At 55.4% G+C, this 61535-nt stretch overlaps 1 protein-coding gene across 4 annotated transcripts; it reads right to left on the bottom strand.

Annotated features, from left to right (window-relative positions):
- Nucleotides 1-4343: 4343 nt before the first annotated feature.
- Nucleotides 4344-35764, bottom strand: ELN (elastin). 4 transcript variants are annotated; one of them, XM_074345933.1, is made up of 34 exons: nt 35586-35763; nt 29486-29536; nt 28364-28393; nt 27814-27846; nt 24386-24421; nt 23783-23872; nt 23485-23544; nt 23353-23415; nt 22628-22675; nt 21604-21675; nt 21249-21278; nt 20682-20753; nt 20000-20041; nt 19536-19595; nt 19213-19263; nt 17763-17849; nt 17609-17677; nt 16865-17041; nt 15908-15961; nt 15227-15337; nt 14916-14957; nt 14433-14513; nt 13461-13520; nt 12293-12442; nt 12150-12209; nt 11506-11610; nt 10802-10840; nt 9345-9416; nt 9203-9259; nt 8847-8939; nt 8116-8154; nt 7468-7512; nt 7054-7083; nt 4344-5375 (listed from the first exon to the last, which is right to left on the bottom strand). In XM_074345933.1, exons 1-34 carry the CDS (start codon nt 35665-35667, stop codon nt 5332-5334), a joined length of 2235 nt encoding a protein of 744 aa, XP_074202034.1. In that variant the 5' UTR covers nt 35668-35763; the 3' UTR covers nt 4344-5331. The 4 variants fall into 4 exon arrangements, with proteins under 4 accessions (XP_074202034.1, XP_074202035.1, XP_074202036.1 ...); XM_074345934.1 differs by lacking the exon at nt 20000-20041 and having other exon boundaries at nt 35586-35764; XM_074345935.1 differs by lacking the exon at nt 7468-7512.
- Between the last annotated feature and the right edge of the window lie 25771 nt (nt 35765-61535).

The following is a 61535-nucleotide window of genomic DNA, read 5'->3' as shown; positions in this document are numbered from 1 at the left end:
ATTTTAGAATGATTTTTGTGGGAGAATGTTGGCTGAAGACCTCCTATTCTACCATTTGCTGATGCCATTTCTTTGTAGTTTTCTTTTCTTGTAGTGTGTTTGTCTGGCTTTGGTATCAGTGAACTTGGAAGCGTTTCTCCTCTTCAATATTTTGAAAGAGTTTCAGGAGAATTGGTATAAATTCTTCTTTAAATATTTGGTAGACTTCACCAGTGAAACCATCTGGTCCTGGCTTTTCTTTGTTGGGCGGATTGATTACTGATTCATTCTTCTTACTTGTTATTGGTCTCTTTAGATTTTCTGTTGATTCATTCTTGGTAGGTTGTGGGTTTTTCGGACTTTATTAAAGTTCTTGTAGGTTTTTCAAGTTGTTGGCATACAATTCTTCCAGCTTGTTTTAAGGATATGTGTGATGGCATTTAGGGCCCACTGGGATAATCTCCTCATCTCAAGATCCCTAACTTGATCACATCTGCAAAAACTCTTTTTCCATATAAGGTAACTGTTATGGGTTGAATTGCATTTTCCCCTCAAATTCATATGTTAAGTCCCAACCCCCAGTACCTCAGAGAGTCACTGGGTTTGGAGAGGAAATTAGGTTAAAATGAGGTCATTAGAAAGAGCCCTAGTCCACTATGACAGGTGTCCTGATAAGAAGAGGAGATTAGAATACTTCTATGTGCAGACGGCAGACCATGTGAAGACACAGGGAAAAGATGGTCATCTGTAAGCCAAGGAGAGAGACCTCAGAAGAAACCAACCCTGTGGTCACCTTGGACTTCCAGCCTCCAGAACTGTGAGAAAATTTCTGTTGATAAAACCACCCAGTCTGTGGCACTTGGCTGTGGCAGCCCCAGAAGACTATGAGTAATTACAAGGTTCCAGGGATTAGGCCCCGGATATCTTTTGAGCTGTTATCAGCCTAGCTCATTTGCTTACCACTACCATCTCTCTAGCAGAGTGCATAACTGGTGAAAGCAAGGAGTTTAATCTGTTTTGTTCTTAAAACAGTGTCTGTCCTCAGAGAGTTACATTCTGGTGTGGAGAGTCAGACAATAAACAAAGAAGCAAAAGGTACAGTGCTACGTGGTGACAGGAAGGGTGCTGGTGATGGGTGCTCAGGAGAAGCAGAAGGCAGGGCTGAGTGAGGGAGGAAGGTACAGTTTGCAGTTTTCAAAAGTGGGTCAGAGAAGGACTTTCTGAGAAGGTGATGTTTGAGTCAAGACCTAAAGGCCGTGAGGGTGCCAAGGTTGATAGCGGAGGGAAGAACATTCTGGGCAGGAGAGACAGCAGATGTGGGGACCACAGAGGAGTGGCTTGCTGCCTGCAAGGAAAGGGAAGAGGGCAGTGTAACTGCACGGCCTGGCCGGGGGCCGAGCAGCAGGAAGTGAGGTCAGAACAGCTGGCCCCGCTCAGGTAGGGGCTCCTCGGCCATTGCAAGGCCTCTGGCTTTGGCCCCCAACGAGACGGGAGCCACTGCAGGATTTTAAGCAGATGCATGACCTGAGCTGACTTGTGTTTTAAAAGGATTGTTTTGGCTGCTGTGTGGAGAAAAGGCTGAAGGGGAGCCAGGGCAGAAGCAAGGAGCCCAGTCAGGAAGTTCTGTCAGTCACCCAAGGCAAGAGCTGCTGGGGGACCAGGGCAAAGCCCTGGCGGTTGGCAGGGGTGACTGGACTTGGGTTATCTGCTGGTGGTGGGGCCGTGGAATTTGCTGATGAACCTGGTGTGGGGTGTGGGAGGAGAGGAGGGCGCCAAAGCTGCCACTTACCTAGATGGGGAAGGTGGGGAGGGGAGCACATTTCGGTGAGGGTGTGTGTCGCGGGAACCCATGCTACCCATGCAGGCTTATGAGACTTCCAGGTGGAGATGTTGAGAATTGGCCGTGAATGTGCAAGTCCAGAGTTTGGGGAGAGGTCAATGCTTGGAGGTGTCAGCGTGATAACTGCCAGTGCATACCTGGTATTTAAAGCCATGAATTTTGAGAAACCGAAGAAGGGAGGGCCCAGGGCTGATGCTGGGGCAGGCCACATTTCAGAGACTGGAGAGCTGCCGAGGGACCAGCAAGGGATTTTTTTTGTTGTTGAACAACTAAATGAATGAATGAATCTCATTTGTCGCTACTCTTGGGCAGGCTGTCACTCCTCGCTGATATCACAGCACCCCCTGTGGTCTCCATCATCAACCCACCCGTACCGGCTTCTGATCCATCCTCTATCTTTCCTTGGTCTGTCTCCTCCCACCAGGCACTCCAGTGGTCTGTCTTGCCCTCTGGGCAATCAGAGGGTTGCTCTTCCTGCCTGAAAGGACTGACCCTCCTCTCTGCTCTGTTCTTTGCCTGGTAAATTGCTTCTGTGCTCTGCTGTCCTCTGAGAAGCTGTCCCCGAGCATCGCCCCACCCTCTTTTCTCTTTCCAGCCCAACGCCTGGCTCCACGAGGGTCCTTGTGCGCATGTGCAGTCTGCGAGGCAAACTCCACCCACACTTCCAGCAAACAGCTCCTTTGCCACCCGTCTGCCCTCCACGTGTGCCCACTGGCCACCGGGTTCGCTGTCAGGAGGACAGATGCAGACATGAGACCATGTGGGCCCTGGAAGTGAACTTGGTTTGGGGAGGAAATTCCAGAATCTGATACCCAGAGTGTGCTCTAGAAGGGAGCTGTGGACTCCAGGTGGGGACATCCCCAGACCCCTTGGATTTTTGGCCCAGAGGGGCTGATGGATGGCCCAGGGGGTGGGTGCGTCTAAGGGTCATACTGAGTCTCCTGCTGCCGCCTGCAGGGTGTCAGTTTTTAGGTTTTATAAAGAAGTGGTGTCTTAACCGGCCATGTGTGAAAGTGAGTCTCTTTAGTGGAGATGTTTAGCGGGGAACATTCTTACGTTTTCTTGGGTCAGGCCGTTTCTTTTCTCTCTGCATGGCTGTTCACCAAGGTCAAGGGTTTGGTCTAGACAGAAAAGTCATTTTTGTTTCCTCTACCCCGTCCAGCTGCACCCTCAGCGTCCGAAGACCAAAGATTTGGGCCCATGGGATGAAGGCTGTGGAGGAGTGGCTGCGGGGGTGAACTCACCTCCTTGGAGGGAGGAGACCTTCCATGGGTGGGCGTGTGTGGGGCTGGCCACACTGCTTCCCCTGCAAAAGGACTATCCTTATTAAAGGACATGCTAAACTTGGAAAGGATCTATTCACCAGAAGCCGATGGCATCATTAGAAGGTCCACAGACGAGGGTGCTGGAGAGGGTGTGTGGAGAAAGGGGAACCCTCTTGCACTGTTGGTGGGAGTGTAATTTGGAGTGGCCGCTGTGGAGAGCAGTCTGGAGATCCCTTGAAAAACTAAAAATGGACTTACCATATGATCCAGCAATCCCATTCCTGGGTTCATATTCAGAGGAAGCTCTGATTCGGGGGGATATGTGCACCCCAATGTTCATAGCAGCGCAATTTACAATGGTCAAGACATGGAAGCCACCTAAATGTCCCCGGACAGGTGACTGGATAGGCAGGTTGTGGTATATTTATACAGAGGAGTGCTACTCAGCCATAGAAAGGGATGAAGTGATGCTGTTTGCAGCAACATGGAGGGACCTAGAGGTGATCATATTAAGTGAAGTAAGTCAGAAAAAGACAAATTCATATGATAGCACTTGTGTGTAGAATCTGAAAAAAATGACACAAATGGACTTGTTTACAGGACAGAAGCAGACTCACAGACATGGAGAACAAGCTTGTGGTTGCTGATGGTGGGGAGAGAGGAGGGATGGATTGGGAGTTTGAGATTTGCAGATGCAAACTACTATATGTGGAACAGATGAACAACCAGGTTCTGCTGTGGCACAGGGAACTCTATTTAGTATCTTGTGGTGACCTGTGATGAGGAAGAGTATGAGAAGGAGTGTGTGTAAGAATGTAGGGCTGAATCACTGTGCTGTGCCCGGAGGCTGGCACAGCGTGGGGAGTCAGCTATGCTTCAGTTAGGGGAAAAAAAAGAAGCAGCAGCCCATAGCAGGTGAGTTTGGCAAGCAGCCCCCCAAATATACCTTGAATGGGTTCCCCAAGGCCGAGCCCTGCTCCCCACCCAGCCCAGGAGATAGAGACAGATGAGAGATTACAAAGGAGGTCAAGACACAGTTTCCTTTAAAAGGTTTTCATTTATTAGTCTTTTTTGAAGCAGTTAATTCTCTTTTCTTATTTAAAAAAAAATGTGTTTCATCCAGTTATACCAAAGTGATTAAAATGAATTTTCTACTGAGGATATAGCTCCCCAGATCAGAAAAGAGTTTTTTTTTTTTTAATAAACCACAAAAATAAAACCAAAAGAGAACATCAACAATCAAAAATAATCTCCAAATATCCAGGACAAAAAATAAAATATTTATTGATCTATCACAGCGAGACACAAAGAGATGGGCGGGGCGGGGGGATGCTCTGAAGTACAGTGGCTCGAGGGAGGGACGGGGGATACAGTACTGCGTGGGGGGAAACCCAGGTTGGGGGGAGATTCCTGCTGCCCCAGCCGGCACAGCCCCTCACACCCTGGGCTCAGGGCTCCTTCGTAGGGGTGTGTGTGGTGGGGCGGAGGCCGGGCACAGGCTGCCATGACAGGTTAACCAAGTTGATGATGGGGGCGCCCAGCCAGCTAGTGGTGCCAGGCAACCAAATGGGGACGAGGACGGATGGATGGATGGACAGATGGGTGGATGAATTCCACAAGAGCAAGAGGGCTATTTCCAATGGAGGGGGGTGTCTTCCGACCTGAATGCCCCCAGACATGGGGAATAGCGATTGGTGGGGGAGAGGGGGTCATGGGGGCCAAGAGATGGTGTGACCGAATCCAGCTTGAGGGTTTCAATGCTTGGGTACCAACTGGACCACAGCCAGAGGTGGGTCCTGGTGGGCAGGGGGAGGTGAGACTGCCCAGGAAGTGTCTGCACCATCTTCAGAGGAGCCCCAGGGAGGGGATTCCCTAAGGGGCTGCCCTTCCCTCCTCCCTCCCCGCAGGAAGATGAGAGCACCAGCACGTAGCACCAAGTTCCCCTGGAGATGGAGAGTGTGTGGAGGGGGAGCTCCTGGGTGGGAAGGGGGTGGGGGCAGGGGGCCAAGCCCACCCACCCCTTGCCTCTGAAGGTGGGGGCCTCCCCAGGCCCACTTGGCCACCATTCTCTTGTTTCCTTGCCCTGTGGATTTCTGAGGCCGCCCGGCCTTCCCCGACCCCTCCCGGGGCGGGAACTTAGGAGGGGGCATGGGACGGAAGGAAGGAGGGGGTCACAAAGGGTTTACATTCTCCACCAAGCAGTAGCACCAACGTTGATGAGGTCGTGAGTCAGGGGTCCTGGGAAGCTCACTTTCTCTTCCGGCCACAGGATTTCCCCAGGCAGGCCCCACCTGGGTCGGGGGAGGCACACACAATTGTCAGTCCCGCCCTTGCCCCCTCCGACCAACTGCAGGTTATTCTCGCATCCACTTCATCACGGGGAACAGAGGCTGCAAGAAGCCACAACCCCAGGCCAAACTCTAAGGCATTCCATTGTACATGCTCCTTCTTCTGGGGAGGGTCTGGTTGGTTAACCTCATTTCAGATCATCAAGGCACCTCCGTCTGGTAATAGGGCCTGGTATTCTTCCCACCCCTCCCAGAGCTAGATGTGGCTCATTACCGCCACCTGGTGGCAGCGAGCAGCCAAGTGGGGCAGGACACCATCTCCGTTAAGCTCATCCCACAAGCATCAGCTGGTGCCTGACTGAGAGCTGGACACCCTGCTCTTGCCTCTGCCTCTCCCTGCGCTGGCCTGGCCCGCCTCATCTGTGTAGTGGGAAGCATCTGGGGGTGGAAGGGAATCTACAGCCTGAGCAACTGCAGGGGTGGTACTGGGGCTTCTCTGGGTCTCTTGGGCATCGTTGGGAGGTGCCTAGGGGTGGTGATCAGAACCCACCCCACACACTTCCAGAGGCATGTCTGCATCTTGGAGCCAGGGTGTGGCTCTGGGCCAGGTCTGCCGACCCTGCCTGGTCCGCCTCACTAGTCCCCTGACTCCAGGGCTTTCTATTCTCTCTCTCCTTCTCTGCCTTCCCAGTTCTTCCCTCCTCCTCCTCCCTTCTCTTTCTCTTGGCTCCTCCTGCAGGGGTGGGTGTGAGTATCAGGAGGGAGGGCTGCCAGGCCTGGCCTGGATAAGCCTGGAGGGTCCTGAGCCCACTCCCAGCTCTGTGTGTCTGTGTTGGGTGTAGAAGGGATGGTTAAGGTGTCTAGCTCCCCAGCCTCCCTACTCTCTGCGAGGCCTTGTCTAAACACACTGCCCCGTCTCCCAGGCTGATGGGCCCCACCCCTCCAACTGTCTTTCCCTCCCCTCCACTTCCAGGGGCTGAGTCTCTACCCAACTTGGTATCCCAGGGCTCCCAGGGCCCCTCCATAGGGCTTGGGAGGTTTCCCTGTGGAGGGAAGGTGGGGGCTGGGGAGGAGGCCTGGCCTCCCGCCTCTCCCAGAACCCCCACCATGGGCCTCCATCCTGTACGGCAGGTTCCGAAGGCCTCTCTGCTGCCAGCCCAACTCTCCTGTCCAGCCAGGCGCCTTGCAGATGGCCTCCTGCCTCTGGAGGTCTGCACAGCTCTACAGCGCCTCCTCCCACCGTAGTCAGACCCTGGCCTCACTTCCCAGTGGCAGCCTGGCCCCAGCAGACAGGCGCGAGGCTCAGCCTCCCTGATCACCTGCTTGAATGGACCTTGTTCTTTCCCTACAGTCTCTTCCCTTTTCTATGGGACCTTGTCAGTCTCTCCAGTTGGATCCTAAGACCTGGGTGACCCAGGCCCCTGTCTTGCTCCTGGTGCCCAGTCAAGTGCCAGGCTGGGAGCCCCTGGAATTGGGATCCTTGCCCCATCCCCAAATCCCAGGGCTGACTTTTCAGCTTCTGTGATTCCCCTGGAGGCTCCCTCAAGCGCCTACACCAGAGAGCCAGCCCAGGGCCATGTCCATACTAGCTGCCCCCTCAACAGGATCTGCTCCCCCCACCTTCAGGAAGGAGCTCAGTGCCCTGCTTGAAATGGGACCCTCATTCTTATGGTAGACTCACCACCAACTCCCAGGCCCCCGGCTCCACCACCTGCAAGGCAAGGAGAGGGGCTGTGAGCGTGCCCACTTCTGGGGAGCCCGCCAAGCCCTCTCCAGGAAGCATGGGCCTGGCCTGAGATGAGCCAAGTTCTGGGCTTGGGTGTTGGGAGCCCTCAGCTCTGCTTGCTCACTGTGTGACCTGGGCGAGTCCCTGGCACTCTCTGAACCTCAGTTTGCTTCATCTGAAACGTGTGTTTTGAAAAAGCTGATGCTCCCTGGCCTTGCATGGGAGGGAGAGAAGGGGAGGCCCAGCTCTTTGCTATCTGAGGGCCTGGGGTCCACCCCCGGGTCCTGGCTCAGCCCTTTTGAGCAGGAGAAGAAGCCGGGGAGGAGGAAGGACAGGGCCAGAGCTCCAGGACAGAGATCCTGGCCGTACCTGGGAAAATAGGAGACAGTCCAAAGCCAGGCCTTGCTGCAACTCCTGTGGGAGGGATTTGCAGTTGGTGTGCGTGGCCCGACTCCAGCCTCACCACCTATGCCTCTCTGCCTGGGACCCCATCCTCCCACTGCCACCTCTCCCAGTGCCAAAGCAGCTTTCTTAGCAAACCCTGTCCTGTCTGGTGTCCTGGTAGGAGGCCCTATGGCCTCAGCTTGTCAGCCTGGTGTCTGAGGCCTGCCCAGGTGCCTCCTTTCCCGGACTGTCCCCTCCACCCTCTCTCATGTCCTTGTGCTAGATACAGCCCCGGAGTCCCCGCTGCTAGCCAGCCAGGCCTCCTCCAGGGCCAGGGAGAACTGAGAATTTCACAGCGGAGGAGGCCCCTACCTCCAATTGGGAAGGGCCTAGCAGCTCCTAGGACACCTCCAAGGCCAGCGGCACATGAGAACAGGGCAGGTGGAGGTCAGGGCCAGGCATGTTTAAGGGGCCCTGAGCATCCCCTCTGAGGCCTGGGGTCAAGGATATTCTGGACCAACCTTCAGGGGTATTGTGAGCTGGACTGAGGCCTGAGCTGGGGCCAGGGCCATGGGGTGGGGGGTGCAAGCAGTCTGTAGGCTGGGGCAGAGCAAGGCACGAGGAGCAACTCACCGTATTTGGCTGCTTTAGCTGCTGCAGCTGGGGACACACCTGGGGAGATGGGAAGCATGAGGGCTCAGGAGAATCCCCTCCTCCCAGAGTCCTGTCCCCCTCCTGACCTGCTTGCCGATTTACCATCTACCCACTGAACCATCCTTCCACCACCCCCTACCCTCCTTCATCCATCCATCTTTCCAGAAGTCCTTATTAAGCCCCTACTGTGTGATCAGCCTTATGGAGCACACAGGGAGAGACGTCAGGCCAGGTCAGGTAGGGAGACGCAATGATGACCCAAGAAAGAAATGTCACTACAAGGTCCGGCCAAGACAGCAGAGACTTTGGGAAAGTAATTGCCCTCCAAGCTTTGCTTTTCCTTTCTGGAGGGTGTAGCCATCACTACCCTAATGGACTCCCACTTGAAGTGGGTGGGTGGGTTGAAAGAGAGAGGAGAGGGAGAGGATTGGGATGCCCACGTGCAAAGGGCAGCCCTAGCCAAGCCACTCAGCTCACACCCTTCCAAATGCTGCCGGAGCCGAGCTTGGAGAAGGGGGCGGGGCCCACTATGACCTTGAGTTGCTGATCAAGTGGGGATGGGGTTCAGGCAAAGAGGACAGCTTGAGCAAGGTGGAAAAGAAAGTCAGTCTCTCTCACTCTCTCCTCAGTTACACACACACACACACACACACACACACACACACACACACACACACACACACACACACAGATTCCAGAGCACCCCTTACCTCCAAAGGGCCCAACCCCTGGGACAATTCCACCGGCCCCAAGACCTCCAACTCCCAGTCCTCCGACTCCGAGCCCACCGGGTACCCCCAGGCCTGCGGAGAGAGCTGTGTTAAGGAGCGGGAGACGCTGGTGTGTCTGTGGAGGGTGGAGCTATCATCTCCGGACCCAGGTGGAGTCTGAGCCCCCAGGGCTTGGGGGGCCTAGTGGAGCCAGGAGGTGGGCTGGGCCCTGGGGAGATGATGCTGCCGAGGGCCCCAGGGGCAGGTCAGGGAATATATGCTCCGTGCTGCATTGTCAGAGGCCCCCCCAGACCCCAGGGGCCTGGCAGCAGCCCCCACCTCCAGCCAGTGCTCACCAAATTGAGCGGCTTTGGCAGCGGCTTTGGCAGCAGCAGCAGCAGCGGGTCCAACTCCTGGGGACACAGAGGGAGCTCAGGGAGGGACTCTCCACGGGTCTGTCTCCCTCAAGGCCCAGCTTGTTCTGGGGTTTCAACTCACCTGCCACACCACCTGGGATACCGGCTCCACCAAGGTCTCCAAGCCCTCCGAGAGCCCCAATCCCTCCTGCTCCTGTGGAGAGAGGACGGAAAGTCAGTCTCCCCATTTCCAAAGGACAGGGTCTCCTCACCCCAGGGACACTGGGCAAGTAGACCGGTGGCCGAGGCCATGTGACACAGTGGGAGGGGCACTGGACAGACGTCCATTCCCAGACACCCGGGTCTGAGCAATCAGGCCAGGGCAGACCCCCTTGAGCCTGGTCTGCCCATCTCCTCCCCTGCCCCGCGGGCTGACGCTGGGAGCCTCAGGGGCCCACAGTGGTGGCCACAAGCTGCCGAGAGGGGAGAACTAGTCTCAGGTTCTGACAGTTCTGGTTTTGAGCCCCAGAGCCCCATTTCCCTAAATGAGATGATGGTCGTTATCCTGATCACCCTATAGGTATTTTGAGGAGTAAAAGGACACACTATCTGTGAAAGTCCTCTGAGTTCAAACCCCTGTCCGGTACAGAGCTGCTAGGAGCAGCAGCAGCAGGAGTTACAGCCGGCGCTTTAGGGAACCCTCAGTCCTTAGTGCTTCACCCTTATTAGTCTGCTTGTTGTCTCGTGCAACAGGAAGGTAAGTACTGTTATCATCCCCATTTTGCAGATGAGCAAACTGAGGCATAGCAGAGGTTAAGCAATGTGCTCAAGGTTCCATGGGCAGGAAATGGCTCCCAAGCTCTTAACTGCTCTGTTTCCCTGGCAATGTCTGGCAGACGCAGGCCAGCAGAGCTGCCAGTAAGAAACAGGAGCAGGGCCCATGGGTCACCAGGCCCGCCGGGGGTGGGGGCTGAGGAAGCTGGGATTTTCCAAGGTGGAAATTGGCCCCAAGTGGACCAGCCAGGGCTGGTTGGCAGTTCCCTGGCAGAGGCCCCGGCCCAGATCCCAGGAGGCCAGGAATGCGGGGGGACACAGACAGCGTGGGTCTGGCCAGGCAGGGCTGCTTGAGTGCCAAGTAGGGGGGCAGGCAGGTCTGCCACGTCCTCGTGGCTCGCAGCGGGTGCAGTCATGCTGACAGGGAGGCGGGGGCCAGGGCGCAGGAGTCCTGGCTTTCCTGGGACTGCAGCCCTGGCCCCTCTCTGGCTTCAGGCCAAATGAAACTGTCAGGGCCTGAGGGGTCTGAAAGACCCTGGTCCTCACCAGGATGTAACTGCTCCCTCACCCTGGGTGGGGCTGGAAATGTGAGGGGCGGTTTTGGTTGTCCTGGTGCTGGAGGCACGCTAGGCATTTAGTGGGCTGGAGCCAGGTCTGCGAAACCATCAATAATGTGTCCTAGAAACAGCCTTTTTCCATCTTGACTGTCCCAGCTCTGCGCCGTAGACTCTGGGCATTGGGTCCTGCCCAGGAGCAGAGGAGATGGGTGACCAGGTACTTTCAGGGATGGTGGGGTGTGGGGGGCGGTGTGTGGGGTGCACTTACCATATTTGGCTGCTTTAGCTGCAGCCAGGGGTCCAGGCACTGGGGAAAAGGGCAAAAGGAAAAGTGGGGAGGTCAGCAGCTGAGTTCTGTGCCTGGAGGTTCTGCTTCCCCCAGGGAGCCCTCTTTGATTTCCTCAGCCTTCTTTGCTTCTCGCAAAGCCCTGAAGCTATAACTCCCCAGCCAGGAGTTCATCCAGCATATAACTGTGCCTCTGCCAGTCTGGTCTGGGGGTGCTTGAGGGCTGAACTGTGCCTCCTCCTTCCACCTATCCTCTCCTGTCTCCTCCAGGCCCAGTGCAGTCTGCCAGAGGCTGGACACATAGCAGGCTCAGTAACCAGTAGGTGAAGAACTGGAGTTCCTAGTGGTCCCCTTGCCAGCACTACGGAAGGGGAGCCAGGCTGGCTCACCCTGGGAGACCCACCCAGGGGCCTCCATCCTCCTTTCTTGGGTAGTGGGCTTCTTCTCAATTTGGAGTCTTGCCACCCATCCACTGAGAAGACAGAAACTCTGAAATCTGGCAGCCTGGGGTCCCCTTCACCTGGCCCTGCCCCCATCTGTCACCCTAGTTTTCTCTAACTGCTCAGGAGAACTTAACAGGGAATTAACTACCCACCTCTGAGTGAGGGAGCTTGGGCATGTTCTGGGAGACCTCCCTCCTCTGAGCTCAGGGGGCATTTCTGCTCAGCCCCTAGAAGACCCCTCACCTGCCCCTGCCCCAAAGCCAGGAACACCAACACCAGCGTCAAATCCAGGAATTCCGACACCAACTCCAAATCCAGGAACGCCAGCAGGAAGCCCAGCGGCAGCCCCTGGGGGAGATGGGGAGTTGGGTGGCAGCAGCAGGCAGGGAGCAGGCCCTTTTGGGGGTGTCCTGCCCAGGAAGCTGAGTCAGGCCCCAAGAGAAGGGGCCTCCTCCCCCTGAATCTGCCCTCTACGCTGCTGCCAGAATGGTCTTCCTAAACCTCCCACTGACCAGCGAGTCCAGCCCCTCCCCAGGCTGGTATTTCGGGCTGCACACTCTGGACACCAGCACCCTTTCCAGCCTAACTTCCTATTCCTCCCTCGTAGATGAACTCATTTATTTTTCCTAACAAGCTTCTGTGGCAGGTGCCGTCAGTATCCACACTTCACACAGGAAGACAGGAAACTTGGAGGCCACTCAGCTAGTATGGCACCCAGGACTCGAACCCGGGTCTCCCTTATGCCACATCTGCACTTTGGATCTCTCTGCCTGCTGCCTTGGGGGCCTAAGAAGACTACAGGGTGGGCCTGAGAGGCTGCATATCCTGGGGCCCAGCTCAGCCACACTGGGCCAGCCCTGGGCTCCTGGGGTGTGGATGGCACTCACGGAACTGGGCTTTGGCGGCTGCCTTAGCAGCAGATTTGGCTGCAGCCGGGACCCCTGCTCCTGGGGGAAGAGAGAGAGGGTTCAAGGATGGCACCCATGGAGGATTCAGAGGCTCCCCAGGCCCTCTTACTCACACAGCTTACCTATAACACCGCCAGGGCCAATGCCAACGCCAGGAGCCACACCAACACCGGGAGCCACACCAACACCGGGAGCCACACCAACGCCGGGAGCCACACCAACGCCGGGAGCCACACCAACACCAGGAACCACACCAACACCAGGGCCTAACCCTGTAAGAAATAGAAGAGCTAATCCTTAACCAGGTCCTGACCAAATTGGGCAGAAGCCAATGCAAACAGCAGTGGACTGGGAGTCAGGAGCCCTGGGTTCTTGTTCCACCCAGGCACAGACTTGATGTGTGAACTTGGACGTTACTTTCCCTTGATGGGCCTTAGCCTCCTCTTCCTTAACATGAGATCTGTGCAGGATCAGGAGTTCTTGACCTTTGGAGTTAAAAGGGCCCATCTGAGAATTCTGAGGGTGAAGGAGGCAGACTAATGTAGTAAATGGAGCTCTGAAAAACAGGCAGACCTGGCTTCAAATCTCAGCTCAGCCACCATTTAGCTGTGTGCCTGTGAGCAAGTCACTTAAGCTCTCAGAGCCTCAGTTTCCACATCTGTGAAATGGGTATAAACAGTACCAGTTTCATAGGTTGGTGTAAGGATTACCTCAGCAAATGGCAGTTTTATTAAAAAGGGTTGTTTGTCATATGTGAGTTTAGGGGTCAGCAGACCTGAAGTTAAGACTTCTCGGGCATGCAAGCCCCCTCTCCCCCCAGCCCAGGGCCTGCCATACAGTTGGGTTCTAAAGTGAGCTGTTTTGTTGTGCCATTTTTCAGGAAGGTGTGGGAGCCTGGGACTACCCAAGGGCCCTCAGATGAAGCAAGAGATGGAGAACCTTGTCAGGGAGCAAGAATACTGCCATTGCTTGAAATGGGTGGGAGCCCTGAGGAGCCCAGCAGCATTTGTTCCAGAAGCGGGACAAGGCCCCAGCCAGACTGGGAGGCAGCAGGGGCTTTGGGAAGGGTGGTGGCTGGGTCCTGGAGGGCTCGCCGGTGGTGCCTGTTGTCACTTTGTTTTCCTAATCAGAAACTTCACCCCCATCCCCGAAGTGGTCAGATGGGCCAAAGTCTGCGAGGACGCCCAGAATGTGACAGCTGAGGAGGCTGCCAGACCGCAGAGCAGGGACACGAGGGAGCAGGGCTCTAGGAAGAGGGCTGGAGGCAAAACTGACGGCAGGGACACTCACCAAACTGGGCTGCTTTGGCGGCTGCTTTGGCAGCGGCGGCAGCTGCTGGAGTCACCACTCCTGGAGAGGTGAGGAGTGAGGATCAGGGAATGGTCCCCAGCACCCCTCCCATGCTCCCCCATCCCCTACAGTGGAGAGACCTTTCAGAGACCACCTCTAGGGAACTAACCCCTCTCCCAGACAGCCCTCTCCACACTAGAGGCAGAGAGGAAGGAGGCAGAGCCCAACCTGAGACCGGCCTACCCTGAGGATGGCCCACTCTGGGCCCGTCCCTTCCCTGAGAAGCTGTTCGGAGACTGCGACCTCCCAGCCCTGCCTGTGATGGAGGGGAGCCCAAAGCTGTGACTGGTAGAGGCGTACCTCTGCTCCTAAACCCCAGTCTTAACGATCTGGGGAGCTTTCTGCTGAAGGTGATATTAATTATAAAAAGATTCTAGTCATGCCTGTATCCAAAACTATTGGAGGAAACAGCTCATTTCTTGGGGGGAAACTCAAAAGGGGAATTTCCTCCCAGAAAGAAGAAGGAATGCAGAAGAGAAAACTTCTGGTGGGAAAAAATAACCAAGGAAGGTAATTTAATCTCATTGTGATTCTTAATCTCCCTTTCGCCTCTGACGGAGGAGGAGAAAGCGTACAGGGGAACCAAAGGCTGAAACAGGCCCTCCCACCTGATCAGAACCGGAAGGGCCCCTGGGGGTTGAATGAGGCCCCTCAAGCCTGGTTGAGCAGAGTTCTACTGCCTCCCAGGCTGACATCCTGAGGGTCCAGAGAGGGGACTTGCCAGGTTCAAGCAGCAATTTGGAATCCCATGGAAAGCTCATCCCTCCAAACTAAGGGAAACTGCTTTCTCTCTTCCCCTGTCTCTGGGCTTAGTCTTGCCATCTGTAAAATGGTGCACTTATCCTAGGTCAGCTCCAGGGCGCCTTCCATGAGATAAGCCAAACCTGTCTCTGGGCTGGGGACACAGCTTACCTGGCACCCCTCCAACGACTGGCACACCGGGTATTGCTCCTGCGGCACCTGGCACCAGTCCTCCCAGGGCCCCTGCAGCACCTGGAAGGGTGAAGAGCATCCAGGCCTGCCCTCCAAGCCTCCAAGCGCCCCTTCTTGGGGGAGCCGAGGGTGGAGGTGGGCGGGGGGAACTAACGACTGTGTATGGGCACCTTTCACTCACTGATTTAGGGTGAGGGTGAGAAGCCAGGCACCAATGATCCCAATGGTGGGCAATTGAAAAGGGCAGAAAAATTCACTGTGGCTTTGGAATATGGGGCCAGGGGCTTCTGACCTCGGCCCAGGCCACTTCAGCCCGGGAGGCCTGAGTGTGAGTCCGCTCTGCCCTCATGCTGTAGAACTGCTCTGAGCTTTGAGCCTGCGCCATGCAGGAGAGCAGGCCTGGGTGGGGAGGAGGGAGGGCATGGCCCTGGGCGTGGGGACCGGCAGGGCAGGGGCACTTACCAATCTTGGCTGCCTTGGCTGCGGCGGCTGCCTGGGCTGCAGCTATGAGGAAATGAGAAAGAAAGAGACTCAGAAACCTTGCTGGATCTCAGCTGGGCTGGGCTGACAGCACTGCTGCCCCAAAGGCACTGCAGGCCCTCCCTGAGCTCTCCCCCAACTCCTCCCTGAGCTCCTTGAAGCCCAGTCCACCCTCCCCCACTCTGCTGTCCTCCAACCCCATTTAAACCTACAGAAGACAAGCCCTGACCCCCCTACCCCCGTCTCCCAGCAATCCCCCCCAACCCGTTTCCCCACATAGAACTAAGGCTCACGGGAAATGCCAGCTCCAGGAACACCTCCAACACCGACACCGTAGCCAGGAATGCCCCCAGCGCCAACCCCGAAAGTGGGAATGCCTCCAACTCCCACCCCGGCTTTGGCCCCTGCAGAGGGAAGAGAATCAAATGGAAAAGGATCTCAATGAGAGAGGCTGGTTGACTGGGAAAAAGGATGCGAGCCTCTGCCAAGTCCCGGTCCACGAAGGATCGGAAACGATGGTATACCTGAGCCCTCCATCAGCTTGCTCCTTACTGATCCCTCCCAGTGCACCACCAGCCCCTCTTCTCTGATCACTTGGGGAAAGGCCTCTGTGTTGATGATGGAGACACTGGGCAGGTCCCCTATTCCTAGCCAGGCTTGGGCTCCTCTGAGAGAGTCCTGGCCAGAGCAGGGAGGGTCAGGGACGCTGTCCCCAGTGGGAATGCCATACTGGGGCTCACCTATCACTCAGCCCAATGGCCTCATGGTGGGAGACAACTGGGGGTACATCATCCTGGGGCCCAACAAATCCAGGTCCCAGCACTGCCAGTGACCTGCTGTGTGACCTTGTCCAAGTCACTCCCTTTCTCTGGGCTGTACAGCATGGTGGGGTTGGCATAGCAGATGAGGATCCTTTAGTTCTGGCAAGTAAGGGCCAGAATAGGGTGGCACAGAGCCCCTCGTGCAGCACTCACCGTATTTGGCTGCTTTGGCCTCTGCTTTAGCAGCTGCAGCTGGTGACACAGCCCCTGGAGAGACCAAGGGGAACACAAATGCTCAGAGAATGGAGTGGAGGTGCTTAATATACATCTCTCTGTCCACCCATGTGTCTTTTTAGTCCATCTTCTTTCTATCTATGGAGCCAATATAGAGTTATCCATCCATTCACCCACTCATATCTCTGTCTACCCATCTGTCCATCCCTCTGCCCAGCCACCCATTCACCCTTCTGCTGACCTTCCCATATGTCTGTCCATTTGTCTATCTTTGGACCTTGATCTACCTATTCAACCACTTATCTCTCTGTCCACTCACACGTGCATTTGTCTATCCATTCATCCACCCCATCCATCCATCCACCCATCCATCATTCTAACCACTGATCTTATCCCCCACCTGCCTATCCATCTGTCTTTTCATCTACTCATTTATCTTTCCATTCACCATTTTACCCAACTATGTATCCATCCATGTAACCACCCATTCTTGTATCTGTCCATTCATCCACCCACAACCCACTCTCTCATCCATCAATTTGTCTACTCATCCACATGGCCTACATCCCCAGTTGTCCATCTGCCCATCCATCCATTCATCTACCCACCCACCCAACTAGCTACCATTTACTGAGCACATAGTCAGCTAAGGGCTGGAAACACAGAGATGAAAAAGACACGGTTCCTGCTCCCAGGAGCACTCTGAGTGCCAGAAAGTGAATTGGAGAAGATGATTCTGGCAGTAGCTAATTAGGAGGTGGTTATAGCCCAAGAGAGAGAAGATGGTCAAGGGTATGGAGAGAAGAGGATGGATGGGTAAGGTGTTAGAAGGTGTTAGGGAGAATCCAAGTCTTGGCATTTGGTATTTCTCTCTTACACACACACACACAGAGCTGAGCTCACCTGGTACACCCACGATGCCTAGACCCCCAATACCTGGGACTCCAACACCTGGGACTCCAACTCCTGGGACTCCAACTCCTGGGACTCCAACTCCTGGGACCCCAACACCAGGGACTCCAACTCCTGGGACTCCAACACCAGGGACCCCAACACCAGGAACTCCAACTCCTGGGACAAAGCCTGGCACCCCAGGCACCAATCCAGGAGCCCCTGTGGAAGGAAAGGATTATTCTCCTGGCCTAGACCCTGTGGGAACCTCAGAGGGCCTCCAGGGGCATGGCTCTGGGGAGTTACAGGAGTGGCAGGTTCTGAGTGTAGGACCCCAGGTGGGCTGGCATTGCCTCTGGGTGGATCCTACTCATCTGAGAGAAGAGGAGGGAACTGAGGGAACCCCTGGAAAGCTCTAAGGGTTTGGATCTGTGGTTGGGTAGAGCATGATCTCTGTCCAAAGCAGAGTCAGAATGCTTCACTGTTGGTGTGTTGGTGCATCAGCTGTGGGTCAGCCCTGGGGGTAAAGTGGGAGGAGCCAGACACTCCACAGTGTCCCCACGCTCTGCTGGGTCAGTCAGTGGAGAGCACTGGAGACAGCCTCCCAGGCAGAGTGGCCAGAATGGGCAGAGGCAAGGAGGCATGACAGTGCACATTTCGGGGGGGGAACTCTGCCCCAGATAGACAAAGGCCAAGTCCATTCAGCCTTATAGGGCTGGGGTCTCCAAGGCCCATGCAGAGGCCAGGGCTGGCTGGAGCCCGGGCACTACCACCCCTGGGGGCACTCACCATATTTGGCTGCCTTAGCAGCCGCCTTTGCAGCAGCAGCAGCAGCAGCAGCATCTGGAGCCCCAGCCCCTGGAGAGACAGCCACAGAGGGTGAGGCCCTTTCCCTCGGCCTTCTCAAGGATCCCCTGCCACCCCCTGCTGGAACAGATACTACCTGCGATGCCTCCAATGCCAGGAATTGCGCCAGCCACGCCAGGAACGCCGACACCAACCCCAGGGAGAACTCCGGCTCCTGCAGCACCTGGAGGAGGAAGACCACGCAGCTGTGGCTCCCAGGGTCCCCTCCTGAAGCCAGGCAGGAAGGCTCCTTGGATGCTGGTGCTCTCACCAGCACAATCTCCTTTGGGAATGAGGCCCAGGAATCTCTGGCTGGGCCTGCCTGGGAAGGCCCCCACCCCACTGTTCCTTGACTCACCCCCAAAGTGTCCATTTCAACACCCTCATTAAGGGACTCGTATGTTTTCAGACAAATCCCATTCTAATCACTGCCACATACTGAGAAACCACAAGCGGCCTCTCCCGGGCCAGAGGGGCCCCTGCAGGAATGTTCAAGGCTTCCTCTCCTTGTGTTCCGAAGACTCGGCCAAGTTTGTAATCCAAGCGCCTGGCCGCCTGGCTCTGGCAGCCCCTCGCCGCCCTGCTCTCCTGCTCCCACATTCCAACCATCCCCTCCAGTCTTGGGGGCCTGAAAGGAGGGCCTGTGCGGCCTCTGTGGGGCAGGCCACTGGCTCAGTGCTTCCTTCCACATTTGTACCCCCTTGGGCTAGTGGGCGTATGTCTTCTGTCCCATCATGGCTATAGGAAGGGCTCCCCTGGGACTGGGGATAAAGGTGAAGACTTCCACCCCCAGGATCTGACTCTGAACTGGGGGATTACCTGGGGCAGGGGGACAGATGCCCACTCTACCCACCGCACGGGCATAGACAAGGCCTTGCCTCATCTGTTAGCCAAGGGATTATGAACTTGAGGAGCTAGTTAAAATTTTTATTGTACATATTAAATTAATACTAAACTATTAAGTTATTTAAATGCTCATATATGTACTACCTAAAATTATCATTCTAACCACCATTGTACCCATTCCCTTTGCCTGTTCCTTCCTATTTTAACCACATGGCAAACTCCACCTTTATTTTAAGTCCTGAATCAAATGTCATCTTCTCTGAGAAGACTTCTTGATTATCCCTACGTTGAAATGTCTCCCTCTTCTTGACTTCTACAACGTGCCTACCTTCTCCAGCAGAGCTGTTATCTGTCCCTGGTCTCTGAAACGGATGGATAGATGGAGGGAGAGAGGGAGGGACAGAAGGAGGAGGGATGGATAAATGGATGGATGGAGGGGTGGATGGATGGGGAAATGAATGGATGGGGGATAGACGGAGGGAGGAAGGGATTGATGGGTGGATGGATGGAGAGATGGATGGAAGGAAGAATGAATGAATGGACAGAGGGAGGGAGGAATGGATGGTGTTGAAAACTTGGACAAATGGTGGTGGGGAGGGGCCACCTTAGTTAGTTATCTGTGAGGCAGGCTCTCAGTGCTAACAGGGATGGAGAGGTTGGGGGACTGGCAGCTAGCAGGCAGGGACTCCAGAAGTACTCACCAAACTTTGCTGCTTTAGCTGCTGCTGCTGCTGCCGCCTGGGTGCCAACTCCTAGGGGAGAGGGAGGGGAGAGATTCTAGAAGGTGTGTCCCTGTATCTCCAGGGCCCACCTGTTCCAACCCCAGTAAAACCAGCTGGTTCACATCTGGATGTGGGGCTGGCTGATAGAGCTGCCCCACCCTGGATCCTTCTCCATGTTCAGGCTGGGATCTGGAGGTAGGGCAGCTGGCCTGCTCTCTGCACAGACCCTGGCCAGCCCCAGGGCTCTGGAACCTGGGTGATAAGTGCCCATTTGGTTGGCAGTAGGGTGAGACTTTCCTTACCTGTCCCAGTCGGGTACCCAGCCTTGCCCGCGGCACCAGCCACTCCTCCGGGCCCAAAGCCTGCAGAATGGAGAGGCTTAGTGTGCATCCATGCAGATCTCACCATGGCTGCCCCCTCCCCTCCCCTTCAAGGACCAGGCCTCCCAGAGTCTCCACCTTGTCACCCCTAGCCAGAGTTTAATACAAACATGTGTATGGGATGGTTATTCCCCTCTTTTAGATGAAGACACTGAGAATCAGAGAAGAAACTAGTTCTCCCAGGGCCTGATGATAAGTGGGAGGGCCAGGATTGAGAACCAGGCTATCTGAGTCTAAGTTCCATGTTCCTTCCTTGGGGATTCCCATCCTGAGACTCCACCCTTCCCCCGGCTGGTGCTCTTCTAGCCCTGGGCCAGGGCCACAGCTCCCTTGCCAGAACCCTGCAGCTGGAAAGCCAGAAATCGGCCAGTCGAAGAGGGCCTTACCATAGGGCAGCTTCCCAGTGCTGTAGGGCAGTCCATAGCCACCTGAGGGGAGGGAGGGTAGGCTCAGGGGCAGCCCTGTGGCGGCCCCATGCCTCGCTGGGCTCTTACTCCCTGGGCAAACAGACTGATTCCCACAGGTACTGAGACCCCCAGCCTGGCTGGTGAACTGCTGGCACAGGCTCTCAGGAGAGCAGAGGCCTTGGTGGAGGAGGGACAGGGCACCCCTGCCCCAGGGCATGATGGGACAACCATCCCTTCTTAGGCCCTGCCGTGGCCACAGAGTCTGAGTATCTTCCTTACTCTCCTTCCTATCAGGAAACAGCTCACCATGTGAGCTGATTGCCAGGGTGCAGGTGGGTTGACGTCAGAGGGGTCTTTCCAATGAATGGTGTTTCTTACCATCAACACATGTGGTTTCCCATTGTGGCTATGGGTCTCTGTGTGTGTGCATGTGTGTGCATAAGTGTGCATGAGAGTGTGACAAACACCTGCAGGATGGCTTCCCCACCCCCCCGATCCCACTTTCCTTTGCTAAAGATCAGAAATAAGCTTTAATACCCAGGTTTCCTGACCACGCCCATCCGCCCCCAGACATGCAGGTCCAAACAAGTCCCCTCTCAAGCTGGCTTCTCGGTAGTGAGGCCCAGGGAGCGGTGTCTCTTGAATCCTTCTTTGGACTTACCTGGTAGTTTGGGTGCCTTGATGGGGTACCCCAGCGGGACTCCAGGCTGCTGACCCCCAAAGGGTCCAACTCCTGTGGGAACAAGGAAAGCAAAATCAGGGTCCTGGCAACTTGGGCCAGCAGCCCCTTCTAAGGCCCCAGCTTCCTGCTCTGCTTTCTGCTCAGACAGAATGAGCTCCCACGGCATGTGGAATCCAGAAACCATCCTGCCTAGAAGGCCATCCTGCCTCTCTGTCACCGGTCAGCTGAGCACTCCGCAGGGATTGGCCACTTTCTTCAGGAAGTTGCAGGATGTGCTCCCCTCGGGCTTGGGCCACATCTGGGGCCTGTAGTCTTCGAAGCATTTAGCACAGACTGCTGGGTTTTCTGGGCTCATTTGGGCGGCCAAAAAGAGGGTTGGGTCAGGGGAAGCAGGCCTATGTGCTGAAGCCACTCTGTGCTGAAGCCAGTCCAAGGCCTGGAGCAGTAGGTGTGCCCAGCCCCTCCCAGGGCAGGAGCCCCAGCCTGGCAGGCCACCCTGCTGACCTGCCCACCCACTATGAGGCAGGGGCCCCAACCTCGCCTCACCTGGGATTCCAGCAAAAGCTCCACCTACACCTGCAATGACAAGGGGTCATCGCTGCAGCCCCACCACCGGGGGAACAGGGCACTGAGGCCCCAGTGGCTGCGCTGATGGGTGGGCTGGCCTGAGCCACGGCCAGTTCTGCCCAGACCTCCCTGCTCATGCTGCCCTCACACACACTCAGGGACTTCTGAGAGGTGTGCGGCCCACCTCGGCCAGCTGTCCCAGGCATGGAGAATAAGCAGCGTCCCCCTAGAGGGACCTGAGCCCAAGGTCCCCCACCACCCCAATCCACGACAGAGGGGACTGAGGGTGAATGGAGATTCCCACCTTGGGTCCCTAGCCCAGTCGGCCACGTACCTGGGGCCTTGGCCTTGACTCCTGCTCCAGTGGGAACCCCAGGGAGCACCCCTATACCTGGGAAGCGAGCTCCTGAGGAGGGAAAGAGGGGGCTGGCAGTGAAGGCAGGAAGGCCGGTCTGGCAGGTCCAGCCGGGGACCACAGCCCCCTCAGTTACACAGCTGGCCTCCTGCGCTGACCGTCAGTGACTGGCATGGCTCACGGGGTGGGGGTGGGGCTCTTTGGTGGTGACTTTTCTTCCCAGTCTGACCCAAGGTCAGAAGAGTTTTAATCCTATTTCCTAGCTATGTGCTTCTGTTGGCCTGTCTCTAAACTGGAGTTACTTCTCACAGCCCTGCCCACCCAGAGATGCCAGACAGCAGAAGCCTGAGAGGGAAGGGCCTGCGGGCTGGGGAGGCCAGTGCCCTTCTAGGGCTTTCACTGGATGTGATTCACAACCAAGCACAAAGCAGTCATTTGTTATGGCCAGGAAGTGTCCACTGGCCAGTGTCTAGTACTCTCACCTCTCCTGTCTCCCCTGGGGCTGGGCCACCACGGCAGGGAGGGGCCAAGGGAAGGGACACTCTGCCAACAAATCCCACACAGCAGCCTGAGTCTGGGCTTCTGGGGGAATTCAGGAGGTCACATGTTGGGTGGGGTGGCTGGGCCCTGGCAGGGAAAGGAGGGTGAGAGGGCAGTTCCAAGGGTCTCCTGCAGGGCGGATGCACTGGGCGGGCCCCCTGGTGACTCATGGCTTTTGGGAAACAGCTGGCCACACTGGGGACTCGGTCCGTCCTGGGGGGCCCCCCGCAGGCTGTGACGATGTTCTGGGTGTGGGCCTGGGCAAGCTCACTGACCTCTGTAGGGGAAAGACACCCAGAGACCTTTTGTCTGTAGCCTGAGCTTTGATGCTTAGGGAAACAGTGCTCATTAGGACCCAAGGTTTCTGGTGGCCTCAGCTTGGGGAGATGGTGTGGGGCCACCAGGGAGGCCACCAGGGGCTTCTCTCCTTGCTATAGGATCCCCTTCTCCTCCTTGCTCTCACCTGTGCCTGGGAGCACTCCACCTGGGTATACACCTGGGATCCCCACACCTGTGGCCAAAAGAAGGTGTGTGAACAGCAGCCTGGCCTCTAGGAACTGCTCCTGGCTCTTCCTTCTGTGGCAGCTCCAGGCTCCCGAACCAGCCACCCAGGGCCCCACGGGAACAGCCAGGGACACATATGCAGTGCAGTGGCTGTAGCCCTCCTCCCACGAATCCCGGAAGACATCTGCAAACCCTTCTGTGCGTGGATTTGTCTCGTCTCCTGGAGCCTGTTTACAAGGCCGGCCCAGCCCACCTCTGGGCTAAAGGCTTCCAGATGTTCCCTCCCTGCTGTGCAGACTCAGGCAGCCTTTTGTTTAACCTGAAGTCACTTCCTCAAGGGCTTGGTGCAGAGGAACGAGCACCAGATGGAGAGACCGTGCCCCTCAGGCTCACCCCAGCTCCGCCGTGACCTTGCGGCCCCTTCTGCACTGACTCCCTATGAGGAGCCTCAGTGTCCCCATCAGTCACCTGAATGCCTGCCACAGAGCCTTTCTCTGAGATCTGTTCCATGGTCCTGGAAGAAGGGCCCAGAAGGTAGCCGGGGCCCCTTGCTCCCCCATTTAGGACACTGGCTATCCCCCCTGCCCTGCTGCAGCCAGGCCCTGCCCTTCCTGCCCAGTAGGCCTTGGGGGCTCTTGCCCCTCCCTGACCTCTGACCCCTAGCCCCAGGGACCCCACACTGACCTGGCACTTTCCCAGGCTTCCCTGCAGCTCCGACTCCTGCTCCAAGCTGAGGCACCACCGCACCTGATGGGGAAGGGCTATGTTAGAGTGGGCTCTGCCCCCACCTGTGGCCTTCACCTGGGCCACTCATACCTGTAGACACTCCTAAGCCACCAATGCCGCCAATACCGCCAACACCACCAAGCCCAGCACCTACAGAGCCAGGAGCAGGAGAGGAGAGGGGTCACACCAGGAACAGTGAAAGGAAGGAGGGCCCTGGGCTCAGGTCTGATCCTGCCGTCACCTCACTTTGAGAGAAGCACAGTTGGTGGGACCCCAGGAGACTGGAGCTGAGGATCTACCCACCTGCCCCCCAGGAAAGGTTCTTTGCAGAGTGGAGAGCCCACAGAGGCCGGAGGGCTTATGGCATGTCCCAAAGGGTAATACTCACCAGCCTTGGCAGCAGCTTTATAGGCTGCTGCGGCCGCACCACTGGGCACCAAAGCCCCCGGGAAGGCGCCTGCAGGAAAGGCCCCGAGCCCTGCAGAGGGGAGGACTGGTGAGGTCCTGCCTGCAGCCCTGCCCACCCGCTCTGCCCAGGAGCTACATTTGAAGCTCTTCTGCTCTCTGCTGGGCTGCCCTGCCAGGCAGTGACTGCCGCTCCCAGGACTGGGTTTGGCGTCAGAGAGCAGCATGGACCAGGCTGCGCCACTCAGCCTGGCAAACTGCAGGCATCTTTGGGGTCTCAATTCCCCACCTGCCTCCTCCAGAAAGCCTCCCTGAGGCCCCACTGAGCTGGGTAGCTTCTGGGGGCTCCCAGGACTGCTTCTCTCCAGCTCTTATCACTACCTGATAACAGCATCCAGGACCCAGCTGTGACTCCCATGTGCCCTGAGCAGCTGCTCGGGGCAGGTCTCAGCATCACGCCCTACACCAATGCCCAGGACAGGCCTGGCCGGCACCCCTGTACCCCAACTGCCCTCCATAGGGGGCAGATGCCCAAGGTTTGGCTCTGGCCCCCAGAGGGTCATCTTGCCTGGGTGTCAACACTTACCTGCCCCAAGGCCAGCGCCTGCGAGCCCTCCAACACCTGTGGGGAGGAGACAGAGCCAGGTGAGGGGAGGCTGGTGGGGGGCATCGATCCCGGGGTGGGGGGTGGGGGGAGGGTCTCGTGGGGGAGGGGCAGGAAGCTGCTAACACTGGGACTGGCATGCAGTGCAGCCACTCAGGCCCCTAAACTCAACTCAAGCCTTTGGTACTTGGGAGCCAATCCCAAGCTGACTTCCTACAAGCCCTGACCTCGCTTCCCTTAGAAGCCCTGCCAACTAACGGGGGACCCAGCAGGGCTTTCTTTGAGGGCCGGAGTTGAGAAGAGTCTGCCAGAAAGATCTCACCAAGGCCAGGCCCCACCCTGCTCCCAGGTTAGTCCCCACCCCAGGCCTCTCCGGCTCCCTTGCAAAGGTCCCCTGGCTCAGCTCACGCCCTCTCCCCTGTATTTAGAGTCCCTTTTGTCCATCCATCTAGACTGCTCTGCAGTCCGGAAGCCTCCTTGTCTGCAGACAGATGCTAAAATGTTTATGAAAAACCAAATGGGTCCCTCTGGCTCTCTCCTTCCCACATCTGGGCCCTATCTCTCCTTTTTCCCCTCCAGGAGACATTCCACGGCTTTGGCCAGGACCGATGGGCAATCAGGTTGGACTTCACAACCGTGCCGGGTTTGTTTCCAATTATGTGAGAATCTCTCCCACAAGCGCCAGTCCTGGCCACCAGGATCCTGACTCAGGGGCGGCCTCTCTGGGGACTGACCTTAAATGTGGGGGCCTGCTGATCCCTGGAGGGTCCACCTGGTTTTCGCTGGGTGTGGTCCCTTGCCCTCATTTCCTGCTTATGTGAGCTGGCCGTCTGAAACTCAGCCAGCCCTCTGTAAAATGGGTCTCTAACTGCGGCCAGTCTCCCTTCCAGGCAGGTGCGCTGTGGTCAGGCTGGGCCTAGGGCGTCCCTGGGTTCACGTCCCAGCATTATAGGCCCAGCCCCTCCCCAGCTCTGTCAGGGGTTTCTCTCAAGCCAGGCCTGTTTCCTGAGCTCCAACAGAGCCGGGGACACACTCGGGCCTTTCCTGACCACAGAAGGGCTGGGAGGAGAAGATGGGGACCAAACAGGAAGTGAGAAGAGGCTGGGTGGGTGTGGTGGGTGGGGGGACAGGCAGCCCCTCTGCCGACATCTGCCCTTTTCCCAGGCTCCCCTATAGCCGTCTGGTCCCAGGGCCACCCTGTGGCATGACCAGCCCCATTCCTGCTCGCCCTCCTTTCTGTGGGCTCACCTAGCCCAACTGCCCCAAGGAGTCCAGCACCTGGCAAGGAGGAGAGGGGGGTGAGGAGGAGAGACAGGCGGGGAGCTGACCATGGCTGGGAGCCCAGGGGTCTGGCCTGCACAACCGTCTCTCTTCCCTGGAGTCACAGAGCTCTGGATTCAAATCCTGCTGCCCCAAGCTACTCCTTGCCTGAAAGAGCAAGGCACGCCACCTCTCTGAGACTCAGTTTCCCCCCTTACAAAATGGCCAGCATGTCCCCGAGCCCCCTGGGACCAGCAGAGGGCCCTGAGTGTCTGCAGCCTGCAAGGGCGCCCAGTGGGTGTCCCTCACTCTCCTTCCTGTCCTCTCGGGTGGGCGACTGGCCTCCAGCCCGTGCTGGGGGTGTGGGTGGTGCCAGCTCCCAGCTGCCTGGTCCCCCGCTGAGAGCCCAGGCAGGGCCAGCCTGCCGAGGCCCAGTGCCAGGCCACCCATCCTCTACTGGCCAAGGGATTAGTTGTTCCCAAGCATGACATGTGCTGCCTGTGACCAGTTCTAGCCCACCTGGCGGGCCTGGATGAATGTCCCCACTGCCGGATGTGGGTAGCTGCCCTGGGGTGGGGGGCACCGTGCGCCTGCCCAAGCCTTTGTAGTCCAGAGTCCTAAGACTGAAAGATGACCCCAGGGAGGTCCTCATGGAATCCAGCCATTTTTCATCAGGAGATGCCCTGACTTTCCTCTTGGTCTATTTATTCACCACAAGCTGGAAGTTCTTTCAGAAGTCTAAACTAAATCTTTCATTAATAAAAACTTCACTTTAGCAACTATAACTGCATGTAGTTGTCTCAGTCTTCCCTCCGGTGTTTGATCACAACCTGCCATGTGTCCCCTGCTGCCAATGGGATCAACCAATCCCCCCCAGCTTTGCAGTCACGACCTCCACAGTTTGAGTCTTTGCAGTTAAGCACGATCCTAATTCCACACCTTTGTTTACCTAGCCTTTCCCTGCATTCTCCCTGCCATCAAAGACCCCCTTAAGATTGCTCACCCCTCCAGGAAGACAGGAAACAGGTTCTGGTGGGATAAGCAGTGAATCCTGAGGGCTTCCAGCCTTGCAGACCCCTAGAGACCCCAGCAAACCCCTTGCCCAGGCCTCCTGCCCTCCTGGGTCTCTTTTGCCTGGCCCCAGCCCTGGAATTTCACAACCCAGATGGGCTTGCAGGGAAGGGGAATCTGGGTCTTGTAGATTCATTTGCACTTGAATCATCGAACATGGGGATTTCGTAAGAGCTGTTGGACATGCAAACTGTCCTGGAGTCTTGGGCTTCAGAGCCAGGGAGACACACAGCAGCGTCGGGGGGGCGCCAAGGCTACATGTGGAGTATCTCATGCTGAGAGCATTTACGGCCCGCTTAGCATGTCCTCCACCTGCTCCTTATCCACCAGTGTTTCCCGGAGGGACCCGCCCTCCCTCTCTCCTGGGGGTGTGTTCTTTGGAGCTGATGGGACCCTAGTGGCAGATCTGGGCCCCACGGGCAATGCCAGGACAGATCCAGCCATGTCTTCTTACTGGAAAACTCCATGGTCTGGACACAGCTGGAAGGGGCCTAGGATCAGGAAGGAAACTGATCTGGAAACAGGGTCAGGGTGCAGCTTAGGGTTAAGTTCAGGGCTTGGTCTGGGGTCAAGGTTGGGGTCAGGATAAGGGCTCAGATAGTCCTCAAGGTCAGAGATATCTAGGATCTTGACCTGGAGTTAGAGAGGGCTTGCTCTGGGGTCAGGGGCAATTTAGGCAGAGTCTGGGGCCCACCATCTGTGTCTGAGCCCCAGAGTGACATTCACAGGCTTGCTGGCCACTGGAACATCAATTCCTACCTTTGACCCCAGCACCAGGGCTATTTCTGAGACTCTGTACAGAGGGGACTCTCTGGGCAGCGGGGCATATAGACACTTGCAGGGCAGGTACCTAACAGCCCTCACACAGGGAGGACATCAAGCTGCCTCCAGCCTTCTGACCCTGGAAGCCCTGGGGCGAGACCCCAGCCTGGTGGAGAGGAGGTTGACTGGGGGAGGGACTGCTGCCACCTGCCACCTCCCTCCCCCTTCCTGTCCATTGGCTGGGTTCATAGCTCTGTGGACCCCTTCTTTCCTCTGCCACCTGCCCTCACTCAGTGCTCTGAGGCCAGGGGTCTTACCTGGCTTGGGTGGTTTGCCTCCAGGGCCCAGTGCTGCAGAGGGAAGAGATGGCAGTAAATGGGGAGTCTCAGCCCACCTGTCCTCCCATTTATCCCCCCAGGGCATTGGGTCTCACCCCCCAGGTCCTAAAAGGACTGTCAGGAATGGTCCTCCCCTTTGCACAGGGAGCTGCTGGGAGCCCAGCATCCAGACACTTGGGTGGCAAGCAGCTCCAGCCCTGATTTTGGGATACCCTGTCTCAGACTGTTTCTCAGCCTCTGAAGGAGATGATGGTTCCTGCTTCGCTGGCTTTGCAGGGATATTACTGAGGATCAGAAGAAATATGAAAGAAGGCAGGGGCCACCAGGGAAAGAGGCTGGGGGGAGGGGCTTAGGGGCCCAGTGGGTTCCAGTTATCAGACAAGTCCCTCCCTACTGGATGCTTGGTCTGTGAAATGAAGGGTCCCTGGATGCCTGGGCCTGATGAAGTTCTGAGGTCTCAGGACATGCGTGGAATAGAGTGAGACCCAGACCCCATCACAGAGGGACCAAGTTTAGTTGCTGAGCTCACCTCCTACTCCCAGGCCTCCTAGACCAGCTCCTATGTTGAGAGAGAGAGTGAGAGCAAGAGAGAGATTGAGAGGGAGAGAGAGAAACATTAGTACTCCTGCTGGAAAGCCATCCATCATCTGTCATCAAATCCATTGCTTCCTAGCTACGTCGCCTCGGACCAGGCTTAACCTCTGCGAGCCTTTGTTTCCTCATCTGTCTCATCAGGCAAATAGCCCTGTGCCTGTGTGTACCTGAGAGGGTCTGTGCCTCACTCCCACGTTGAGTCTGAACACTCAAACACTCAAAAGCAAGTACTACTTTTGATTTTTTCAGTCTACTTTGAAACATTATGCTTTTTTCTAAAAGAATATAATGCTCCCCTTTCAATGCCATTGAGTTAACATTCTGCCTGTTTTCTTATCGGGGGGGGGGGTCCCAGTCTCCATCTGCACATAATTTATTATTTTTTTCAACAGATTGGTTTAAAAAATTTTTTTTTGAAGAGTGATTTTTTCTTTAGTTTTTTTTTTTTTTTTTGGGTGGGGGTGGGTAGGGGAAGGTAACTAGGTTTGTTTGTTTTTTTATTTTTAGAGGAGGTACTGGGGATTGAACCCAGGACCTTGTCCATGCTAAACATGCACTCTACCACTTGAACTATACCCTCCCCTCTAGTCCTTGCTTTTTATGACCCAACAGATAACATATTAATACTTTTTAGTAATGTAAGTTTACTTAATCACACACTTTAATCAGGGGGGTTTCTTGTTTTGCCTTTTGGCAAGTAACATTCCTATGAACCTTAGTGCAGATGATTCTTTTTCCCTTCTTTTCAATTATTTCCTTTGAATGGATTTTCAAGAGTAGGGTTAACAGTTCGAAGACTGTAAACAGCAGGGATGTGTGGAAGTGGCCCGTTTCCTACAGCCTCACAAGCACTGTGTTTCAATTTTCAGAAAATACATGTTCTTAATAGATGTAAAACAGTGTCCTGTAAACTGCTTTTTAAAACAGGACTGACTTATGGGTCCTCCGTGGTGGGCGTGCCAATATTCTTCCTTTTTGCAGTGTCGAAGTGTGCATCTCCTATGAACATAATCACCATTTGTCTTATCAGGGTGTGTGAAAATTTCATGTACATTACCTGGGTAGAAGACGCCTCCAGGAACTCCACCAGGAATAGCCCCTGGGACCCCTGGAAGGAAGCAGGTAGAGTCCTCAGTTAGCCAGAATGAATAAAAACATGCTAAGAATAAAGATAATGATGATGACAATAATATTGTATGTCTATAAAGCAATTATGTCGGCTTAGCAATTTATGTTTACAAAGCATTTTCTCATCCATGCTCCTCATAATGGCCTGGTAAGGTTGGAAGGGCAGCAATTAGTATCTTCCTTTTAACAGATGTGAAGTCAGGCTCAGAGAAGTTAAAGGAGGTGCCGGGGGTTACACAGCTGGAAGGAGATGGAGCCTGGATTCAAACCAGGCCACTCCTTTGAGCATAATGGTTTGCACTGCGTTACCTGGAGAGGGCCTGGCAGGCGGCTGCGTCTGAGCACCTTTCCCGGGCAGCCAAGTCCCCTCCAGCCCTAAGTGGCAAGGGCAGGGGCCATAGCTGTGGGAGGGCAGGCCAGGCTGTGACAGCAAGCGCTAAGGAAATGCGGCTGCTGCCAGTAAGAGAGCAGCCATTCCCACACTGATAGGACGGTGTGAGGTCAGCGTCCTCAGCCACTGGGCAGCTGTGGTTGGGTGGGGTTCTGGCTGTCTGACACAGAGCTGTCTAAGGAGGCGCCGGGGCCCGGAGGGGGACACCATGAATGAGCGAAGTGAATAGTTTCCTAAGGAAAAGCTAATTCACTGGCCAGGCTAGGGGCCGTCTGCCCAGCCAAGATCACGAGTTCAGTCCCCACGGACCAGTGAAGCTCTCACTGGGGAACACTGTGAAGCTGGGCCCCAGACCCAGCCTGTGCGTGGTCATGGCAACAGACAAACGTGGTGCAGACCAGGCCCTGACTCCAGCACCACAGGATGGTCCCAGCTCCAACAAGCAGCCTTGCCGGTGTCCCAGCCTATGCCCAACACCATCCTGCTGAACGAGGCACAGACAGGGTTTGAGGACAGTGTCGGGCAGCTCTGCAGTGTGTCCAGCAGACATCTGGCCTCTGTGGCCTGGCTGCGCTGCACAGCTGGGCCTGCTGGCCCCAGGGCCCTGTCAGCCTCAGCCACGGCCCAACAGGGTTGGGGATTCCAAGCTGTCATGGGCACCCCATGCCAAAGCCCCAGTGCTACCCCCCCAGGGCCTGAGGCCTCCCAGGCACTGCAGTCCAGTCCTGGAGTGTCTAAGCAATCTGGTCAGAGCTTTGGGGGCTCAGAGCAGTGGCCCCAGGAGGCTGGGCCTGCTGGGAATGAGCCTTTGGCCCTGTCATCAGCTGCCAAGAGCATACATGGCCCGCCCAGGCCTTTGATGGCTTCTCTGTTTCGGGCCTCCAGCTCTGAGCTCTGAGCACTATCTACTGTGTGCATTCCCTGTTGTGCTCCAGGCCTTTCTCTGCCTGGGCCTGTCTCCCTCCTCCTCTTACTCTCCCTCCCACTACCCCCCTCCTCTCCGCACTGCTCTCCCTGTCCAGAGCAGACTGCAGGAACAATGTGGTGGGTGGAGGGAGCAAGGGGCTCAGGACAGACCCATCTGGCTTCTAATCCTGGCTGTGCCACTTCATATGATCTGTGTGACTTCAGGCAAGTCACTTAACCTCTCTGAACCTCAGTTTCCTTTTTAACAAGGTGGCGCTGATAACGGCTGCCTTGCAAGATTGTTGCGAGTTGTCGAAGAGTTCAAGTGAGAGACCTGTCCTGCCCTGGACCTGGCACACAGTCACAGCTCAAAAAAAAAAAAAAAAAATGACACTTTGTTTCTACTTCACTGCACAGTACATGGCCTGGAGCCAGGTATACAGCAGGTATTCAATAAATGATGGATGAATTAGGTGGAGGGGAGGCAAGGATGTTGCCTGTGGGTCTGGTCCAACCTGTTCCCTCCTCAAACGGCCTGAGGGTCTCCCCACCTCCGGCTGGTCTAGCCTTAACCTCCACTTCCTCTCCTGGTGTTCTGTCCCCCCTATGCCCCTTCCTGGGCCTGCCAGCTCCTCTTTGCTTCCCCTCTCCCCAGCACCCACCCATCTCTCCCCGGCTTTCTTTTCCCCACTCTCCATCCCCATGATTCAGATATCAACAGTGTTTGCCAAACTCCATGCCTGAACCACGGCAGCCTAGGGAGCCAGAAACTCTGATCCCGGTTTTACACCAAGGAAATGGGGAAGGCTTAGTGGGTGTAAAGGATCCCTGCCCGGCCTCCTCTCTTCAAGTACAGGAGAGGTGAGAACAGAACAAGGCAGTGGTCAATCAAGGGCCTTTGAAAAGGCAGCAGCCTCCTCTCATGCCCCAGTGGGCCATTCTTTTTCCCACCCCACTCCTTGGCCTGAGCAGTTGCCTCTGCCAGGAATGCCCCCTCGTCTCTCCAAGTCCTACCCTTCCACCAGGACTGAGCTCAGATTCTGCCCCCCGCCTTCTCTGAGCCTGTGGTTCTCACCGCTCAGCTGGCCCAAAGCAGTTGGCCCAGAACATACTTGTCTTGTTTTATGTGGGTTTGGCTTGTTTCTCCGGCTAGCCCAGGGTGGAACTTGTCTCTTGCATCTTAGAATCATGATCCTAGACTCTCAGGGATCATAACAGTCTCCTGGCCTGGGCTGAAATTCCTTCTGCAAACATCCTCTTGTGTTCCTGCTTGCATGCCTCCAGTGACAGGAAAATCACCACTTCTTGATGCTGTCAGTCCTACCTGCAGAGAAATCTTCCTCCTTTTGAGATAGAATCTGCCCTCTGTCTCTCCAATTCGGCCTCCCAGAACCCCAGAGACTGAGGCTCACCTCTCATCCACCAAAGCCCCTCAAACATTTACCTTTCTTTCAAGGTCTAACTCAAATGTTGCTTCTGCTGTGAAGCCTTCCTGGATTTACTGGGACTCCTCTGAGCCACCCCCTCCCCCAGTCTTGTCTGCTTCCTCCATCACTGCATCTCTGTTTATACGTGTGGTCCCCTTCCACCAGACAAAATGTGGCATGAGAAGCAAGAGGGAAAATTAAAACTTATAAATGTGCACTAATTACCAGGGTCAATCGGCCCAAACTAGCAAATTCTGAATAGGAGAATATATGGCTTTTAAAATTCACATTCCCACGCCACGGTTCTCTTATTTGATGCATTTTTTGCAGTGTTACATTGCTGGAGCCTCCCACCAGCCCTAAGAGATAAGCAGGGCAGAGAAGTTCCTCTGCATTTTACAGCTGGGGAAACCAAGAGCCTGAGAGATGAAGGGCCTGGCCCAGGACCCACAGCTGACCCCAGTTACATGCAGGGCCTTCTGCCTAGGCCCAGGGCTCCAAGTTCAAAGATCTGGGAGATGGCTGTTTGGGAGTGAGCAGCGGGCCAGCGGGCCAGCGGGCCTTGGCAGAGGGCTTTGCCAATTCCAAGTCCAGGGGGCCGGCCTGGGGAGCAGATAAGACCACACGAAGCTGTTTGTTGTTTGCATGGAGAAAGGCTGCCAAGGGTTTTTCAAAAACAATCCGTCCTCCAGTGAGTGACTCCGTCCCCTTCCTCCCCGGGGTATGTCTGCCCTCCGGCCTCCACCCCAACAGAAGCAGTGGGCAGGATCAACCTGTAAACCCTAGGTCCAAGGTTCTGGAGGCTCCTCGGAGACACTGGGGCAGCTTTACAAGACCTACAGGTCTGGGTCCCTCCCTAGACCAAATAAAGCAAAAAGTCTTGGGTGGGACCCCACATCAGAATTGTTTCAAGTTCCCTGGGTAATTCCAATATGCAGCCAGGATTGAAAGTCCCTGTTCCAAACCATCTTCAGTTCCGAAATCAGGACAAACAAAAAACAAAAAAAAAAACCCCAAAACCCAAAAATAAAATGATAAAATGTCTAGAATTTGGGGGGAGAATTATACCTGATTTAATTTCTCTCTCTCTTTTTTAAAACGGCATGAGGGTTTGGGGCAGCTGATCTTCAAGGCTACTTTTGACCCATCTTAAATGAGTCTAGACAATCCTTTCCATCACAGAGTCTTCCTGGAATGCCTCTTTCTTGTCTCCACTGGCAACACGGTTCTTTGGAGCTGGGGAACCCATGACACGGACATCTTCCTGGGGTGGGAGGAAGCTGGGCTCCCCCAGGACAGCCGGGCAGGTGTGTGCACACGTGCGTGTGGGTGGCGGGCCCCTTCCACTCCCGATCTCTCTCGACTTCCTTTGGGAGGCTCTGGGCACAAACCCTAGAAGACCTCATCAGTTCACACACCCCTTATTTGGACCCAGCTACTCTACCACCTGGGACGGAGCTGAGATTTATGTTTGCAAAGAAAGAATAGGGCCAGCGGAGCATTTAGCCCGGTCACTGAGGATGCATTCTTCTTAGGGCAGGCCCACCCCAGCGTGCTCAGCCTTAGGCCTGCCCCTCCCAGGATGCTGCTCGGAACCTGGCTCCCACCCCTCATCCTTTCGCCCAGGGCAGAGAGCTGGCTGGTACTAACCCCCTGGGTCTGCCTTAGCCTGTCTGAGCCTCAATTTCCCCATTTGTAAAGTGTAGACAATAATTCTCTACTCTCAGGGATCCTGTGGGGACTGTCTCGCTCTCAGTGGGAGCTCTGTCTAGGAAGGCAGGTGTTCAGGGGCCAAAATCAGGGGAGGAGGTTCAGAAAGGATCAGAGCTGCTCGTCTCAGGCACTGGGGCAGCTGGTCCTCTGGGACTGTCTCGCTGCCCCTGCTGGGCCCCATTTGACGGTGTTCACGTCCCTCGGCCTCGTCCAGACCCAAGACCTGACCTCTGCACAGGAAGCTCCTGCTCCTGGCTGTCCTTCCCAGCCAGTCAATCTCACGGAAACAGCTGTTCCTGCCCAGCCCCCTACTCCAGCCCTCCAGCCTGGCCCTGCTCCACCCAGTGCCCCTCCACAAGGGCTGGTTCTCATAGCAAGGAGGAGTCTCGTGGAAAACAGACCCCACCCAGGCCACCACACCAAAGGCTCATGAGCCTGACTACACCTCTCTCTTCCCATGGCCAGGAGCACCTTCAGGGACCCCTGGCGGGCCATTCCCAGTGTCCCCCAAGGTGTGTAGCAGCCCCGGGGGAGGCACAGTTAAAGCCCATGGCAGGGAACATGCCAGGTGGTCCATGAGTGCTCTGAGGTTCACTCCAGCCCCTGCCACCCACCACATTCCCTCTGCCAGGAAAGGGATACCTTCCCCAGCTTCCCTGTCCTAGTTTGTGTGCCACAGCATGCACACACACACACTTAGACACACTCATATGCACAGTGACAAACCACACCCAGTGACACACCTGGACACCAGATCTCCCATGTGTACACGCCTGCTGGGTGGCTGACTTTTGCGTATTAATAGGCACTTTCACATACTCTACAATACCCTCCTCCCAAGCGTGCTTGTGCGCGCACACACACACACACACCCCTGTCCAGAGACGAGCCTGTGAACATTCATCCCCTCCCAGAAACCTCTCCCTCTATTAGGTGACATGTTTGGGCATATACACACGCACACCTGTGCAACAGCAGTAACACTCGCATACGCACACATGTATACACATGCTCAGAAGTCCCAGCCCTCCTCACCAGGGACAGACCACAGCGGCAGCTTTCCAACCCGCACCCCTATAATCATCTTAACCCTGACTTTCCTTGGAGCGGGGTGCTGACTCTCCAGGGGACAAGGAACCTGGGGAGGTCAGATAGCTCACTGCCGCTGAGCTGGCCCCTAACTCAGGTCCCCCGCCCCCAGGGCACATGCACACAACCACTGGGTCCACAGGTGTGCAAACTGCTGGTGCCCACAGACCCGATGGGATCCTGCCAGCCCTTCCCAGTGTGCTCGCGACCCCTAGACTGGGAGAGCCCCCAGGACAGAGCAGGGCCCCTCAGCTCTCTCAGGCAGTAAAACCGGCGCTTGTTTGGGACCATCCTTAGTCATGGGGCGATCGTGTGACAGGTTTCTGTTCGGCATGGCTGGCTCCCGGGAGGGACAGTTCCAAGCATCCAGTGGCTGAGGGGCTCCTGCCTGGGACCCCCTGGGGGATGGTGGGGTGGAAGGGCGCCCTCTCCTCCGTCATTCCAGCCACCTGACCCGGAGGCCCAAGGGCTGCCGGCAGTTAGGGGGACAGGGTGAGGCCTACCTCCAGGCTGCGAGGGGTGGACGATGGACAGCAGGAGCAGGAGGACTCCTGGCCGCAGGGCTGCAGCTGTCAGACCCGCCATCTCGGGGAGAAATGCCCCAGCCCGCTCTCTGCGCCTCGTTTTATCCCCAAAGCGTAATTGCTGCCTCGTCGGCTGCGAGGGAAGGAGGGAGGGAGAGAGGGCGGGCGGGAGGGCGGGAGAAGGGGGAGGCCTCGGGGAGGGGGCCGCGGGGAGGGGGCAATTACGAAAGGCCGGCTCACAAGCCTCCCAGGCTGGGTCTGACTGGACTGGACTGTGGGCTTTTTTCCTTAAAACACACACACATGCGCGCGCGCACACACACGCACACAGAGTTTTCCCCCATCTCTCTCCCGCTTTCCCTCTGTGGCTGTTCTTTCACTGCTGGCCCTGTTCCCGCCAGAAAGTGCGAGGGGGGCCTCTGCCAGGACAGCCCTCGGGAGAGGAAGCAGGAGGGAGGGCCCTGCAGCCCGGCCAAAAATCCGGCCCCAGCCAAGGCCTGAGTGGCCAGGCCCCCGCCCCTCCAGCTGGGCCCCGGGCCCAGTGTGGGGACACAGGCCAGCTGTCCCGCGCCTCTGCCCCCACCCCAGCCCTCCAGACTCCCCTGACACCCCCCGACCTGTCCAGAGACAGGCCCTGCCCGAAGCTGGGGAGGGGGGCTGTGGTCGGATCTGGGGTCCAGGGCCCAGGGCCAGTGTCTGTAGAGGTCAAGGGACTGTAGGCAGAATGGCCAGGAAGGTGAGATCATGTTGGTGCTGCCCTGTGGGGCATCTGGAAGAAGGAAGGGGATGCACGCCATTCTTTGTGGGCTAAGGTCGCAGCCTCCTGCCTGAAGCTGGGCAGGGAGTGGTGGGTTGGTCTGGGATCCATGTCTGCAGAGGCCAAGGGGCTGCAGTCAGAAGGGCCTGGGAGTTAATATCATGTTGGTGTTGTTCCCTGGGGCATCTGGAGGACATGTGGGAGACCCTGTCGCACCACAAGGATTCCATTTGTCATAGGTCAACGTGTAGCCCCATGCAGGCCTGTGCATGACAATGTCTGGTGAAGGTCAGGTTGGATCTCCAGGTGCCCTGTGGAAAACCATGGGACTGCGGAGCCCACCCAGACCGATAGGTGGCCCAGCCCCCTTTTATCCCTTGGCCCCCACCTGTCCCAACGCTGAGCATCCCTACCATCCAGGCCAGACTCGCAGATTGCAGGTTGTCTCCCTGCCCCAGGAGAACGACAGGGACCAATATTCCTTTGGTGGCCAGGAGGGGGCAACCCTGCTCTGGAACAGCTGGAACCAGCATTTCCACAAGGACTTGGGCTGTTCCTGCCTGCCTGTGTGGGATGGGGACCCTGGGGATTTGGGGAGGAGGTGGGAAACGAGAGGGTTATGCCTCCCCACCCACTTGGGGAAATTTGGCAGCCAGAGGGCAGGGAAACGGGTACCTGCCCACATCACAGCCTGTGAGGGGGGAAAAGTCAAGGCTACAAGTTCTGAGAGCTTTTCTCCACCTCCAGATGGAGAATGAGAGGAGGATGCAGCCACAAGTCTGAGGAAAGGGGTTCACTGAGTCTTCCTCCAGCCAGGAGCACTGTGGCTGTCTGCAGGGCCAGCGGGGGCGGCCAGGAGTGGAGATGCCAAAGGCCAGGCATTGAACTCAGAGGGACCTAGGACTAAATTCTGTCTCTAGCACTTTCTAGGAGGGTAACCTCTTCAGAGAGCTTCAGTTTCCTCATCTGTCAAATGGTGATAAATATTCCTGCCTAGGAGGTTATTGCAAAGATAAATAAGATGTGGTCATATATTTCTGTACTGTGTCTGCCAGATCCAGAGAGTTCTGTCCTCACCCAGTGCTGGTCCGAGTCCTACTTCTACTGTGACTACTGCTAGTTCTGCAAGCACCACCCCTGCTTTAGTGTAGCCATTAGGCTTAGCTCTATGCGGGGTCACCTTGGGACCCCGGGACAGCTCTTACTCCTGTGTGCGTTATTTGGGAGTGCTTTGCAGGGAGTTGATGGATACGAAGCCAGCCCTTGGTGGGGACAGAAGGTGCTCGCTCCAGGTTAGGGTCTGAGGCTCAGTGCCTGGGATGTGCCCGCTGGGGGTGGGGGAGGGGAGGCCAGGTCAAGGGTTGGGGAGTGCATCTGTGTGCCTGCCCTTCTCCGGGAGGGGAAAAGAGTGGGGTGCTGGAGCAAAACTGGGCCCCACTCCTCTCCGGGCAGTGACGTGGGCAGGAACCGGCTCTCAGACTTGCAAACCGCAGTCTGCTCAGAGTCTTTATTAATTCCAGGACCGGGAGAGAGGCTGGAGCCAGTGGGAGAGGACTTGCGGTGGTGGGGGAGGGGGGATCCAGGAGAGGTGTGGAGGGGCGCTTGCAGGGATTGACTTGAGGCTGCTGGGCCAGGCCTCTCCCCACAGGGCCAGGGCGTGGTGTCCTGTCCCCTACCTGCATCCCCCCTTCTCCTTAGCATCCTGCATTGCAAGAGCTCCACGAACTCGCAGCCAATAAGGCTTCTGTATATCTTAAAAGGGGGCCTCAATTCAGAATCAAACCCAGAAAACTGATTATCCAATACATTCAATGCATAAGGACTGGGGCTTACAGTTACCAACCAATATTCATTAATTTGAGAAGCCTAACAGTCCTCAATTGCTGTATGCCTACCTACCTGCATTGCTGTGCAGATTAAATAAGGTAAAAAATGTAGAATGGCCTGGTGGACCAAATGCTGGAGGAGCTTGGCTGCACCATTATCACTGACAAGCTTTATCTGTCCACTTGCTTCTGGGCATCCAGGTAAGTCATTGATAAGCCATCCCTGTCCACCAGCATCTCCAGGTGCAACCGTTTAGGAAGGACAGAGCTGCCAGCCTCCACTCAGCTCTGAGCACATCATTGCTTTGCTCAGAAACCCTCAGTTGCCTTCCAGATCAAGTCCAGACTTCTAAGTCTGGTCTTCAAGGCCCTGCACGACCCAGCTCCACTGCTCTGCCGCTTTCCTTCCTCCTGGCAGGTGGAGCTGCTCCCTAGCGGCCGGACTTATTCTGGAGGGCTGGGTGCTGGACCTTTGTTGCTGAGGTTCCCTGGTCTGAGCTCCCTCCAGGTCTGTGCCCCTCAGCATCCCTGCCCCCCAGACCTCTCTGAGGGTCCTTGGTGTGGGCCCCCTTGGGTTTTGCTTGGTACTTCATCTTATCCCTCACTGGCCTGGCCATCACTGAAGGCAATGTGAGGACATACCCATTTCTATGTCCCTCACTGTCCAAGAGAATTGGATGATAAACACAGATGTGCTCTCCAGGAGACGGGGCAGAGTGCTGGTGGTGTGGACAGACCTCCAGAACCCTGGGAGTTGTGGTTTCTGTTTTATTCCTTGTCTACACATGGTCCCTTTATCCACTGAGTGCAGGATGCGCTGTCTACAAGGGGCCTTGTACCAGACAGAGGGAAGAGTGGGCTGCTGGGGTAGCTTGGTGTCAGCCAGACCCGAGACCCCCACTGGGGTCCCCCACAGTGAGGGGGCCTCTGTTGTCAGTCATTTACACCTCTGTGTGAGTGAATGTCCCCAAGCAGTCCCACAGAAAATAAGGTCAAGGTTATACTAATAGGCAGAGCATGGATTTCTCATATGAACCCTAGTGAGGTTTGAGAAGGAGATGCGTGCTGGTTGGGTAGTGTGCGTTCCAGTGCAGACACTCCAGGGAAGAAGAACCAGCAGGAAGGCAAAGTGAAAGCCCTTTATACACACCTTCCCCCGACCCACCCTCTCTCAGCCTCAGTGAGACCCAGCTGCCGACATTAAGGTCTGAATTCCCCCTCCTCTGATTTTAAATTTTCTAGTAGCCACATAAAATGAAAGAAAACATAAGTAAAATTAATTCAAATAATAAGCTCTATTTAACTCAATGTATCTAAAATACTATCATTTGGACATGGAACTGACATGAAAAATTACTTGTAAGATATTTTGCCTTTTTTATATTAAGTCTTAAAACTGGTGGGTAGGTTATACTTAGAGTGCATCTCGACTTGGACCAGTCAGATTTCAAGTGGTCAGTGGACAGTGCAGGTGGAGACCATGAGGGGCCTGGTGAGGATGAGCCTGACTTGGGACAAGCAAGGTGGGAACAACCGAGGGTGGTTCCTGCTACTGAAAGGTTGCAGGGCAAGAGGACGAGGGACAGGGACAGGGAAGGAGGGATGTCCTTGAGGGCCGGCAGGGGGAAGCCTGGGTCGTACCCACGACTGACAGCCCCAGGGCAGAGGCCCTAGTGCTGATGACCAAGCCAGAGAGGGTGGCTACCTCCTGCGGGGTACTAGGCAGCATTGGCTCAGAGCCAACATTTTGGCTGGAAGCTGAGAAAGGCCTCCTCCAGCTCAGCCCTCCCCAGAGGTGGCTGCGACCCCTCGGGGGACTTCATTGGAGGTAAAGTGTCTGCAGCCAAAAAGAGACTGGATACTGCAGATCTGGGCTACTCACTGACTCTCATTTCATCTCCTGGGATCAGCCCAAGGGAAGAACAGGATGTGCTTGGAGGCAGGTTTGGAAGTTGGCGGGAGTTGTGGCTGGGATTCCAGTACAAGGTGCTTCTGCAACCCCCAGAATGGGGTGCTGGAAGCAGGCTGGGGGTGCAGAAGGGCCAGTGGTCATCACTGTGACATGGACTTGGGCAGATCACCTCAAACCTGAGAATAGTGACATCAATAGTAATTAACCCCTAGAAGCCCTCATTTCCTCTTATGGAGGCAGGGGTCTTCAAAAGCCCTTAAGATGGAAGACTCTAGTCTGTAAAAGTCTGGTATACAGCAAGTGCTTAAAAGTGGGATGGGGCCCATGACATCATTTCAGACAACTGAAGCTGATGATTGAGGCTGGGGGAAGGAGGAGGCCCAGAAGGAAGCCCCTTTCCCACAAGCACCCGCCCCACCACCACCCCAGGGTGTCCCAGCTCCTGAGGCACGCATCCCTGATCCAGAAACCTCGCCTGGGTGTTTGTGTGTCTGAGTCATTTGTCAGTCTGGGTCCTTGGCCCGTGTGAGCTGGGGGGTGGGTGTCCCGGACGGGCTGTTCTGCCCCGTGCTGTTCCCACATTGCCTCACCGGCTGTCTGCTGCAGTCGGGGGTGGGGGGGAAACACTGTGAGCCAGGCGCTCTGTGTACCCCTCCCTGGGGGACCAGGGACAGAGGAGTCCAGAACACGCCTCCCACTGCTTTCACACTTGACAGTTTACAAAGCACATCTCCATTTTCGATCAGAGATATTATTAACCAAGTTTATAAACAGGGGTTAGGAGCCCTGTCTACAAACTCCGCCAGAAAGAGCGCTCTCCCTATCTCCTTTAGATCTATTTAATTTTAACTCTGAGCCCCTGTCACACAGGCTGCGGCAGTAAATTCCATCTCAGTTACTGGGTCTCTCTGCCTCCATCCCCAACCAAAATCCAGACGTCTCCTTGAAGCCCTGGAGACTAGAAGCGGTCCTGGCCTCAAGGACCCCCTTGTTGGAGCCTCTGGGCCTTTGTGCATCCCAGTACCATGCTGAGGCTGCGGAGACTGGGGCCTGGGCCATTTCTGGGGATGCTGGCAAGGGGTGATCTGGTCATGGGACCCACAGGGGACTCGCCCATCCCCAGGGTGGGATATCTTCCCTCCGGGCCTCCTGCCCCTCTGGGATTCTGACTCGAAGAGAAGACTTCATAAGGCTTTGGCTGGCAGCCTGGTGAGCTGCAGGAGGGGAGGGATTCAGGACTGACACACACAGGTATTCACAACTGAATAAACTATCCTACTCCCCAGGTGAGGAACCTGAGTCTTGGGGAAGCATGTAACTGGCCCAAGGTCCCCCCAAGCCATTGTGGCCTGGAGCTGAGGCCTTTGGGGTGTTTCATCCCGCAGCCACACTGTTCTCCAATGGGGCAACGGCCCCAGCTTTGGGGTCCACTCAGCACCTGGACAGCAGGGCCTTCTCTTCTCTGTGCCGGGCACATAGTAGGGCCTGGGGCCGAACTGCCTGCCCCTGAGATTCCCATGCGGGTGCTGGGAGCTGGTGGCTGGAGCTGTCCACGCCCGTCGCCCTGCCCTATTCCATCTGCCCGGCTCACAGCAGTGCTCCTTCCTGAGTGCCCAGATCACTTTGCCTCCCCCAGCCCACCGTGCCCAGGAGCCCTTCCAAGAGCCTGAACTGGGAACACTGCTGGGCAGGGAGCTTTTTTTCCCTCCTGGGTTCTGCCAGTCTCCATCCCTACACCACGTTCGGCCACTCCCTGCCCTGAGCAGACCTCTCCACCCATGCCCTGAACCCTCAGCTTGCCTGATCCCTGTGGCGCCGGGCGGGTCCCACGGGGTAGGCAGGGCAGCTGCCAGGATGCAGGGTGGGAGGCCAGCGAGGCTGGGCCAGGGGCTCCTGCTGGGCCTGGGTTATCTACTCCCTGGTTCCTTCTGTACTCCACATTCCTGAACTGCCTGCTCTGGCTGGGTCTCGGGCCTCTGGAACCAGGGGGACAAACAGGACACCAGCACCAGCAGTCCTGGGAAAGGGGAGCAATCAGGAAGACTTCCTGAAGGAGATGATGCCAGAGCTGCATCCTGCTCCCTTCTTTCAAAGGGAGATGTGTCCTGGGTGGCATCTGCAAATGCAGGAAGCCTGGAGGCACTCTTCAGCCCACCCACAGGCCGCCTGGCTGCCTGCGGGGGGCAGCTTCCGAAAGCACAGATCCCAGCTGTCCCCGCCCTGCTCAAAGCCACCAGTAACTGACTCTGGGAGGATGCTGGCCCTTCCTGTTCAGCCTTTCACGCTCTCGCAGCACTTTTCAAATTACAGGCTGTGACCCATTGGTGGGGTGTGAAATTGATTTTGTGGGTCAGGAACGGCATATTAAAATGAGAGAAAAGAAGAGATGCGAGTGTAATACACGTGACCAACACAGCCTTGTGTCTTGAATCTCTGTCTGAGTTACGTGTGTTTGCATGTGAGTACTCAATGATGATGAATTTTCTTCCTGCATGTCACAGTCAGAGAGTCTGAGAGACACTGTTACAAGGAGTGTTTACAAACTCCTCACACTGTGCTTTGGGCTGTGGTCCTGCTTGTGGGAAGGAGGTCGGCTCTTAAGGGGCACCCACAATGTGGCTGGTGGGGAGGGAGACCCGCCTTGCCTGACCACATGCTGGACTCCCGCCAAGCTGATAAGAACTGGGGTCTTGGCCTCCAAGCTTGGGTCACCATTGTTCTTAGGAAGCCCTATGCCTGCTCCTGGTCCCAGAGCCCTCCAGACTCACCATGGGCCCGCAAGAGGACATCTTGGGAAGATCAGCAATCTTAGGGCGTGTTCTTCAGAGCCCTGAGGACAGAGGTGGGGCTCCTGGTTGGCCAGGGCTCAGGCTCCATCCAGCTGGTACCAATCAAGGCAGACTTGGTTGTATTTGGTTTATAGTCTAGCATCCTGAGTAATATTTCATTTGAAGAAAGGCTTCTGGGGCTTGAAAAATCACGAACACTCGGTGGAAAGGCAGGGTCCTCAGGAGACTGGTATTCCATTCCCTGACCTGCTCCAATCGCTGTGTGCCCCTGGGCTACCTCTTCCCCCTCTAGGCCTGGAGCCCACTCTGAGCAATGGGGGTGCAGACCCAGAGCAGTGCTTCTCAACCCTGGCCATGCATTAGAACGAACCCCTGGGAATTTCTAAATCCCACTGCCCAGGCTGTACCCCAAACCGGAATCTCTAGGGTCAGGTCCAGGTGTTGGTATTTTGAAAGCTTCCCAGGTGCTTCCAATGCACAGCAGAGCTTGAGAAACACCGGGCTAGGTGGCCCATCTCTGCAAGTGACACTCCCACAGGGAACTCTGGCTGTCAGGCCAGGGCTTCTCAGAATTTAGCGAGCATCATAATGATTGGGTCTCAAAGCAGCATCAGCACCACATGAGAACAAACTTGTTAGAAATGCAGATTCTTGGGCCCTACCCCGGATCTACCCACTCAGAAACTCTGGGGGTCCAACTAGCACTCTGTTATTTACCAAACCCACCAGGTGATGATCATGTCCATTCAAACAGGAGCACCACTGGCCTAACCTTGACCCTGAGACACCTCTGCATGAGGGTCACCTGTCTCCCAACCACAGCTTCTGCTTCTGGAAAGAAGGCGGAGCCACCAGAGGTTTCTAGAGGGTGTGTTGGCGTTTTCAGGATTCCCTAACAAAGTACCCAACAAAAGGAACTTATTTTCTCACAGTGCTGGTGGCTGGAGGTCCAAGATCAAGGTGTCCGCAGGCTTGGTTTCTCCTGAGGCCTCTCTCCTTGGCTTGTAGATGGCCATCGTCCCCCTGTGTCCTCGTGTGGTCTTTCCTCTGTGTCTCTAGCCTATTCCCTTCATTGAAAACACCAGTCATACCGGATTAGGGTCCACTCTATTGACCACACGTGACTTGATTACCCCTTTAAAGACCCCGTCTCCAAATGCCTCCACATTCTGAGGTGCTGGGGGTTAGAGCGTCATCATCTGAATTTAGGAGGAACAGAAGGGGCTTATTGAGCCTGAGAGAGGCCTACCTCTTTCCACCCAGGCCCCAACTACAGTGAGGGAACATTCTGGAACAGTCTAAGTCCTCCAGATGCTCTGATTCCTTTCCTGTCCGTCAACGTGCTCGTTGCACCCTCTCCCGAGCCTCTGGTTCTGCTTCTTGCCTGGGTTTGAGGGGTGAGTTTGAGGAGGTGTGCGCACCTCCTGACGCGACATTCTGGATGTCCGGTACAGGAGAGAAGGCCCTTTCCCGGTACTGGCTTCTCCAAGAGGACCTTCCTGGTCACATTATGCCACGAGATGGTCTGAGCATCCGGGCAGGTGTGTGACTGTTCTCTTCCATTTCTTTCAAAATATTCTTTGATGAAGCTGAGCTACCCACTCTTTTTCCATCAGCCCAGAGAGGTGAGACCCCTGGTCCCCCAGAACCATGTGCGTAGAGTTCGTGGTGTAGAGAAAACAATCCAACAGTGGTAATGGGGGGCCAGGGGCCATCAAGCATAAGAGGTACCAGATGGGGTCAGGCTGGGGAGGCTTCTGAGAGGAGGTGAGATGTGGCCTTGGATTCCAGCCTGTACTGTGTTCCTGTCACCTGTCAGGCACCATGCCGGCACAGTAATTCATTTAATCTCCAAATGAATGAGGAGCTGCCATTATTTCCCTTAGTCACCTCTCTTTATTTTGTAATTTTGGTGCTTTGCCATCTTGGGACCTTGTTAACTCTGGAGGGACTACCCCTCCCAGGGTTAGCTAATTCCTAGAGATAACAAACCACTTGCCTGGGAGTGGTCCTTTCATTATAAACCAAACAATCCACACCCCAAACACCTCCTTTATGGAGCTCAGGGCCACCACCGACCTGCCCTAGTCGCCCCACGCCAGGTATCAGACAACTAGGGACAGCCCTATACCCTAGAGCCGCTGGAAGTATTCAAAGTAGCCGCCCCCCACCCTGCCATGCCTGCTCCTCCCCACGGAAACCACAGCAAAGGCTCTTGCTTGTTCTCCCCCTCCCTCTGCCTCCTGACCCACCTGGGTGCTTCCCCGTGCGGCCCTGCCTAGCCGTCCTCTTCTCTTGGGATCTGTGAGTGTTGCGAACTACCTTTTTAATGGCAGCCACCTCCTAACCTGTTGGCCTCACCATACCTGTATAATAACAAAACCTGTATTTTAAAACATTTTCTTCTCATTTTCAAATGACTAAACCAAAGCCCAGAGAAATTAAGCAACTCGCCCAAGGTCCCACAGCCAGTAACGGCAGAGGCAGGATCTGAACTTTATTTCAAGTCCAGCGTCTGTCCTCAGCCCCTGTCCTCAGACAGAGCAGGCCTGGGCGGAAGTGGGGAGAAAGAAGAGTGGGGATGCAGAGGGAGCTGGCCCTTTGCACTGAGGGTCTGTCCCTGCTGAGTCCGGGACCCTCTCCAGGTTGGCCCATCACTTCCTCTGCTCTCTGGGCTTTGTCCCCTCTCTGGGCTCTTGAGGGGGTGTGGAGGGAGGGGGATGAGGCACAAACTCCTTTAGACTTGCCCTAGAGCCTGCCCCCTCCTTCTGGATAGCTGGAGCCTTAATTTCACAGCCAGGAGCTTGGAGGGGCTGGTGCTTTGTCACACCTTCTTTGTCCCCAGCACCGTCATGGCCTGGCTCAGAATACACGTGGGGAGGTGGGGAAGGGGGTAGGAAATAAATAAATGGATGGATGTCCCCTTCTCCTCACCTCTCTTCTGCGTCTCTGTCTCGTTCTCTCCCTGTGTCTCTGCCTCTTTCCCTGTGTGTCTCTCTCTCTCTTCTGCTGGTTTCTAGTGTTCCTGCCTGCATCTTTCTCTGACTCTTGAGGGTTTACTCCTGCAGGGCTTGAGGCTCTCAGGTCCCCAGGGTGTTGCACTAAGTTGCTTATTGTGAGCAGACCTGGCTGCCTGAACTCATCTTCCAGGCCCCAGAGGAGGAAGTGTGCCCTGTGGGGTGGTCTCCGGGGCCCCCAGGGTGGGTTTCAGCTTTCAGCTCTGAGGGAGAAGCATCCTTCTCCACCTTGGGCTCCACACTCCCGCCAACCCCTGCCGGGTGACAGAGGAGGAGACCAAGGCCTGTGGGGGAGGTATCGGTGGGACCGCATGTGTGCCTCCGTGCCTCCCTGTGTGTGTGCATCGTCACACTGACTTACACGATGACATCTGCTCACACAACAGGTAACTCCGCAAGGGCATATTAAAGTAAGAATCACACACACAGAGTCAAGTGCACAAAGGGTAGCTGGGTAGCTTGAGGACTTTACACGCCTACATACCCACATTACCACCACCCACATCAACATACAGAACATTTCCCGCCCAGCAGACTCCTCTGTGCCCTTTCCCAGTCAGCACCTGCTAGAGGTAGCCACTCAGCTGACGTCTCTCACCACAGATTAGTTTTGCCTGTTCTTGAACTTTGTGTTGGGCTAAACTGGGTCCCCCAAAAGGTATGTTCAAGTCCTGATCTCTGGTACCTGTGAATGTGACCTTATTTGGTAATGGAGTCTTTGCAGATGTAATCAAATTAAGAGGAGGTCCTATTGGACTAGGGTGGGTCCTACATCCAATGACTGGTGTCCTTACAAGAAGGCCACATGAAGATGCAGGGACACAGAGACCCACAGGGAGAAGACGGCCAGGGGAAGATGGAGGCAGAGCTTGGAGTGAATCACCCATAAGCCAAGGAGCACCAAGGATGGCCGTCAAAAAAAAAAAAAAAAAAAGAGGCATGGGAGGACTGTTCCCTAGAGCTTTTAGAAGGAGCATGGCCCTTCCAGCACCTTGATGTTGGACTTCTGGCCTCCAGAACTGTGAGAGAATAAATTTCTGTTGTTTTCATACCGTGTGTGGTAATTTGTTAGCCCAGGAAGCTAACATGAACTTCACGTAAATGGAACCCTGCAGTATATACTTTTTGCATCTGGTTTCTCTTGCTCATGTTGTGACTATGAAATTTATCCATGTTGTTGTGTGTAGCTGTGGCTCATTCTTTGTCATTGCTATGGGACATTCCATGTTATACTACAATGTATTTACCCATGGTAATGTTAATGTACATTTGGGTTGTTTCCATTTTGTTGGTATTATGAATAAGGCTGCTAGGAACAGCCCTGTCTTTTTGTAGAAATATGTACTCATTTATCATGGGTATAGAGCCAGGAGTGGAACTGCTGGGTTTTATGGTTAAGTATGTGTTTAATTATTTGAAGAACTTCGGGACAGCTCTTAAAGGCAGTACCATTTTACATTCCCATCAGCAGTACATGAGAATTCCAGTTGCTCCTGAATCTGTCAACATTTAGAATTGTCATTCTTTCAATTTCAGCCATTCTGGTGGGTGTAGAGGGGTATCTCATTATGGTTTTAACTTTTGTCTCCCTGATGACTAATGACGGTGAGCATTTTCTCATGTGCATTTGGGCATCTGAATATCCCTGTTTGTGAAGGGCTTATTCAAGTCTTCTGTCCATTTTTGAAAACTGAGTTCTTTGATCTTTTCCTATTGATTTGTAGGAGTTCTTTACATATGCTGACACAATTCTGTGGTTAGTTATAGGTATTAGAAAGATCTTTTCCCCCTCTGTGGCTTACCTTTCTTTTAATATTGTCTTTTTTTTTTTTTTAAACTTTATTCCATTTGGGCAGGGTAATTAGGTTTATTTATTTATTTTTTGATGGAGGTACTGGGGATTGAACCTAGGATCCTGCGTATGTTAAGCATATACTCTACCACTGAGCTATATACCCTCCCCCTTTAATGTCTTTCTATGAACAGAAGTCCTTGATTTTAATGAAGTCATATTTATCAATCTTTTCTCTGGTTAGTATTTTTTCTGTCCTCTGTAAGAATCTTTGCTTACTCAAAGGTCATGAAGATATTCTCTTATGTTTTCTTTAGAAGCTTTATAGTTTTATCTTTCACTTGTAGGTCTCTGATCTACTCTGACACAAGAGCATTTTAAATCTCAGCAGAGCCAGGCCTCAGCCAGACCACTCAACCCCTCCCCAAGCTTGGTGGCCCCCACATTTGGGAAAACTTCCCTCCTGAGCTGCCAGCGGCACCAACTCTTTTGACAGCCCCTGCCCTTCCCCCAGGCCCTGGATTTAATAAAAGCTCTGGGCTGCCTGTGGTTTTCAGGCTGAATGCTGGTTCCGATCTCTGCCAGGATTCAGGGAGCAAGTGGGGTCCCTTATCCCCTCTCCACGTGCATGTCTTTTCCTGGCCGGTGTAGGTGTACGACAAGCTCACCAGTTTCTACAATTCTGAGCCTCCTTACCTGATCCTTCCTTACCCTTCCCTAAACCCACCCCACAGCCTGGGCCTTCCCATTAGCTTCTCTCCACTTGTTCATAGATTTCTGGGCTGGAGGAGCTTGTTCTGCCCCAGGATGGCAAATAGGTTCCATCACCAATCATGTTGCACTGGCAATGGCTGCCTGCAATGGTATTAAAATGGATTCTGAGGAAATCTATTTTCAGCAGGTGAGATTCGTACGGTTGCTTGGTAACGTCTGCCTGGAAGCAATAGATGGGCGTTGTGCCCTACACATTGTGTTTTTAATGCCTCTGAGCTAGTCTCAGGCTATCACTAGGATTAATCCAAAGTAGAGTTTAAATGACTCATTCAAGGGCACTCAGCTAGTAATTAACAGAGAGGGTTGGAAGCTCGGGTATTATCCACTCAGCAAAGAGGCACTTATTTATTCAAGTATTGACTGAGCACCTACTATATATCAGGCCCTGTGCTGGGCACTGAGGATATAATGATGAAGGAGCCATGGTCTGGTATATCCGTGGTTCCATGATTTCCCTGATGCCAATATTCAACATACAGAATTAATGAATCAGGGGTTTCATGTGATGGTCATCTCCCATCAGACGAACTGGCCATTGTGTCCTCCTTCACCCTCCAGCCCCAGACCCCGGGGTGGGGGTATACTACAATTTTTAAAAAATGGAACTTGGTGGATACCTGGGGTTTCACAGCTGAAATGTTTCTCTCCAGACAATTCTCAGGAAAGCAATCCACAAATGAGACCTGTAACAAAAGGATATGAAATTGCTAACAGAATAGACCAGGGGGACTCGGGGGTTTCTCAGGGACTGCCTGGGCACCATTCTGGGATAAATCCCCTGCTCCTGACCTGCTGGACCACTTTTCTCCCTCTGAGCCAACTTCAGGCCTCTCCACTCTTCCCCAGATGTACACACACAGATATGCATGCAGACACACAGACACACATGGGGACATACACATAGACATTAGCATATGCACTGACACACATTCCCTGCCCCACCAGGTTCTGGGCTCACATATCCCAAGTTCAAGTTCCCATTGTCCTACTTTGAGCTATTTGACCTTGGGCAAGTTAGCCTCCCTGAGCCCAGTTTCCCTGTCTACTAGAGAGGATGGTGGTGAGGAATCAGGGAACACGTTGCACATGTCAGGCGTCGGGTAGCTGGTGAGCAAACGTCAGCTGGAGCTCTCCTCAAAGCCCCACTCGGAGCACTGGCTCACGGCTATTCCGAGAAACTGGCAGTGAGGTGGGGTGTGGCCCGGCCCCGGGACTCTGCAGAAAATTCATCTGTGCCCCCTACCCAGAGCTTGGCGTTGAGCTGGGGACATGGTAAAGATGCAAACAAGGCCTGTCACAGGAAGGGGACGGGGGAAGGGCAGATCAGGGTTTTGCTCTCACTCTTCTGGTTCTTTCCCTCTGGGAAACCCCTAATTTGTTTCAGAGGTGTGAAGGAAAAAGTTCTATCTGTTTCCTGTACCAGGTAAGTGGGGAAAAGGCTGCTGCAGGCTCCACTGGATGAGGGGGGCCCCAGGAGCTGAGCCCCAACCCTGCTGCCGAGCTGCTGACCAGAGCCCAGCTGGTCCCCTGCTGCCCGCCTGGGCCCCATGTTCTGTTCTTTCATCATGTCCACCGCCCTGGCTGGGCCCCTGCCAAGCCCTCACTCGCTGGTGAGGGCCAAGCCGGGGCCGTGCCAGGCTCAGCGGAGGCCCTTGGCCAAGAACAGCAGAGCTGTTCTCAGGAAAGCTGGGGGATTAAGCCACAGGCCAGCAGGGACTCAGGTATCCGCCTCTTGCCCCGGCCTGGAGATGAGGGACAGGATGACCTCACAGTTGCCACCCTCCCCAGGACATGGGGACACAGCATGACCTGGGCCAGCTCGCGCTGGAACCACCTTCAAAGAGGAGCCCAGGCCACATGCCCCCTGCCCTCTGCCCCAAAGACGCCCAAGTCTCACAACCTGGAGCTCTCTCTCCCCTCAGCCCAGGCCGATTCCTGACCCCACACCAGACTGGACCATGGATGAGACTGGCCTAGTTCCTGTCCCTGAGCCCAGGCTGAACCCTGCCCTGGACTTGGGAAGTTACCTCCTCTGAGTCTCCTGGGGTTGGGGCCCACCTGGAGGGATGGGTAGGAGGATGTGGATGGCTCAGGGCAGGTGGTCCCTACTGCTGGGGCCACCTTTGTGCTCGGCTGGGACAGTGTGGGATCAACATTCTGGCCATGGCTGCTGGGTCATGGTTTGAAGGGCGGATTCTGGCTATAGGGTCAGAGTGGGAGCTGTCCTAGACTGCCTGCATCTACCCACTGAGGGGTGGAGGCACCCTACTTGCCCTGGTATGTGTCCCCGAGTGTCCGGGGCTTCTGCTCATTTACTCCCCTGTCTAGAGTGTGTTTCCCCTGTCCCTGTCCTGTCCAGAGCCAACTCATCCCTCAGGACTTGCTTGCCTCTCGGAGCCTTCTCTGACCCTAGACTGGGTTGAGCACTCCCGCCTGCTTTCCCAGCCCCCTGCTTCTCCCTCTGCTGTAACCTTGACCACATGGGACTGCCACCATCTGCAGACACTCCTGTCTCCCTCAGACAGGAGCCCCAGGGCAGGGCCTCTTCTTCCCTCTACTCCCCAGCCTCCCTCTCTTGACCCTACAGTCCTGCTGCCCTCTGGGCTGTGACTGCCACTGGCTGCGCCCCTACTGGAGCAGGTGGCCGCTTGACCTGGCCCAGTCTCCTGTCTGGGCTGCCTCTAGGCCCCTCCCTGTGGGCCCAGGCTGGTGGGGGTGTCTGCAGGGACGTTGACTCAGATGTTATTTTGGGCTCCCCTAGGGCCCGGCGAGCTCTGGGGCCTCAGGCCTGTTTAGACGGCTGGGCCGGATGTAACCGATTCCAGGCGCTCGGGCCTCCATGGGGCTGGTAAGAGGCAGGCCAAGGCAAACGCCAGCTGAGCACGGGGCAGGCAGGGAGGACAGGCCTGGCAGGTGAATGGATCCAAAGGCTGACCTAGGCCTGGTTCTCAGCTCCAGGGGTCCCAGCTGAGACCCTGAGCTGTGGGGCTGCTGCAGTAGGCCCTGAAAAGTCATTCTCTGGTAGATTTACAGAACCAGAATACCCCAAACCATAATGCCAGTCAGAGAAGGCCAGGCCTCCCAGGGCATAGTCTGGACACCCCTCACACAGACACACACCTGTACCCCTACGGCCAGGGCCTGAGGCCCAGACAGGGAGGTTCAGATCCAGTTCAAATGGAGAGGCCCTTCCCAATCTGGGTCTCTGGTTCCCAGAAGACACCCCTCTTTAGAGCTGCCACCTCAGAAACTGCTTTGCCCTGGACTCCCACCTGGACTCTGCGCCCTATGCCCAGCAGGCCTTGGCTTCTTCATCTGTGAAAGGAATCGTTTGGGCTCCACCACCCATTGGACCCTGGTACCCTGTGAGGTGTGGGCCTGGTGGTGCTGACAGGGTCTTCCAGGAGGGGGCAGGTGGTGCCTCACTCTTCTCCCTGAAGTCTCCCTCTTCAGCCCCTGTGCCGGGACCCCGGCCCAGAAATGTTTAAGGAAACATGAAAATCCTTAAGCTCTGTCCACCACATCCAAATTGAAAACAGAAGGGGCCGGAGCACTGCTGTTAACTCTGGCAGAGCCAGTGACGGGCCTGGGGCAGGGGGCTGGGGTCTAGGTGCACCTCTGGGGCTGCCAGCCAGATTCATGCTCTGGGCCCAGTGCCACCCAGATCCGCTGCCTCAGTGGGAGGCCCTTCTGAGGGAGGGTAGGGGGTGAGGGAGGGCAAGGCTGACTGCTGCAGGACTTCTGGGACGCTGACACTCTCTCTCCAGCCACCCTGACATCCCCAGGGAAGCATACCCATCCCAGAGATGTTTCAGAGCCACCTCAGGGCTGGGCCTGGGTTCCCCACTGGAGAGGGGAGGAAGGCAGATAGCATAGCCCACTGCCCCCACCTTGCTTTGTCACTTGCAGTTCAAGGGCAGGGACAAATATGAGGCTAAAGGACCCTGGACGAAGGAGAAGCTGGGCATGTGGTCAGAGGGGGCTCCCAGGGAGGGCCCTGTGGCTGGCCTCTGTGCCCCAAGCGGGAAGGAGGGACACTTTTGCAGGTAGGATGCCGGCAGGACCAAAGGCTGGTGCCCCTGTTGTCGTGGGGTGTGGGCGTGGGGATACTAGTGAGCCTCTTTCTATCCTGGGTGTATCTTCAGACCCCTGAGAGTTGAGAGGGCCTTGAGGAAGCCCATTGTCTGGAGGGTAAGACTGAGGCTCAGAGAGGGTTGTGGCTTGCCCAAAGTCACATGGGTGTGGCCAGTAAGGGAACTGGCGTCCATTGCTCTGTCTCCCAGACTCAAAAGACAGTGCTTGGCCAGCAGGACCCTGGCCTGGGTGCTGGGCAGTTGCTTTCCTTTCCTCACAAACTCCCCTTCCTTCCCTCCACCCAGATCCCAGCCCTGGAGTTAGTCCCACCTGGTCTCCCAGGCAAGTAGGGGGTGGTGGCCTCCCAGGGGCCAGGAATCCCTAGACTGAGGACACGGCTGGCCCCAGCCGGCCCAGTGTTCCGGCAGCCACCCAACTATGTGGACAGCAGTGTGGACAGCCGTTTTTGCCACGTTCCCAGAGCACGCACCAAGGAAAACATGGAATGTTTCTTAGATGACACAGTCTCCATCCAAAGTCACGCGTTCCTGTGGGAGGGCAGTGAGGAGGGGTCGCCGCTGTCTGCAGAAGTGGGGGCTCTGCTGAGGCACGCAGCCCTGTCTGCAGATGTGGGTCCCTGGGCTGTGCCCACAGCCAAGGGAGTCTGCACTGGATGCACCAGCAAGGGGCTGTGCCACCAGCGGGCGGCTGCGGTCCTGCCGGTGCAGCCAGCCAGAGGACTGGCCTTGTCACCCAGCTGACGCCCTGCTTCTGCGTCCTGCCTCAGATCCTCAGCTGGTGTATCTCCCTGCTTCAGGTGGACAACTGATATGACCCTGCCCACGTGTGTCCTCAGCCCTGAGCAGGCAGCCAGTGTAGCCTTTGCTCTTTTACCCACAGACCTGTCCCCATTAGTGTGTCCTGCCTGGGGCACCAGCTGGTTTATCCCCTGCCCTGTACTTAGAGTGGGTGTGTTTTCAGCCTGCTCTGGACACAGGATCATTTAAGTCAACCAGCTTGTGCTGGTTCAAGTATGGCTTGGATACGTATGTTCCCCTGACCCCTAGCCCCAGTTCCCTTCTCTTTAAAGGGGTCTTGTCATTCCCTTCACATGACCGCTGTGATTAGGATGAAGGGCAATGACCAGAACAGTTTTTGTCTCTGGGCCCAGGACTGGGTTGGAGGGAACTACAGAGAGAGAGAGAGAGAGAGAGAGAGAGAGAGAGAGAGAGAGAGAGAGAGTGTGTGTGTGTGTGTGTGTGTGTGTGTGTGTGTGTGTGTGTATGAGGGGGGATTATGCTGGAGGCCTGATCCTTTTGGCCTCCTTATAAAGGGAAGGAGCCTCTAGCCTTGAACTTGGAGATTCTGTCTTCAGCAGCCCAAGATGGTGGTCAGGGACCAAGAGAGGGCACACATGAAGACTCTGCTCTAGGGAACCCCCTCAAAGGGAGAGCAGGTTGGCAAGAGTGCTGAGTACTCTGATTGAGGACTGGGATGGGGTGGGGGACTGTGGGAGCAAGGGTAGCCTCTACTCTACCTTAGGGAGGCAGGAATGACTCTGGAGGAGGGGACCTATGAGACGGGTTTTGAAGGCTGGGTTAGGAGTTTGCCAGCAGACCACAGTGAAGAGGGATTTTAGAGCCAAGGCATCATGTATGCAAAGGCCCCGAGGTGGCAAGAAGTGTGGGGCACACTCAGCAAGTGCGGGAGGTCGGGAAGGCTGAGCTTGAGGATGGCCAAGAGGAGCCATGAAGGAGGAGAGACCGACCTGACCAGGGGCAGCGATGAAAGAGAGTTTGGAGAAGTCAGGGGTGATTCTGGGACAGGTTTGCTTTGAAAGAGGATGCAGAGTTGGGAAGGGTCAGTGACGAAGTGATGCATGGAGGTGTCAATCTGAGGAAGAATGAGGGGTTGAGGCCAGCTTGTGGGGAGAGGTGGGTCCAGTCCTGGAGGGTGCCGATGCCTCCTTCCATTCAAGGTGGCCGCCTCCACCTGCCCCAGTACCAGTGTCTCCAGCTGGTATGGGGGAGCTGGGGTGCCCGCCCCCTGCTGTTTACATCGCTCACATATTTCTGAGCCCTTATCTCTAAGGGTCTGTCGTGTGTGCCCACCTTGCCAAGTGGTCCCATCACTGCTTGCCTCGTAAATCAGGCCTGCCTCTCCCCCAACACCTCCCTGCTTCCGCCACACCCTCCCCTCGCTGCCAGCCCCTCCCTGAGTCCCCCCTAGCTTGGGAGCAGAAGAGGGGCCCAGAGGTGAGCCTAGGGCCTGCCCAGAGCTCCCGGCTCTGCAGAACAGATGTCCTGGTGACCTGGTTCTCAGGAAGCATCCCCAAAGGTCTCCAAAGGCTGCTCCAGGGGACCCCCTTTTCCTGGCTCCTGAAGGGGTGGTTAAGCCTACTGCTCCCTGCAGGGGACTGACCTGTGGCAGGGTGGGAAGCAGGCAGATCCTGGAGGTCAGAAATCAGCCCACACCTTCTTAGAAACTCAGAGGCCTGTGCCTGCACTCCACAATGGATCAGAACCACCGTCACTACTCTTCTGGGCCTCATGTCCCTTGTCTGTAAATGGGTGCATTCACTCATTCATTCAATGAACATTTACTGCATGCCGGGCCCCAGGCATGAAGTTGCACCAAGCAGTGCCTCAGCCCTGAGTCTGCAGTCTAGAGGGATGACAACAGACAAGTCCAGAGGGGCCCCCAAAGTGTCTCAAGCTCTGGGACAGATGGTGGGGATGGGGGTACAGGGGGATGAAGGCAGAGGGGTCAGTTCTCTCCAGAGAGAACAGGATCCGTTTAGAGTACCTGAGGCCAGGTGGAGGGTGTAGAAACTGTGCTCTGGGCAGAGGTAGCGCAGTGAGCAAAGGCTCGGGGGGACAGTTTTGGGACTTTGATAGAGTGAAGTGCTGGGGATGAGGTGTGGGTATTGAGATATGAGGCTGGAGAGGTCAGCAGACCAGGGGAGTCCAGCCAAGACTGCCCCAAGGCACTGGGGAGCCATGGAGGGTTTGAGACAGGGAGCAACATGCTCAGACCTGTGTATGAGCAGATGCCCTTTGGCTACCTTGAGAACTAGCTGGTGCAGGTGGGGAGCCCTGTCAGGGGGATATTAGATCCGGGGGGCAGATGGGGGGTCACAGGAGGCCCAAATCAGAGGTGCTGTCCAAGACTGGCTTCTAACCCAAAGGATCACACTGCCTTCTCTGCTGCCAAGCCAGCCTGAGGAGAGGCTGGCTCATCCCTGGGGAGATGTTTCTCATTTGGACCACCTGGCCAGGACCCTCTGACATCTTCCCACAGCCAGATGCACCCAGGGCCTGTGCCAGCCCAGGTTGCATAGACTGATACTATTGAAACGGAGGAATGGGTTATTCTGAGGGTAGCGTGAGGCCATGGGAGCCCAGAGGAGGCACTGACCATGCCTTGGCAGTCAGAGAAGGCTTCCTAGAGAAGGGGACATTTCAGCCAAGTCTTCAAGGACAAGGAGAAGTTTGCTAGTTTAAAGGGAGATGGGGGCATTGCAATTAGGGTAACCACAATTCAGAAAGCACAGAAGCCACAAATCACAGGCTGGGCTTTGAGTTGGGGGCTTAAAAGAGTGGAGAGTGGAAAGAAAAATGTGGGGAGGCCAGTGGGGCCAGGTCCTTCCAAGTGAAATATCTGATGGAGGAGTTTGAATATTTTTATGGAGGTAAATGGGAGCCATGGGGGGTACAAAGCAGAGGGGCCACACGATCAGATTTGCATCCTAGAATGACTTTTGGGGCATCGCATCCCATGTGCAGAACACCACCCCAGGGGTACTGAGGAAAGGGCTGCAGGGTCTGGGGGGGGCCCCGACAATGGGTCGAGGTAGCTTCAGAGGGGAGGTGTCACTCAATCTGGGCCTCAACGGAGAAGAGGAAGGGCATCTGGACAGTGTGTCTGACCCATCACTGCATCCTTGTGCCCGGCACAGACTCAGGGCTTGGGGAGGGAACATTGTTGATTGAATGGCCCACAAACGCAACCTTTCTTGGAGAGAGGCAGCGGGTGGGTGGGGTCTCCCACTGTGCCTAGGATGCACCCCCATCCAGACCCAGGTTGCTTTCCCACTGCACACTTCTGGAAGGCTCTGGTCTCTTATTCCCTACTGCCCAGCACTAGGGGCATAAGTCCAGGCAGTTTGGTGGATGCCCCCAAAGGCCACGCCTGTCACTGGGGAGACAGTAGTTTCAGGGGGTCCGAGGTGTTTGTTCTCTTGAAAAGGCTCTCTCTGGGATCTTCCTCCCAGGGCTGGGTTCCTGAGAGCTCAGGTGGGAATGAGGGCACAATGAGGGGAGACATAAGCTATTGCCCGCATCAAACATGCAAAAAATACACTGGCAGCTACAAGTGACAGCTTTGATGGACCTCAGATGTAAAAGAGTGCTTACTCTAGGATTCCAGGAACATCAAGTTCAGAAATAGGCAAAACTCATCTATGGTGACAGAGGCCAGCAGAGTGGTTATCCTGGGGAGGGTAGGGGGCGAGTCGTGACTGGAAGAGGGTGTAAGACAGCTTTTGGGGGGCCTGGTAAAGGTCTACATGTTGACCTGGGCGCTGTCAACACACGTGTTCACTCCGAATTCACAGTTGATTTGATGAGAATTCACATATGATTTGTGTGCTTCTCTATATAAATAATATTATACTGTGATTAAAAAGTTCAAATTAGTTGCAGTATTTTAATCTACATGCATGTCTATATGTGTGTGTATACACAGGTCTCCGTCTGTCTGTCTATCACCATGTAGCTCTGTATGGCTGGGAGAATCAGGCTAATGCTTTTTCTCTATGCACAGCTGGGTTTCCTGCAGGGGTGTGGGTGGAGGGAGGTATGGACTATAGAACAGGTTCCCCCTCCCCTGGACAGAGACCCCCACATCTGGCACCCCCGGGAAGAGGAAGGGCTCTGGAGGTGGGAGGGGCAGCCCAAGCTACAGACACGAATAACAGTGCTGGCCAGAGCGGACGACTACATCCCCCTCCCGCTTTCTGCAAGCTGGCAGATGGAGGCAGACCAGGCTGGAAGCCCCTCAGGGCTGACCTATACACCCCTGAATAGACATTTGTTGATCCAGACTGCCCAGCTTGCAGACTGCTGCCCAGCACTGGTCAGGATGCCCAGAGGCAGGTGGAGGACACACCACCCTGTCCCACCTATCATCAGGGACCTTCTGAGAAAAGGGCACAGCCGGCATAGACTGAGGAATAAAACAAGGGGGACAGACAGCTGGACATTTGCACACACATAATCACAGATACATGTGGACCCACATGCACAGACTTGAACCTGGACACCCAGATGCACGCTTATCCTGCTGCTGTGAGGGACTTGTAGTGCCTTGAGGACAGGGCTGGTGCTGGGTGACCAGAAGGGTGAGACACAGACACATAAACTGCCCCAGAGAGACACCCCGGCAGAGTGCAGTCACACACTGTGGGAGGCAAACACACCCTTGCTTGTTCTCTCAACGGCTTCTCAGTCTGGCTGGGTCTTGGCTGGAAGAGCTGGTCCCAAAGAGCCATTAGAGAAACTGAAGAGGATGCTGGGAGGTGGGGAGGGGTGCAGATCGAGTCCTAGATTGGAGACCCTAATCCAGGGCCCTCTGCTCCACTAGGCTGCCACATGTGTCCGTGTTCCCCTTACCCCTGCCACTCCCTGACGACATGAGCCTTGCACTATCCCCAGCCCCAGAGGCTGGCGGGGACCCTCGAGGCCTGCTTTGTCTTCCACTCCCACCTTGAAAGGGCAGCGGCAGGTCTGACAGCGACCCAGACCTCTACCTGACCCCTCCGCTGTCTCCTGCCTCCCACCCTCATCACATCCCCAGCCCTGACCTCATGTCTGCAGGGCCTGGGTGAGGGCGAGATAAGGCGGGCATTGCACACTGCTCCCTCCTGGGGACCAACGGGAAGGGCGGGCCAGGCCGCCAGCCTCAAAAGCGAGGGAGCCCATGACTCACCAGGTGGGCAGGGCCGAGGCTGGCATCCGGGAGGAAATGCCACTTCCTCTGGATAAGGCTGGAGGCCCGCCGTTTTTGCCTTATGGTTTGTGCTTTTGGGGTTTTGTTTTAAGAAGTCCTTTCCCACTCCTGTGTTACAAAGATCTTCTCCAACAGTCACTCTAGCAAATTGAGAGTCTTACTTTTTACGTCTAGGTCTGTCTTTAATCTATCTTTAGTCACCTTTTTACGAGATATTAAGTAGGGATCCGGTTGTAATTTTCCTCCATAAAGTGAGCGCATTTCCTCAAAACTATTAACCAGTCCATCCTTTCCCCGGGGACCTGTGATGTGTTAAGTTCTGTCTCTGAGCCTGCTCATTTGTTCCATCACCCGTTTGTCTGTTTTGCACCCACACCGCATTGTTTTCCTCCCAGCAGCTTTGTCGTATGTGCTAAAATGGGGCAGGGCAAGTCCACTCTATTCACGAATTTGTCTTCTATATCCACTTTAGAGTAAGTGTATCGAGTTCTTCAAAAATCTCCAGCTGGAATTAGGGATTTTGGTTCAGTGAAGGACCCCAAAGTGACAGATGGGAGGGTGATGTTATTTGTGGTTTTTCAGCAACAAGGAATTGTGATCTGGAATATACAAGGAATGCTAACAAAGCAAGGGGAAAAAGACAGCTGCCTCAAAAGAAAAATGGCCAAGGGTATGAACTGGCAATTTTCAGAGGAAACAGAAACAACTAGAGAACACAGGAAAAGAGCCTCAAACTCACTTATAAACAGAGAAATGCTAATTAAAACAATAATGAGTTATTTCTTAACACCTATCAGACTGCTGGGTATCAGAGAGCCAGGTAATGCCAAATGGCAGCAGGTATGTAGGCAGGAGTGGCTGGCCCCGCTGGAGGGCCATCTAGCAGGGCTTCGTTAAATTAAGTGAATATATACCTTCAGACCCTGCAATCCTCCCAGCTACATCCTCAAATGCTCCCACCCAGGCCCACAATGGGACGTCCATGGCAGTACTGCTTGGGGTGGTAAGGAATGGGGCCCCCTCGGTGCCCATCACGGGGGTGTAGGTGTACAATGTGGCCAACCCCCAACCTCTGAGGGTCACCAGGTAACCATGTGAAGCAGCAAGCCTGATACAGACAAGACTACGTTGTTAGAACTTAAAAACATCCCCAAGTAGAAAAAGTCAGAAAGAAATTTCCACTCACGGAAATGAAAATCCCCCTGAACAGTGACACCCAGTTTTTAAACTGAGCTAATGTTCATATAACCTAACATTAACCACTTACCATTTTAGAAGTGTGCAACCCAGTGGTATTTAGTGTATTCACCATGTGGTGCCATCACCCTATCTAGCTCCGAGACACGTCATCCTCAGACCCAGCCACTAAGAGTCCATGTTTTACAAGAACACACGTGAACAAAAGGGCGTGCGTTAGAAAGGCTGACTGTGGGGGCAGGGCAATGGGACTGAAAGGGACAATGTAAATAAACCCTCTGTGCTTGGGGGACCAAACAGAGATTTTAAAAAATAAAACACAAGCAGGAGGTTCAGATTCCCTGCACTCAAGGCACCCAGGGAGCAGAGACTTTGGGGCTCTCGGGAAGTGTCCCCCATCCCTTCCTGACTCCTGGTACACACAGAGAACAGGCTAAAGGTGGTGATTTGCCTTAGGAAGGAGATGGTGGGGAGGCGGAAGCAGGCAGTGTGAGGCTGGAGTTGAGGGCGTGGATGGAAGTAGGGGCAGACCCCCTGGGGGCAGGCAGGCAGGGTGATGCTGCTAGGAAGGCAGGACAGGCTGGGGACTGGGAGCCTGAGAGCTGTGTCAGGCCACACACTCTGTTGGTTCCTGGGTTCCAGGGACAGAGCAAGGACTTGTTCTCTGAGCAAGAAACCTATACACATGGTTTGCCAGGGTTTTTTGGTTTTGTTTTGTTCTAGGTTTGAGAATTTATTTATATGAGAAGTCTTAACAGGGTATAAATGTTCTGGGCCTTTGCACATACTGCGGACTTAGCTGGAATGTTCCTTTCAAGCCCCCTTCCCGCCCCCTGTCCACCTGGTGAACTCTGACCACCTGCTGGGGACACCTTCTTCAGGAAATTTTCTCTGACCATATCCTTTCCCCCAACCCCAGGTGGTCACTCTCTCCTGTGGGGATCCACAGCCCCTCACATGCTGGTCACCCTCTATTTCCAAGTCAGCCTTCCTTCCACTCTGACTTGGAGGAGATTCTCCGAGGCAGGAGGCTACCCTGTTCTTCTTTCCCATGGGGCTCAGCGAGTGGCAGGTGCACAGGAGATGCATGGACATTTAGTCACACTTTCAGGGGCTCATGGCCAGGGTTGGGGCTGCCTGGGCAGCACTGAGTCATTGGGGTTTGAATCAAGGTGGTCTCCGGGCCTATCCTCTCCTCCCCTCGGCTTCCCCAGGAACAAGCCTGTTCTCTGCTGCCAGAGACTCTGGGACAAAGCCTGTGACAGGGAGCCATGGCCCCAGGGCATGGGGCATTAACTGTGGGGTGGGCAGTCAACACCCCAGATCCCAGAAGGCAGAGAAGAGATTGGGAGAGTGAGGCTCTCACCTCAGGGGACTTTGTGACAGGGCCCAGGGCACTTGTGTCTATCTCAGCTGTTCTTCACTGACCAGAAGGAGGGGGTACCATGGGTAGCCCGCCCACTACCCCTCGAGACCAGATGGGGGCTGCTGTGCTTGGACTCAGCAATGGGGCCACTTTCAGACCCTCCTTGGGCCCAAGGGACCCCCCTCAACAGCAGCTTCACAGACCCTGTCTCTGAGTGGGGTGCTTTTCCCAGACAAGGGGTCCATCTGGGCCAGACTGGGGGACCTTGTTTGAGCCCCCTATTTGGGAACGTGAGGGAGAGAAGGGAATTTTTTAAAAGCATGTACTTTGGTTTTCTGGGCTCCCCTCCTTGCTTGGCAGCGCTGCCCGCCTCGTGCTGTTGACCTTGGCTGTGGGTTTGCGGGGGCTGGAGCTCT

The sequence above is a fragment of the Camelus bactrianus genome, chromosome 18 (assembly GCF_048773025.1).
Source record: "Camelus bactrianus isolate YW-2024 breed Bactrian camel chromosome 18, ASM4877302v1, whole genome shotgun sequence".
Lineage (NCBI taxonomy): Eukaryota > Metazoa > Chordata > Mammalia > Artiodactyla > Camelidae > Camelus > Camelus bactrianus.
Note: the sequence above shows the minus strand (reverse complement) of the source record. Positions and strands in the feature narration are given on the sequence as shown.

What these genes read in the sequence shown, in the direction of transcription:
- ELN (XM_074345933.1), bottom strand. Translation starts at nt 35,667, where the DNA reads ATGGCGGGTCTGACAGCTGCAGCCCTGCGGCCAGGAGTCCTCCTGCTC. An exon ending in TGGCTTAGGAGTGTCTACAG is followed by an intron (nt 23,416 to 23,484) that starts GTATGAGTGGCC and finishes CTTCCCCATCAG; the next exon opens with GTGCGGTGGTGCCTCAGCTT. An exon ending in TATCCCAGGTGGTGTGGCAG is followed by an intron (nt 9,260 to 9,344) that starts GTGAGTTGAAAC and finishes CTGTGTCCCCAG; the next exon opens with GAGTTGGACCCGCTGCTGCT.